The sequence below is a fragment of the Lithobates pipiens genome, unplaced genomic scaffold, assembly GCF_037356315.1.
Source record: "Lithobates pipiens isolate NorthernLeopardFrog02 unplaced genomic scaffold, aLitPip1_a1.2 Scaffold_8, whole genome shotgun sequence".
In the NCBI taxonomy this organism is placed as follows: domain Eukaryota; kingdom Metazoa; phylum Chordata; class Amphibia; order Anura; family Ranidae; genus Lithobates; species Lithobates pipiens.
The window spans coordinates 494,729,309-494,801,397 of NW_027507903.1; the positions used below are offsets into that span (position 1 = coordinate 494,729,309).

General features: G+C 44.2%; 1 protein-coding gene across 1 annotated transcript; it reads right to left on the bottom strand.

Moving 5' to 3' along the window:
- Positions 1-10,614: 10,614 nt before the first annotated feature.
- On the bottom strand, positions 10,615-57,541 carry LOC143962236 (E3 ubiquitin-protein ligase DCST1-like). The gene is made up of 16 exons (XM_077471565.1): positions 57,487-57,541; positions 52,931-53,083; positions 50,271-50,396; positions 48,819-48,893; positions 47,498-47,637; positions 43,560-43,740; positions 43,350-43,403; positions 42,134-42,255; positions 41,844-41,998; positions 39,885-39,984; positions 39,691-39,786; positions 39,408-39,534; positions 38,655-38,771; positions 36,404-36,546; positions 36,108-36,221; positions 10,615-10,743 (listed from the first exon to the last, which is right to left on the bottom strand). The coding sequence occupies exons 1-16, from the start codon at positions 57,539-57,541 to the stop codon at positions 10,615-10,617; spliced, it is 1,887 nt and encodes a 628-aa protein (XP_077327691.1).
- Positions 57,542-72,089: the final 14,548 nt, after the last annotated feature.

Consider the following 72,089-nt stretch of genomic DNA (forward strand, 5'->3'; position numbering starts at 1 on the left):
AGAGTAATTCCGGTAGCTAGGATTTTTTCTCGCCGTTTTGCTAGGGCTACAAAGGATTTAAAAAATCCTTTTTGTCATGTTACCATGTCAAAAGCCATTAAAGATGATTTAAAGGTATGGGATGAGTTCTTGTTAGGTTTTAATGGCTCAACGGTATGGCAGAAAGAATTTCTAGACGATTTTGAACTAGGCCTTTTTACCGACGCTTCAGGTTCTATAGGCTTTGGTGCCTTCCTGGCAGGTCATTGGTGTGCTTCAAAGTGGCACACATCTTGGAGGATTCCTGACATTGCGCGTAACCTAGTCTTGTTAGAATTATTCCCAGTAGTGGTGGCGGTAGTTATTTGGTGTGATTTGTTTAAAAATCGGAGAGTTTTAATTCACACGGATAATAAAGGTGTCCTATTCGCGATTAATTGTTTATCTTCTAAGTCTGATTTTGTAATCAAATTGCTTCGTTTCTTAGTTCTCCATTGTATGAAATATAATACTTGGCTTAAGGCTAAACATTTACCAGGTGTAAGCAATAGCATTGCAGACTCGTTATCTCGTCTTCAGTTTTCCAGGTTCCGCGAATTGGCTCCGGAGGCAGACCCAATTGGCTCCCAATGCCCGGAATTCCTCTGGGGCTTGATTTGGGATTAATCTCCGCCAATTTAAAGAACTCCGTTTCACTGAGAACATGGGAGGACTATCTGCGAGCATGGTCGAGATGCGATAATTTCTGCTCTACATACAATTTAAGTATTGCCAGTTGTAATGCTTACACAGCTCTGTCTTTTGTTACTTTTTTAATCCATTCTAACCTTAGTGCAGCTTCTATACATAAAATTTTGGCCGGTGTTTCCTTCTTTCAAAAATTTTTTGACCTTCCGGCTTTGTCTTCTTTCTATACAGTACGTCAGGTATTGAAAGGTTTTAGGCGTTCCCATTTGGTTAGAGATGGTAGGAGACCCATTTCTATTGATCTTTTGGTTAAATTAATTCAAACTTTGCCTTCAGTATGCTATTCCCCTTATGAAATTTTATTATTTAAAGCAGCTTTTTCTTTGGCATTTTTTGGCGCTTTATGGCTGGGTGAGTTTTCCGCCTCAAATAAGTCTTCATGCGCTATCCTGTTAGATAGTGATGTGTTTGTTTCTTCAGATTCTATCACTATATGCATCAGAAGATCAAAAACCGATCAGGTTGGGAAGGGACGCATGATTAAGTTGGGTCGGGCATGGTATATTCCTATCTGCCCGGTCCAAAATAATTTAAATTTTATCGCCTTTAGACCTTTCTTTCACGGGTCATTTTTTATTCACAATGACCTGTCTCCTCTTACTCGTTATCAATTTTCTTCTGTCCTTTCTTCTTGTCTAAAAACCCTTGGTTTGTCAGGCTTTTATTTCTCATCTCACTCCTTCAGAATAGGGGCTGCCACTGCTGCTAACTCTATGGGTTTTTCTTCTGAGGAGGTTCAGAGGTTGGGTCGTTGGGACAGTGTTAGATATAAGTCTTACATTCGACCTGAGTTAGTTACTAATTAATTTTCTTTTCAGATTTTCCTAGGTTCAAAGTCTGGATTATAGGCCATTCATTTATTCATTGGGCCTACAAAAGAGCCGAAGCAGAATTTCGAAAAGACTTTGGATTTTAAGGTTCATGCTTTGCAAATCTTTTGGCATGGTGTTAGGGGGTTACGTTGGAAAGATGTAAGAAATGAATTAATTTATTTAAATAATGTTTGGCCCAGCCCGGATCTATTAATAATACACGCTGGGGCAAATGATATTGGTAAAGTTAAAACTTGGAATCTTTTATGTGAGATGAAACAGGATCTCTTTTCGTTTAAGGTTCTTTTTCCATCCGCAATTATCGCTTTTTCTGATATGATTCCTAGGTTACTTTGGTCCCCCTCTAGCAATTTGTTTTATCTAGACAAGATTCGTAGACGCTTAAATAGGACCATTCATAATTTTTTGGTTTCTTCCAATGACTTATCCTATCGCCACGTTGAGATGGAAGGTTTTATTTCAGGTCTCTATAGGTCTGGACATTTTCAATGTAGGTTTGCAGAATATGATAAGGAAAGCCACGGTGTTGGGGGGGCCTCAGCGTTTTGTTTCACAATTGGCTTCGGCCGGTGGGGTTCATCTTCCAGTATAAGTCTGGAAGGACATGGTGATTGAGATCTGGTATTGGATCATTTTGTTAATTTTGAAATTTAATTCTATGCTGAAAGCTGATTTTTTTAGTTAATGTGAATGTAGCTAATTTGGGTTACCCCTTGAATAAACACCGTGGCCATTTATGACCAAATATACTGTGTGTCAGTTTCGTTTATTTATTATTAGCTACTCTGTACTGTCCCATGTTCGGTCCCCGGCATTAACCGGGGGCCTGCATGGGACAGGGCAGAGGGCTCTTTGCCTGTGCATTTTCTCTCCTTTCTCTCAGCAGGGCTATTGGTGCAATATCCCTTAGCAACAAGCCGTCATTGGAGGAATTTGGCGGGCTGTTTCTTCGCGCCTATAACTGCTTATATAAGCCGGACGCTACCTCAGCTTCACAGCCACCTGAAGAGGACCAGTGTGCGCTCCCACCCCCCCCCCCTCCCTATTTTCATGATTGTTTAGTCACGGTGCTATTCAGTGGGGGTTCGTCTTCCAGTATAAGTCTGGAAGGACATGGTGATTGAGATCTGGTATTGGATCATTTTGTTAATTTTGAAATTTAATTCTATGCTGAAAGCTGATTTTTTAGTTAATGTGAATGTAGCTAATTTGGGTTACCCCTTGAATAAACACCGTGGCCATTTATGACCAAATATACTGTGTGTCAGTTTAGTTTATTTATTATTAGCTACTCTGTACTGTCCCATGCTTGTGTATAATGCTTCGTCTTTTTAAAAATTCTCCACTTTTCCCATGTACTACGATATTTTGCCATTTTATTTTCCTCCATTTTTCTTAGATGTTCCATGTGGTTGATATATTCTATTCTTTGAATCCATTCTCTGATCGAGGGTTTTTTCACCTGTAGCCCGTTTTTTGGTATTGTGGCTTTTGCCGCATTAAGTAAGATGGGTACTAATGTATTTTTTATTCTTCTTTTAAAAAGCTTACTCGTTTTTACATCTACCCCTAAAAGTTGATCATTTGGGTCTCTTCGACTTTATAGCCCAAGTCTTTCTCCCATTTAACTATAAATGGGATAGTTCCTTGGCCTTCTATTTCCGACAAACAGTCATATAACTGTGAAACACAGTGTTTGACTGCTGTTTTCCTTATACATAGTTTTTCCATTGATGTTAGCCTACTTTCATTTCTTATTGGTTTAGGGATGGAATTAACAAAGTGTTGAATCTGTAGGTATTCCAAATTTTTCAACAATTGCCAATTGTGCTTCGTCATTAAATCTTGTTTTGACATTAACTTCCCCTCCCTTAAGATATCTTTTAATTGTAAATCCTTCATTTGTTTCCCTAGTGGTGTGTCGTGACCTGGTGAAAAAAAACTCGTGCCCTCTAGAGGGATTAGTGGAGAATTATATTGCCATTTATTTTTACGCTGTATTATATCCCATTTTTTCAGTGCCGTTAAAGTGATTTCATGTGTCCTACTACTAATACTTCTAAATTTTGGCGGAATCCAAATATTTTTTTGTAATTGTGACCCAATCAATGTCTCCTCCATTTTTATCCATTTCTTTGTAGTGTTTTGGTTTGTGCTTTCAATCAATCTCGTAAAAATAATTGCTAAATAATATCTGTGTATATCTGGTAATGCCGTGCCTTCCCCATTTTTTTTTCTAATTAATAAATTAAATTTTATCCTGGGTTTTTTGTTTTGCCATATACATTTTAAAAATAAAGTTCTTATGTTAAAAAAACCCCTTGGAATATTTATCGGAAGCATTTGGATTTTATAAAATTTTTGGTAATATAACCATCTTCAACATGTTAATTCTTCCCATCCAAGATGTCATTCCTTTATTCATCTTTGTAACATTTTTACTTCATTTATTAACGGGATATAGTTAGCCTGGTATAACCCCCGAATTGTCTTTGTTATTTTAATCCCTCGGTATGTTATTTTTTTTTTTTTCCCATGTAAAAGGGAATTTGTGCCGTATCTTTTCCTCTTCCTGCAAACTTAGTCCGATATTCAGAATAACTGTTTTAATTGGATTTATTTTAAAATTAGAAAGGGCCCCATATTCTCTGATCTCCCTTATCAGGCCTGGTAATGAAGTTTGGGGGTTGGTCATATATATAGGAGTATGTCATCCGCATATGCCGCCACTTTATGTTCTCCCCCCCCCATTTTTATTCCTTCTATAGCTGAATTATTTCAAATTTTTGCTAATAGGGGCTCCAGAGCTATCACATATAGCAAAGGCGAAAGGGGACACCCCTGTCTTGTACCGTTTCGCATATCAAAGGCGGACGACATACTCCCATTTACCCCCACTCTGGCTGTTGGATATGTGTATAAATTGTTTACCCATTTCAGCATTTTTGGGCCTAGGCCCAGTGTCTGTAAAGTTTCCATTATAAAATACCAATCCACTCGATCAAAAGCTTTTTCTGCGTCGATCGATACCAAAATCATTGGTGGATTGGTTTCCTTGTCCATACCCATTAACAACAGCGTTCGGAGACTATTGTCTTGGCACTCCCTTCCTGGTACAAAACCTACTTGATCTCCATTGATCAGTTCTGGAAGTAGGTTTTTTATCCTTGTTGCGAGTACTTTTGCATATAGTTTGATATCTGTATTCAGCAGTGCAATTGGTCGGTAGTTAGAACAAATCGAACCATCTTTACCAGGTTTTGGGATAAGTGTGATGTCTGCTAGGAGTGGTTCTTTCCTCAGGAGCTCATCCTCTGCCAGTTTGTTCCAAAGTTTACATAACTGTGGGATCAACTGCTGTTTTAATTTTTTATAGTACCTAATGGTGAAACCATCTGGTCCTGGGCTTTTCCCATTTGGCATATCCTTTATTGCGTTTTCAATTTCCTCGGGGGTAATCGGGTCCTCTAAACTTTTAGACATCTCGGGGGTTATCCTAGGTAGATCTGTCTCCCTCAGGTATTTTTGTATTTTAATTTTTCTAATCTCCTTCTGACTTTCAGACTCCGTGTTCCTGATTGAGTATAGGACGCTATAATATGTTTTAAACGCGTTTGCTATTTCAGATGTTCTATATTTTATTTCATCCTTCGCGTTTTTGATCTTTTCTATATAATTAATAGCTTTCTTATCCCTTACTAATCTAGCCAAATGTTTCCCCGTCTTATTTCCCCACATGTATCTTTCTTTAGCCACATTTTTATAAGTTTTTCTTACTTCTTGTTCCAGTCTATTATTTAGTTGCGTGCGTTTGTATATTATTTCTTTATATATATTTTTATCGAGTTGATGTTTGTGTTTTTGTTCTAGTAAGTATAGTTCTTTTTTTAAATCATTTTGCTTCTTTTCACTTTCTTTTTTTTTCCAGGCACCTATCGAGATTAATTTCCCCCTAATTAGGGCTTTATGGGCCTCCCAGAGTGTAGCCCTTGGGATCTCCTCTAAGTCGTTCGCTAAGAAATATTGTTCAATTTCATTTTTAATTATATCTTCTGTTTCCGCATTTTCCAGTAGGGACTCGTTTAGTCTCCATATCCCTTTTCTATATTCTCTTCCTAGATCTTTTAATTTTAATATTACGGGCGCGTGATCCGACAGGGTTATGGATCCTATTGTAACCTCTAGTATATTTTCTAACAACTCATGGTCCACTAGTATGTAATCCAGTCTAACGTACGTATCGTGTACTACGGAATAATATGTGTAATCTTTTTTTCCTAAATTAAATATTTGCCAGGTATCTATTAATTGTTGCTGCAGCATCGTCTTTTTCAAAATTCTATGTTGTTTATTTTCATGTACCAAACCCTGTGAAGTACTATCTATGGTCGGGTCAATAGCGAAATTTAAGTCCCCGGCCAAAATGATATGACCCTGTTTAAATATTTCTAATGTATTCAGGATTTTATTTAAATATTTCTTTGGACCTTTATTAGGGCAATAGACATTTACCAGTGTGTATCTTTTTCTTTCTATGTGTCCTTTTACAAATAAGAACCTCCCCTGCGGATCCACTTTTATTTCTTCCATTTTCCAATTGACTTTTTTAGAGATCCCAATTGCTACTCCCCTAGAGCCCTTACATGGGGTATCCGCGTAATACCATGTTGGGAACATCAGTGTATTCAACCTTATACTTAAGTCTAATGTTAAATGCGTTTCTTGTAAAAAAAAACCATATCAACAGAATTTCCCTCCATCTCTTTCAGTATGTTGTTTCTTTTTTTTTGGAGAATTCATTCCTCTCACATTATATGTTGCTATTATAATTTCTGACATTATACCGGCCTAGGCTTTTTTTTTTTTTTCAACTGAAGGTAGTGGTATCGTATCAACAGATTTAACCCTCCCACCCTTCCCCCTTCCTACCACCCTTCCCCCTTCCTACCACCCTTTTCCCCTTTGCCCGCCCATCCTTCCCCCCTCCCTGACCCCACTTCAGATCTAAAATTGACCTACTGGTCCGGGACCTATTATCTGGAACTCCCTTGTTCCAGTTGGCCCTTGGGTGGAATTCTGTTTTACGGTGCCGTCACCCATCTCGCCTTTCATTGGCAAGGTGACTAATTCCGCTTAACCGGGACACTCCTACCCCCACCGCACCCCCCCCAGCTAAGCCAAGGGGGGGAGGGGGAGGGGCAAGGCAAAGACAAGCAGGGAAAGGAAGATCTGTAAGACTGGAACTCCACCCTCTCGCTAATTGTCATCTCTATCTACCTCTCCCTCCTCCCCCCCATCTCCCGGCAGAGGGGGCCGTGGTTGTTTCCCATCTCTCCCCCACCTCCCCCACGCTACACCCCCCCCCCCCCCCCGGGCCGGGACACCCAATTTTCTGCAGAATTCTGCTGTTTCTTCAGTAAATCTCAATCTTGCTATGCTGCCATTTTTTTTCCTATTAAACTTGCAGGGAAACCCCAGTTATATTGCACATCATTCTCGACCAAAACTGTCATTAACGGTTTTAGGGCTCTTCTCCTCTTCAAGGTTTCCTGTGCAAGATCTTGGAATATCTGAATATCATTTCCTTCATATCTTAATGGTGCTTTTGATCTTGTATTCAGCCATATTTGATATTTTTCCTCTTCATTTTGAAATCGCACTATGATGTCCCGTGGCATTTCTTGTGGGAGACCTTTGGGTTTCCTTACTCTGTGCACTCTTTCTACATTTTATTACATTAGTTATCTCTTTGTTCATTAACGGGTTGCAGATCTTCTTGATTATATCATTCAGATCCTCTTGTTGTTGTACGTCTGGAACGCCGCGGATTCTTAGGTTTTTCCTTCTATCATTATTTTCTTGATTTTCGATCTTATATGCTTGTTCTTGTTGTACTTTTTTAAGTCCTTGTATTTCTGCTTCCAGATTCTTTATTATATTCGTGTCTTTTTCCACTTTTTTTTCTACTTCTGCTACCCTATCTAGTATATGTCCCAGATTCTTATGTAGTCTTTCCATCTCAGATTTCATTGAGTTTTCCAGAGCTGCAAACATGGAAACTATCTCATTTTTAGTGGGCAATTCTTGGCGGTTGTCTTGTTGTATCTGTTGCGTTATTAAGAGTTCAGCGTCTCGGGGTAGTTCTATTAATGGATCCATTTCTTCTTCTGGTGATACATCAGGTGGAGTTTCTAAGTCGTGTGCGGAGACGTTTTGCGTTTGATATTTCCTTTTCTCTTTTTTCTCTCTCCTTTTTATCAATGCTTTCCGCCTGTTGGATTTTTGTGTATTGAGATTTTTCCGCGTGCTGCTTCTCTGTAGCAACTGTCTGTGTAACATACTTGTTCATAGCTCCGGGGCTGGTGACCAGACTCCGGCGTGGTGATTTCAAACCAGCACCTGCTTTTGCTGTTTTTCCCTTCATCTGGCACCGCGCTATTTGAGCACCTTTCTGCTCTTGTTGTCTATGACCGTCCGCTGTTACTGAAATGTGATTTTAAGATTTCTTTCTGTCGCATTGTTTACGTATTCCCGTCCAATTGCCGCTAGTACTCACTTATTAGAGTCTCGATATACATGTTTTTTCACTAGTAATCTAGGGCAATCATGTAATATAATAATCTATCCCCTTTTATTTTCTTAAGGAAGATCACTATTGTGTTATATAATTAATTGTAATTGCTTATATACCCTCACGATTACTCAGCAAAACACAACAGTATAAATTAACTTTTTATCTTCACGAGATTTCTTATCAATCCTGATATTTTGACAGAAATTTAATTGCCGTGTATTTTATTGCTTTATCTGATAAAAGCGCTTACCCCGTGGTTGCTTACAGTCTGGTTTGTCAGCCTGGTTTAGCACTGCCCGACATTCAGCGTTCTCATACAGGTTCTAGGTTTTCATTTTTTTTTTTTTTTTTACTAACCTTCTCAGGATCCCCTTTTTTTTCACAATACCATTCAATGTCATCTGGAAGCAGTACCTTACTATGACCGCTAGATGGCGTCCGGAGCTCTTCGTAAGCTTTTCGTAAGCCTTCACAGAGGGTTTACTTTCTCTTCACAGACAGCACTGAAGCGCCGACATCCACAGCACCCGGCACCCGACGCACCAACACGGGAGTCTCCGCCCTCACGCCGGAGGTCCGAGCATCCACCAGCCTCGACGCTCAGCGCAGGGCGCCGTGTCCCGACCCGGAGGGGGAGGAGGAAGGAGCAGGGGGAAGGTGAAAGAAAGAGCCCACCTCACCAGCGGTGGGGCTCCGCCATGAGTTTGGGCTCCAGAGCGGGGATTAGCGGAGGACCGCGAACAGCGGCATTAATCGTGCGGTGGGGGACATGGAGTGCTCCAGCTCACTAGGAATAGACGCACACCATAGTCAGACTCCTCCCCCGGAAGCCACCTTCGCTGCCTTTGTTGATGATGGCGCCTGTCTGCAGTCTCTGACCATCTCTTGTACCGTGTCTGCAGTCTCTGACCATCCCATGTACCGTGTCTGCAGGCTCTGACCATCTCTTGTACCGTGTCTGCAGTCTCTGATCCTCTCTTGTACCGTGTCTGCAGTCTCTGATCCTCTCTTGTACCCTGTCTGCAGTCTCTGACCATCTCTTGTACCCTGTCTGCAGTCTCTGACCATCTCTTGTACCCTGTCTGCAGTCTCTGATCCTCTCTTGTACCCTGTCTGCAGTCTCTGATCCTCTCTTGTACCCTGTCTGCAGTCTCTGATCCTCTCTTGTACCCTGTCTGCAGTCTCTGATCCTCTCTTGTACCCTGTCTGCAGTCTCTGATCCTCTCTTGTACCCTGTCTGCAGTCTCTGATCCTCTCTTGTACCGTGTCTTACACATATACAACTCACATCACTCACACACACAGCCTACATAGGCTGTATGTGAGTGATATGAGGTGTATATGTGTGACATAGGCTGCATATGAGTGACATTATACACACGTACACAAAAAATGTTCACACATATATGTGGGGGGTCTTGTTGCGTCACCTCCCTGAAATTAGTTTTTGCAGGTTGGGATTAGGGATGAGCTCCGGCGTGTTCACACACACTATGTGCAGAGCCTGCCAGGAAGTCAGCGTAACACAGCGCACATCGGGGCAATGTCTCACTGCCTGTGATTCGCGCAGCGCTGCGCCGACTTCCTGGCGGGCTCTGCACGTGGAGTGTGCAAACACGCTGGAGCTCATGCCTAGTTGGGATGTCTGTGAGCCGAGCCAAGTATACTCGGCTACTCTCGGCTCCGCTTGGGACTGCGAGCAGACCCGAGAGCCGCAAAGATACACAGGACTCTGTATCTCTGCGGCGCCATTTTTAAACTTCAAGACTGCAAGGACGACAAGGCTGCAAATGACACTGACAAGGCTGCATTGTTGGGCATTTAAATGTAAGGTTTTTTTTTTCCTCAAACTTCCCTCCCAAACTTTGGGTGCGTGTTATACGCCAGCGCGTATTATACGGTAATGTATAGCAGGTAGGGCCCGAAAGTGGCTCAAGCCCAGGGGCCCCGACCACCCTAAGTCCTGCCCTGCTGGTGGTCAGTCATGTTGGAACAGGAAGGGCCAGCCCCAAACTGTTCCCACAAAGTTTGGAGCATGAAATTGTCTCTAGCACCCTCTACTTTCAGGTAGGTGTTAGATTAGTATTTTTCTAGTTACAGGGCTGAGATACAGGTAAATTTATCCAGGCCTGTGTTTTCATTCCATGCCTGATTGTTTTGATCTGGGAATGGGAGTGTCAGTAAAGTGGGGGGTGTGGCCTCCTACACCCTGGCTTCATAGATCCTCTCCTGCTTTCAGTGGAATTGTTCTGGAAAGGAGGCGGGACTTGAGATCTGAATGGCAGGCAGTTCATGTGGGGAGCTCTGACCAATCATTAATTTGCATTGGCAGGGGGCAGGCTTCCCATATAAGCTGGGGTTGCATGTTTACAGGGAGGAGTTCTGGACTACAGGAAAGACAGCATGGCGTGCTGTACCGGGCATCGCCATGCAGGGATGTGCTGTGCATCGAGGAGGGATGGAGGAGCCGCAGGGTAGGAGCTAAAGATAAGGATCTTCATCTCTGTGGAGCGCATCAAGTTTCTGTGACCGGGGAACACTGGGCTTGACTGTAAAGGAAGTAGAGGAAGTAGAAGTATAGTGGCGGAAGTAGATCAGCTTATCGGGTTTCTGTGACCAGGGAACACAGGACTTTGATACAAAAGGTGAAGGAGTAGAAGTGCTAGAGAGAGAGTAGCTTAGTATACTTTGTGGCCGGAGAGCAGAGTATGGACAGAAGTGGACGGGCTGGAGCAATAGTCTGTCGTCTATCATGTGCCAGGTTCACGTTTGCAGTAACTTTCAGAGACTGTGGGGCTGGTTAGTTCACTGAGCCATGGAAGATAGGCGGGACAGGCCTTTGGCTCTCAGATTTTTAGCACGAATACCACATCAGTCTAATACAGGGGAATTATTCAGAGTGATTCATATTCATATATATTTAACTGGAAGCCATGGGTAGTAAATCTTCAGTCGGATAGATAACAGAAGGAGCAATAGTCTGCAGTGAGGACTCTACAGGGCAAATCCTTTAACAAGGCCAAGGCCATGGATGATAGATAACCTATTCTTTTGAAATCTTCATGGGCATTTCATCCCTCATATCTCTCCAAGTTTATCCTATAAATAAAAGCAAGAAAACGGAACAACGGACTGTTTATTTATTGTCTTTTGGGTGATTGGTGGATTGCTATAACCACACTCGCAGCCCCTACGGGGGTACCGCTACATGTCCAAAATGTCTTATGCCTGTCGCCTTAAGAGTTCCCTTCACTGGAACTAAAGGGTCAAGCTCAACCCCTGAAAAACAACCCTGCACCATAATGCCCCCCTCCACCAAATGATTTGTGCACAAAGCAAGGTCCATAAAGACATGGATGAGCGAGTTTGGGGTGGAGAAACTTGACTGTCCTGCACAGAGTCCTGATCTCAACCCGATAGAAGACCTTTGGGAGGAATTTGAATGCAGACTGCCAGCCAGGCCTTCTCTCCAACATCAGTGCCTGATCTCACAAATGCGCTTCTGAAAGAATGGTCAAACATTCCTATAGGCACACTCCTAAACCTTGTGTTATAGCTACAAAGGGTGATCCAACTCAATATTGAACCCTACAGACTAAGACCGGGATGCCATTAAAGCAGGGCTCGACAAAACCCAGGCGCCAGGTCGCAATGGCGACTGAAAATTGCATCCTGGCGCCTGGGTTACACTGCAGCAGTGGTCGGCATTCCTCCCATGTGGCCCCCCTCGCTGCGGGTGACTACAGTCGAGCTGCCCGATAATTGAGGCTGCGGCTTTGTGGCCTGCTGGAGCAAATACACGCACCTCTTGTGCGAACCAGCGCCCTCTGGTGGGTGGTGCTGTTATGAGCACGTCTTGCACTTACTCCAGTGGAGGAAGTCAGCAGCGGCGGCCGCCGATTGGCTGTTACCGGCCGCGCTGCATTCTGGGGTTTGTAGTCCGGAGCACAGCACATCAGGGGACAGATGGAGCTGTCTTTGGCGAGGGGACGGAACGGAGACAGGAGCTCACCGCTGGTGGGCACTGATGAGGTGGCAGTGAATGTCATTATTAGGCTGTACTGATGGGCACTGATGAGGTGGCACTGATGTGGTGCACTGGTTAGTTCTTATGTGATGCACTGTTGGGTACTGATGAGGTGGCTCTGATGGACACTGATAGGCTGCACTGGTGGGCACTAGTTAGGTGGCACTGGTGGGCACTAATGAGGTGGTACTGATGGACACTGATAAGATGCCACTGATGGGTACTGATGAGGTTGCACTGACAGGCTACACTGGTGGGTACTAATGAGGTAACAATGATGGGCTCTGATGGGCTGCACTGATGGGCACTAATGGACATTGATAGGCTCCACTGGTGGGCACTGATGGGCTGCACTGGTGGGTACTGATGAGGTTGCACGGACAGGCTGCACTGGTGGGTACTGATGAGGTTGCACGGACAGGCTGCACTGGTGGGCACTAATGGATACTGATAGGCTGCACTGGTGGGCACTGATGGGCTGCACTGATGGACACTGACAGGCTGAACTGGTGGGCACTAATGAGGTGGCACTGATGGACATTGATATGCTGCACCCCACCTTTCCACCCTAAACAATAACCTTCTCCCCAGCTCTCCACCCTAGATTTGCTTAGATGAAGGAAAAATAAAAAATCGACCGCAAAAATCTGCAACATATATCGGCCTCCCCGATTTCGAAATATCGGCATCGGCCAGAGAAAAGCCTTTTTTTTTTTTTTTTTACTTGCCACTAAGCGTGAGCAATTCTTATTGCCCAACGCCCCAAACATGCAGCTCTGGACACTGGGTAGCTGATTTAAAATAACTGGCTCCTAATTTTTTTAGCTGGCTCCTAGATTCTAAGCAAATTTGTCAAGCCCTGCATTAAAGTTCATGCCCGTGTAAAGGCAGACGTTCCCAAAACCTTTTTTTAATATAGTGTATTTCGTACTTATTTCATTGCGTAAAATGTACCAAAATTCCAGGTTTGTGATTGAGGCAGACATCAGAGGCAGATCCTCAACCACCACTGTAAAACGAGAGTGCAGCAGCACACCAAAGGGGTTATCTCATGGTTCACTCCGCTCTTGTCTGGACTGCACATATGTGCTGCAACAAAGCTTGATTGGCTCAGAGCGTTGAGCCCCTTTTTTCCACTCTGAGCACACCTGCACAGCAGAATACTGAAGCTGACATGAATAGAACGTTCTGCATAATAGCTAGGAGTTAAATTGGTTGTAAAGGCTGAAGATTTTTTGTACCTTCACACATTCTATGCATAAATGTAAAAAGCCTTATGTGTGCTGCTGACCCCACAGCACCCTAATACTTAAGGAGGTTTCTTTCTCTTTATCGGCTGAGACACCACAGTGGGAGAAACTGGCTCCCACTGCTGTCAATCACAGCCAGTGAGGTGGGAGCAGAGGGTGGGGCTGAGCCATGCTGTGTGGTGTAGATTTACTAAAGGCATACAGAGTATGCACATTACAAGAGCAGCTGCTCCAGAGCTTAGTAAGTGAGAAGAAGCTCTGCTGACTTCATTCATCCAATCATATGCAAGAAATAGTGCTATTTTTTTTATTTTCCTTGCACATAATTGGGTATTCTTTGCAAAGTTCTTTATTTTACTTTCTCATGTTTGTATATTCTTTGAAAAGTGCACAGAGGGTTATTTACGAAAGGCAAATCCACTTTGCACTGAAAGTGCAGTCACTCTAAGGCCGCGTACACACGGGCGGACTGTTCGCCCAACCTTGTCCGCTGAACAGTGTTTGGGCGGACAGTCCGCCCGTGTGTGGGCTTTCAGCGGACAGTTTCAGCGGACAGTTGGACGGACAAAGTCTTTCGGAAATTCCGAAAAACTGTCCGCTGAAACTGTGTTTGAGCGAACAGTCCGCCCGTGTGTAGGCTACTTTCGAAATGAGCAAACTGTTCCCGCTCGGAAAGTCCGCCCATTTCGAGCGCGTGTACAGGTAGGCGGGGCCCGCGAAGGAGACGTCGCGGGCTCCGCCGCCTGGAATGAGCTTAAAGGGGAACCCCAACGCCGAAAAAAATCGGCGTGGGGGTTCCCCCAAAGTCCACACCAGACCCTTGTCCGAGCACGCTACCCGGCCGGCCAGGAAAGGGGGGCGAGCGAGCGCGCCCCCCCTCCTGAGCCGTACCAGGCCGCGTGCCCTCAACATGGGGGGTGCCTTGGGGAAGGGGGGGCCGCGCGGCCCCCCCACCCCAAAGCACCTTGTCCCCATGTTGATGAGGACAAGGGCCTCTTCCCGACAACCCTGGCCGTTGGTTATCGGGGTCTGCGGGCGGGGGACTTATCGGAATCCGGGAGCCCCCTTTAAGAAGGGGGCCCCCGGATACCGGCCCCCCACCCTATGTGAATGAGTATGGGGTACAATGTACCCCTACCCATTCACCTGTGAAATAAAGTACAAAAAAAAACACAACACAGGGAAAAAATATTTTATTGCACAGCTCCGGGGGTCTTCCGTCTTCGGGGGTCTTCTCGCCGGACTCCTCCGCTATCTGTGTGTAGCTCTTTTGCTAGCGGAGGAGTCCGGCTTTCTTCCTCCCCGCCGCCGGCCTCTTCTCCCGACTTCGGGGGTCTTGTCCCCCTCTTCGGTTCTTCTGCCGGGCCACCGCCTGCAAAAGAGCTACAAGAAGGCGCGGTGGCCCGGCAGAAGAACCGAAGAGGGGGACAAGACCCCCGAAGTCGGGAGAAGAGGCCGGTCTTCTGTCGCCGCTGCCTTCCGTTCTTCTGTCGCCGCCTTCGGTTCTTCTGCCGGGCCACCACGCCTTCTTGTAGCTCTTTTACAGGCGGTGGCCCGGTCTTCTGTCGCCGCTGTCGTCGCCGCCACCGCCGCCTTCCGTTCTTGTTCTTCTTCTTCTTCTCCTGGAGATGTTGACTCGACGAGCTCTCCGGCCGGAATGCCAGAGCCGCGCTGTGCGGTCACTTATATAGTGACAATGGGGCGGTGTCACATGGTATATGTCACATGGGTTGGTCACATGGGTTGATGTCACATGGGGACTATGATATCGTAAGGGGGCGGGGTCACCATGTGACCAACCCATGTGACATATACCATGTGACACCGCCCCATTGTCACTATATAAGTGACCGCACAGCGCGGCTCTGGCATTCCGGCCGGAGAGCTCGTCGAGTCAACATCTCCAGGAGAAGAAGAAGAACAAGAAGAAGAACAAGAACGGAAGGCGGCGGCGGCGGCGGCGGCGGCGGCGACGACAGAAGACCGGGCCACCGCCTGTAAAAGAGCTACAAGAAGGCGCGGTGGCCCGGCAGAAGAACCGAAGGCGGCGACAGAAGAACGGAAGGCAGCGGCGACGGAAGACCGGGCCACCACCTGCAAAAGAGCTACAAGAAGGCGCGGTGGCCCGGCAGAAGAACCGAAGAGGGGGACAAGACCCCCGAAGTCGGGAGAAGAGGCCGGCGGCGGGGAGGAAGAAAGCCGGACTCCTCCGCTAGCAAAAGAGCTACACACAGATAGCGGAGGAGTCCGGCGAGAAGACCCCCGAAGACGGAAGACCCCCGGAGCTGTGCAATAAAATATTTTTTCCCTGTGTTGTGTTTTTTTTGTACTTTATTTCACAGGTGAATGGGTAGGGGTACATTGTACCCCATACTCATTCACATAGGGTGGGGGGCCGGTATCCGGGGGCCCCCTTCTTAAAGGGGGCTCCCGGATTCCGATAAGCCCCCCGCCCGCAGACCCCGACAACCAACGGCCAGGGTTGTCGGGAAGAGGCCCTTGTCCTCATCAACATGGGGACAAGGTGCTTTGGGGTGGGGGGGCCGCGCGGCCCCCCCTTCCCCAAGGCACCCCCCATGTTGAGGGCACGCGGCCTGGTACGGCTCAGGAGGGGGGGCGCGCTCGCTCGCCCCCCTTTCCTGGCCGGCCGGGTAGCGTGCTCAGACAAGGGTCTGGTGTGGACTTTGGGGGAACCCCCACGCCGATTTTTTTCGGCGTTGGGGTTCCCCTTTAAGCCCATTCCAGGCGGCGGAGCCCGCAACGTCTCCTTCGCGGGCCCCGCCTACCTGTACACGCGCTCGAAATGGGCGGATTTGCCTCCTCCTTACGTGGGCGAGTCCGTTCATTTCAAAAGTTGAGCGAACTGTTTGGCAAACAGTTCGCTGAAACAGTCCGCTCGTGTGTGGGCAAGTCCGCTCATGCAAATTTTGAGCGGACTGTTTGCCGAAACTGTTTGACGAACAAGGTTGGGCAAACAGTCCGTGCGTGTGTACGCGGCCTTAGGCCCCTTTCACACATGCGGACAGTATGTCCGTATTTCATCCATCTGTTTGCGGATAAAATACGGACATACATGCATTCCTATGGGATGAACATCCGCAGACACCCGCTATTGTCCGCCTCTGCAACAGTCCGATTCTGCAGACGGAGGAGAATCCTATTTTTCTATCCGTCTGCAGAGCGGATCGGATGAACACGGACAGACGGGCCGTGCTCATCCGATCCCCATAGAGGAGAGCGGAGAGCTGACAGGGCGGTCTCTGCACACTGTGCCGGCTCAGCGGGGACAACGGAGCGATCCCCACTGAGCGAGCGGATCATCACGGGGCGGATCATTACTGATCCGCCCCGTGTGAAAGGGGCCTAAATCTAAGGAGTAGAGGTGAAATGAGGGGAAGCTCTGCTGATTTTATCATCCAATCATGTGCAAGCTAAAATACTGTTTTTTTTTATTTTCCTTGCATATCCCCCTCGGATCTACAACGACTGCATTTCCAAGTGCACTTTCAGTGCAAAGTGGATTTTCCTTTAGTAAATATCCCCCACAGTCTTTTTGCCTTCAGTAAATCAACCTGGGTGTCTTATAGACACACAGATTGGCACACACGAATGCCCCCATAGCAAGCGGTTTGCTATGGGGGCACTCAGCAGGGAGAGGGCCAGGAGTGCCGTCAGGGAACCCGAGAAATGGAGGATTGAGGCTGCTCTGTGCAAAGCCACTGCACAGAGAAAGTAAATATGACATGTAAATTAACCACTTAAGGACCGGAAGGATTTACCCACTTAATGACTGGGCCATTTTTTCCAATACGGCACTGTGTCGCTTTAACTGACAAGTGTACAGTCGTGCGACATTGTACCCAAACAAAATTGACGTCCTTTTTTTCCCACACATAGAGCTTTCTTTTTGTGGTATTTGATCACCTCTTCATTTTTTGTTTTTTGCACTATAAACAATTTTGAAAAAAAAGAACAATATTTTTTTACTTTTTGCTATAATAAATATGCCCAAAAATGTAAACAAATTTCTTCATCAGTTTAGGCCAATATGCATTCTTCTACATATTTTTTGGTAAAAAAAAAAAAAAAATTGCAATAAGCGTATATTGATTGGTTTGCGCAAAAGTTATAGCATCTACAAAACAGGGGATTGATTTATGGCATTTTTATTATTTTTTAAAAGTAATAGCGAGGCTCTGCGATTTTTTTTTTTGTGGGACTACGACATAGCGGGAGACAGATCGGACACTCTTGTTACGATTTTGGGACCATTGTAATTTATACAGTGATCAGTGCTATAAAATTGCACTGATTATTGTGTAAATGCCACTGGCAGGGAAGGGATTATCACTAGGGGGTGATTAAGGGGTTAAATGTGTGTTTCCTCATGTGTGTTTCTAACTGTAGAGGAGACATATCACTGTTCCTACAAATCCCCGTTCTGGCTCTCGTGTCTGCAATTGGTGGTGGCAGGGGGCCCCCCCGCCTTGCAGCGGGCACGCCATGGCTCTTAAATGAATCAACGTATGAGTATGGCGTTTCGCGGGAACAAACCACTTTGCCAACGTATATGTGCATGAGCTGGGTGGCAAGTAGTTAGAAAGAAAAACAAAATCTGGGCCTGTAGTATTACTTTCATATTTACTTCAAATACAGATGAACGTAAAGTGGTTGTATATTCATTCCGATGACTTTTATTTAAATTGACAATTGCAGGTTTCTAAACTAGTTGCGCTATGTGAATGTCCTCTTACCTGCTTGCCTAGCGTGTACTCTGTATACTTCGCTAATGACATTATGCCCACATGGGGGGCGGATCCAGGGGGGCAGCGGGACAATTGCCCCCCCCCCCAGAAATTAGTTGTGGACGGGCGGCTAGGCGGGTGAGAGAGCGGCAGCTTCGTGGGCGGGCTGGGCTGCCGGGTGGCTTGGTGTGTGAACGGGCGGGCGGCGGCTGAGAGAGCGGGCAGTCAACTGAGCACCCCAGTGTGTGAGTAGGCGGCTGGCAAATCAGTGAGTGGCGGGCGGGGAAGCAGAGAGATGACACCATCTCTCACCACCCCACGCCCGCCCTGCAGTAACTTCCGCCCTCATTGTGCAGGCAGCGTGGGCAACAGAGAGATTACATTATCTCTCTGCTGCCTGACTCTGGGTGGGACAAAGCAAAACGCCACCTTGGCAGGCAAGAGACAATCCGCAAGGTGTGGCAGGTGATGTGGAAAGTGACAATCTGCATCTGGTGACGTGGCAAGTGACAATCCGCAATGTGTGGCAGGTGATGTGACAATCCACATCTGGTGGCAGGCAACGGTGGCAAGTGACACACTCAGGGCTCCCACTTTTTCTGCATTATGGTGAGTTGAACCATTTCATTTTATATTACAATGTAATAATATAAATAATGCGCTTCAATCATCCTGACACCATAACAACCATGGTGCCAGCATGACTGAAGCGCCAACACCAGCCATTTCCCCGAAAAATTGCCCGCAGAAATACTTATTTTCTGGCAATGACCTTCCAGAGACTAGACTCTGGATCCGCCCCTGGTGCACATGTGCCGTATGTCCTATTTTTCTGCCAAGCAGAGACCCTGCCGGAAAAATGCAGGGTCTATGCCGGGGCTGCGTCATTTTCTAGTGTTGACATCAGGCCCGACATCCCATGATACTTGCTTATAGTCTTTCCGTTTTCTAAAGAGGCTTGGACACAGCTATTACTGCGCATGCTCAGGATCATGGAGAGGGAAGGCTACTGTGGGCGGAAGACCAGTTACTATGGCGCTGGCTAAGATCGAGGATGAGCGTTTCTAATATAAATGAAAAATGACAGTAGTTTACTGGTGATATACTATGTGTATATACATATATGTATATTTAAATATATATATATATATATATGGATATAAGGAGATGTAAACAAAAACGGGACTACTGCACATTTGCGTTTGTTCCCATTTTAATTCTTCTAGTTTTTGTAAATTGCTCCAATGATGATATGATATAGCTATGTTCATTTTTGTTTAGTATTTCCTTGCAGCATCTTGGAAATGCCCTTTTAAGAGGACATAGTTGTAGTTCAAAAACATGCTTTGATAACAGGATACGATTGTAGTCCATTTTTTTCCATCTTTACAAATGAATACTCCAGTCTCTGAAGTTCTCCATATTTTGCTGGTGGCTAATCAAATCCTGGAAAGTGGCTATTGCGAAACCCAAACAGGTCAGAACCTGTTATATGTATAATTTGTGTCCTACCCTAAAACATGCGATAATTGAAAGGGAATCGAATTCGATGGCTCTGACTTTTGCTGAATAACGGCCATGTTGCTCACTAAATCCAATTTACATTTTCGTTGTCTCTCCTCCTGAGATTACACATCATTTCCAGATAATTCTATTACACTGCAGGTTCAATGAATCCCCATTACTTTATCAAATCTTATTTACAGTATCTGGAGGAGAATAAAATAATAGGACGAGCAGTTTCATGAGGACAATTCATCATTTGGAAGCCCTCTGTGGAAAAGCGGAGCACGGAAATGTGCGCCCATCGTCCATGGCTCAATATATCACAAACAGCACAATGCAGCCGTGACTCGCCACCAAGATAATGGCTTCGGTGCTGATTGTCATAATAACAATGCGAGAATGTTGAGTGTAGGAAATAATTATTCAGCCCATCCCATGTGCCCAGGTGCTCATTGGTAGCTGCAGTAGAATTATATAGAAGACGGTAAAGTGAAAGCTTTATTTGTATGATTTATATGTAGGAAATGGAACAAATATAAGCAAATTAAAGTATGAGCTGCAAAATATGTCCCAGTCATATGATCCGGGTTTAATCGTGATTTAGTAACTCATCTCTATCCATTATAAGGAATGTTACACCCAGTCAAAAATGTACGCTGGGTTCACACATATGTAATGCAGGGACCGGCGTGATTCTAGTGCGGGTTCCCACATCACGTCACTCACAGGCAATTCACACTGCCCTCTGCGAACCGCTACGGGTGTCAATAGAAAGTTAATGACACCCCTCAGATCGGTTCACAGATGGCAGTGCGAACTGTCAAATGGTGCAGGAATCGTATTGCATGGGTGTTCGCACCCAGGTCATGCTTCCAGTGCGGACCAAGAAAAGGGCCCTGCACCATTTAGGTGCGAATGGGATGTGATTCCAGACATCCAGTTTGTATGGTTGAATTTGTATCTCACAGTCACCGCATGTGATCTACCCAGCAATTTTTGTGCGAATCGCCTGCACTGACTGTGTTCGCACCAGTCCCAGCCTTATGCGTAACTCCAGGAATGATCTTTTTTGCATCTTTACATTGATCTAGCAAGGCTCGACGTAAGTCTCCATATTGGTTATCTGGAGGGCCAATGGGGATGCTGAAAATCACTGTAGTAGTCGATGCTACATACAGCGATAGCTGTGATCTTCTGGGTGCTGCTCCAGCGGCTTCCCCTCTGCACACTAAGCGCAAGGAGTCACTTGCTGGTACTGTGGCCATTCTTAGAATGTTTTGTATTTTTTTCCATTTCTTCTTTCTTTAACTGTGCAAAGTGGAGACCATGAGGTCGTCCACCGTTCTTCTCCACCTTATCCAATCAGAGAACACATTGTATTCTTGAAAAAAAAATAAAAAATACAGGGCATGCTCTGAATGATAGCATTGTTGAGTGACTTCCTGTTGTCGGTGTGCAGAGGGGAGACCACTGGTGAACCCAGAAAATCATGGCTATCACTGTAGCATGGGCTGCATCAGTGATTTTCAGCAGCCCCAATGGCCCCCTGGATATCAAATATGGATACATATATCCACCCAAGCTGGACCAATGTAAGTTTGCAAAAAAAACTAATTGCTGGAGTTCTGTTTTAAAACACAAAAAACTGCTAGCAGGCATAAGGTGCAGACACTTAGAGGTGCCTGTACATATCTCCAGTGGCTTTATTGTTTCAAGCACCCTCAAATGTCTTGGGAGTAATGTGGAAGCTTGCCTGCTCCCTCCACCCTTACCTATTGACCCATCATTAGAGATGGGCCCGATGTTCGTAGAACAAACTAACATATGGGGCGCTCGCGGGACGTTCGCCCACCGCGGAGTGCCCCATAATGCACTGCTCCTTACCATGAATCAGACTGAGACAGAAGTACAGTTAAATCTCATTTGTTTAATAATAACAAAAAAAGGAAAACAGGGTAAACGTAGTCAAAATATAGCCAGAGTTACATAGTAAGTCAGGTTGAAAAAAGACACGAGTCCATCCAGTTCAACCACAAAAAAAATATATATATATATATATATATATATATATATATATATATATATATATATATGTATGTATATATATATATATATATATATATATATATACACACATATACATATACACATACATATATATACACATACATATATATATTATATATATATATATATATATATATATTTATGGTCAAAGCCCTATGGCCGATACGGATATGAACAAGTAGCCTCTTACCATAAGATTAACCACATGAAATGGACCTGAAGTGTGCCCTGGTCTGATGGTCGGTATACCAAAATAAGGGGGCATACCCTAGATTAGAAATTAATATATGTGAAGAGAAATGAATTTGAGAAATGCCCTGAAAAGGGGAAGGGAGGGTGGGTGCCGCGCACCGGAAACCGACAAAGACCACAGGCGAGCGGGCTGGTTAAATACCCTCCGGGCTCCTCCCATAAATTCAGGCCACCACACTGGCCTTCTTACTTATGGTCAAAGCCCTATGGCCGATACGGATATGAACAAGTAGCCTCTTACCATAAGATTAACCACATGAAATGGACCTGAAGTGTGCCCTGGTCTGATGGTCGGTATACCAAAATAAGGGGGCAAAACATTCAGGTAGGGGTGCAGTTTTATTAGTTTCAGCTTAATTAGTTGAGCAAGTTTGGTGAACGCTTGTGCCATTTCCACCCGAGGATTGGGAATGTACCGGGCGAGGTAGGCAGGGTCCCAACTGCTTAGCCTTTCAATGACGTGACTTGGGACCCACGCCAACATGCTGCCAAGGGTGCTCAAATACTAAGAGTGTCCACGGTATGGACCGGGGTCGAGGTGTAGGCTGTGTAGAAGAACCCCATGTGTTTGGGAAACTGGCAGGTACACAACTGTTGGCACGACAGCAATAGGGAACAAGAGTCTACGCGTTCCGGTAGGAGTGACAGTAGGTAGTCGAGTACGGTTACTTGATACCAAGCCCTGCTTCTCTATAGAAATGGACGTCCATTCTGGAGTCAGATTGCTGGGTTTTAGACACTGCAAGGAGGAGGATGAAATGAAGTTGGTAGCGAGCCAAGTAACGACTATGCAGAACATGGCCTGCGGGATTGCTGAAGGCCTGGAATGAACATACAATGGACATTAAACTGGTGCCACCGGGCTAACTGCAGCAGTCTGCGCAGGAAGGACACAACCGAGAGCGGTCCAGACCTGGCTTCAATGACAAGATGAGCCTCGGCCCAGTTGTCGGTGGTGAAAGCCACAGCCTGTCCTGTCCTGACATGACCCCAGATACGAGAGGCTGTCATGACCGGGTATAGCCTGAAGAGGGAGGAAGTCCAGGTAAACCGGGGTTTAGGAGTCTCCCTGATGCCATGGTCCTGTAAACCAGTGGTGGCCAAAAATTTCCGCGAAGCCTGTGTAGGCTGTGGCATCTGTCACTACCAGGGGCGACGGGGGCATCGTAGACGGTTTAAACACCGATACATCAATCCATGCAGTAAGGAACCTTCCGACATTGACAGGTCTGCTATTGCCACGGCATCTAAATTAAGGATCTAAGAAGGGTCCTGTGTCCGTGAGAGGAGGACTAGGAGGCGTGACATCAAGAACGATCCTGGGGAATGGCCCGTATTGCAGATTTGAACATTCGTCAGGTAGTGTCTGTGTAGAACCTGGCTGCCAGTGCTACCAACAATAAATTGGCTAGGCCATGGAAAACCACAAAGGGCCAGGTAGATGGCCGCTTGGATGACTAGACTGGGGAATATGCGAGGATTTCATGTCCCTAAAGATGGCAGTTGTGATGGGCGAGCGTTTTCCGTTGGCTAGGGGTGATGCCTCTGGATGCCTTGAAGTGGGGATCTTGCTGTATAAGCCATAAAGACAGGTGGCTCTCCGGGCCCTGTAAGGATGAGAAATGCTGAGCGCTGGCTAGGTATAGCCTGAGCGTGTTACAGGAAGAAGCCAGTTGCGTGTGTCAACACGATCCAGGTGCTGGATGGAAGTTGAACTCAACTATCCTAAGGGAGAGACCGACAGACAGGAAACGGTGAGTGGCTTGTAAGAAAAGCCACAGGAGACAAGTGGCCAGCTAAGTGCTGCTGAAAACGACGTGTAGCCAGTTTGTGTGCCACTGAGAATGTGTGCTTGCAAAAGAATGATTGCAAGACGTTATGCTAAGTCGCGAGCCTTGGCACGATTGCAAAAGTAGTGTTTAAACGTGTGCTTGCGACAATTGCGTGGGAGTTTGTCACTGGAAATGTGTTCATAGTGACTGTGAGAAATTCGTGTTATCGCATGTGCTTTGCGAAGACTGCAGGAGTTGTGCTTGAACATGTGTTTGGGTGCGTGCTTGCAACGATTGCAAGATGTTATGCCAAGATGCGTGCTTGCAACGATTGCAAGATGTTATGCTAGGATGCGTGCCTGCAACGATTGCAAGGAGTTACACCAGGATGCGTGCTTGCCATGATTGCAAGATGTTATGCCAGGATGCGTGTGTGCAATGATTGCAAGAAGTTATGCCAGGATGCGTGCCTGCAATGATTTCAAGGAGTTATGCCAGGATGCGTGCCTGCAACGATTGCAAGAAGTTATGGTAAGATACATGGGTAGCCAGGTCGGAAAAGACAGAAGTCCATCCAGTCCTAACCACAAATCAAACAATTAAATATCGCACAACCCGACACACCCAATTCTACACCCACAGCTGATCCAGAGGAAGGCAAAAAACCCCAGCAGAGCATGGCCCAATTTGCTACAGCAGGGAAAAAATTCCTTCCTGATCCCCCGAGAGGCAATCGGATTTTCCCTGGATCAACTTTACCTATAAAATAAGTACCCCGTTACAATGTACATTTAGGAAGGTATCCAGGTTTTTCCCAAAGCAATCCATTGAGCCAGCCGGAACTGCCTGCTAGCAATGATTGCAACAAGTTTGTGCCTGGACATCTGCTCGCAATGATTGCAAGAGGTCTTATGCTCGAATGCGTGCTAGCAATGATTTGCCAGAGGTCTATGCCTGAATGTGTGCTTGCAATGATTGCAAGAAGTCTATGTTTGGATGCGTGCCTGCAACGATTGCAAGAAGTCTACGCTTGGATGCATGCTTGCAATGACTGCAAGAAGTCTACGCATGGATGCGTGTTTGCAATGATTGCAAGAAGTCTATTCTTGTATGCGTGCTTGCAACGACTGCCAGACTTCCATGCTTGAATGCGTGCTCGCAACGATTGCACGAAGATTATGCTTGATGCGTGCTTGCAATGATTTGCAAGAAGTCTATGCTTGGATTCGTGCTTGCAACGATTGCAAAAGTCTACGCTTGTATGCGAACTTGCAACGACTGTACGACGTCCATGCCTGAATGCGTGCTCGCAACGGTTGCAAGAAGTCTACACTTGAATGCGAGCTTGCAACGCTTGCGAGAAGTCCAGGCCTGTATGCGTACCCGCACCAACTGCAAGACGTCCATGCTTGACTGCGTACTAGCAACGATTGCAAGAGGTCTATGCTAGGATGCGTGCTTGCAACGATTGCTAGAAGTCTATGCCTGGATGCGTGTTTTGCAACGATCGCAAGAAGTCTACGGTTGTGTGCGTCCATGCTTGGATGCGTGTATGCAAAGATTGCAAGAAGTCTATGCTTGAATGCGTGCTTGCAACGATTGCCAGAAGTCTGTGCCTGGGGATGTGTTTGCATGTCAGATGCGACCGACTCGAAACGGGGCACTGTATACTACGGTCCATTTAATGAAAAGCTGTTATGACAGAGGCATAAGCCGGTCATGCCGTGACTGTGACTGATGATGAACCGGACTCTGGAGCATGCACTGAAATGAGGCTAAAGCACTGGGGCACACCGTAACGAATCGGTGCATGTATGCAACTGGATTCGAAACGGAGCGCGGTACGTGGCGGTGAAATTTATTTGATTGCCATGACAGAGGCATGAGTCGGTCGTGCCGCTGTTGCGACTATCCGTTAATCATGCATGCTGTAAAGCAAGTACTGGAATGTGGCTGAAATACCTGGGGCGCCGGGACGAATCGGTGCGTCGTAGATGCGACTGGACTCGTATCGGACGTCCTACGTGACAGTGAAATTGATTTCCCATGACAGAGTCATGAATCAGAGAACCGAAACCTGCAACCAACAATGAATCCTGACTCTGGAGCATGTACTGAAATGAGGCCGTAACCAACTGGGGCACACCGAAACGAATCGGTGCATCACAGATGCGACTAGATTCGAATCGGAGCGCGGTAAGTGACAGTGAAATGAGTGACAAAAGTATGCCATGACAGAGGCCCGAATCGGTCGTGCCACGATTGCGACTGACAACGAACGGGACTCCGGAGCATGTACAGAAATGAGGCCGAAAATACCTGGGGCACGCCGGGACGAATTGGCGCATCGTAGACGCGACTGGATTCGTATCGGAACGTGATATGTGACAGTGAAATGATCCCATGACAGAGACCCGATTGTTTAGCAACGAGCGGGCTCTGGAGCATGTACCGAAATGAGGCCAACACAACTGGGACACGTCGATCGAACCTGTGCGTTTTCCTGAGAAATGCGACTGGTTTCGACTCGAACGTACTAGGTGACAGTGAAATGATTCCCATGCCAGAGACCCGATCGATTAGCCACGAGCGAGCTCTGGAGCATGTACCGAAATGAGGCCAACGTAACTGGGACACGTCGATCGAACCTGTGCGTTTTCTTGAGAAATGTGACTGGTTTCGACTCGAACGTACTAGGTGACAGTGAAATGATTCCCATGACAGAGACCCGATCGATTAGCCACGAACGAGCTCTGGAGCATGTACCGAAATGAGGCCAACGTAACTGGGACACGTCGATCGAACCTGTGCGTTCGAGAACTGCGACTGGTTTCGATTCGAACGTACTAGGTGACAGTGAAATGAATTCCCATGACAGAGACCCGATCGATTAGCCACGAAACGAGCTCTGGAGCATGTACTGAAATGTGGCCAAGCAGTTAGGGGCATACCGGAATGAATCTGCGCATTTAGCGGATGCGACTGGATTCGAATCGGAGCGCCGTGCGTAACAAAAATGAGTGAAATGATGAAATGACCTACGTGAGCCAGCCATGGCAGAGGTAGGAGTCGTTGTGCCGTGAGACGCGACTGGCAACGATTTTGACTGTGGAACACGGTAACGAGACTATAACAAGTACTAAAACAGTGCAATTTTTCCTACCAGCAATATCTACCGAAATGACGCCCGTGAAATGAAGGGCGTTGCGAAATTGGAGCGTATTGAGTGATAACAACCGGTATCATAACGAACGATTCGATATTTCAGGTTCTAACGACACTAAAAATAGTACAGGAAGGTCAATCGAGACCCTTACCTGCGGCAGTCGAGCTGGCGACATTGTACAGAGCCGGCGACGTTGTACAAACGAACGGGAAAGAAAACCACGAGAGAGACGTTTTGTCCGAATGGAAACGAAACACGAGCCGTCGGCCTAGTGACGTAGTGCCGCGCACCGGAAACCGACAAAGACCACAGGCGAGCGGGCTGGTTAAATACCCTCCGGGCTCCTCCCATAAATTCAGGCCACCACACTGGCCTTCTTACATATATACACATACACATGTATACACACACACACATACATACATATACACATATATATATATATATATATATACACATATATATATTTTTTATTATTATTAATAATAATAATAATAATATCATACCAGCTCATATACCCAATTCTATACCCAAAGTTGATCCAGAGGAAGGCAAAAAACCCCAGCAGAGCATGATCCAATTTGCTAAAGCAGGGGAAAAAATTCCTTCCTGATCCCCCGAGAGGCAATCGGATTTTCCCCGGATCAACTTTACCTATAAATGTTAGTACCAAGTTATATTATGTACACTTAGGAAATAATCCAGGCCTTTCTTAAAGCAATCCACTGAGCTGGCCAGAACCACCTCTGCAGGGAGTTTATTCAACATTTTCACAGCTCTTACTGTGAAAAAACCTTTCCGTATTTGGAGATGAAATATCTTTTCCTCTAGACGTAAAGGGTGCCCCCTTGTCCTCTTTGTTCACTGTAAAGTGAATAACTCGACACCAAGTTCACTATATGGACCCCTTATATATTTGTACATGTTGATCATATCCCCCCTTAATCTCCTCTTATCAAGAGTGAATAAATTCTCTACCTCTAAACTTTCCTCATAGCCGAGTTCCTCCATGCCTCTTATCAGTTTGGTTGCCCTTGTCTGCACTTTCTCCAGTTCCCTGATATCCTTTTTGAGAACTGGTGCCCAAAACTGAACTGCATATTCCAGATGAGGTCTTACTAATGATTTGAACAGGGGCAAAATTATATCTCTCTCTCTCTGGAGTACATACCTCTCTTAATACAGGAAAGGACTTTGCTCGCTTTGGAAACTGCAGCTTGGCATTGCATGCTATTATTGAGCTTCCCCCAGTTGTACTCCCCCTAGCATCTATGATGCATGCATATTCTTAGCCCCCAAGTGCATTACTTTACATTTCTCAACATTAAACCTCATCTGCCACAGTCGCCCAATTAGACAGAGCATTGAGGTCGGCTTGTAAATTGGAGACATCCTGTAAGGATGTTATTCCACTGCATAGCTTGGTGTCATCTGCAAAGACGGAAATGTTACTTTTGATCCCAGACCCAATATCATTTATAAAGATATTAAAAAGTAAGGGTCCCAACACTGAACCTTGGGGTACACCACTGATAACCTTACACCATTCAGAGTAAGAATCATTAATCACTACTCTCTGAATTCTGTCTTTTAGCCAGTTTTCTATCCATTTAGAAACTGATATTTCCAAGTCTGTAGACTTTACCTTACACATTAGCCGTGTGTGGGGAACTGTGTCAAACGCTTTTGCAAAATCCAAGCATATCACGTCCACCGCCACCCCTCTGTCCAAGGTTTTACTTACCTCCTCATAAAAAGAAATCAGGTTTGTATGACAACTCCTGTCTTTCATGAATCCATGCTGTCTGTTGCTTAAAATATTTTTTTCCTGTAAGAACTCGTCTATGTGGTCTTTTATTAATCCCTCCAGTATCTTCCCAACTATAGAAGTTAAACTAACGGGTCTATAATTACTTGGTAAAGACTTTGTTCCCTTTTTAAATATAGGCACCACATTGGTGTACCCAGGAGAAGCAGCAGAATGCATTTTGGGGTGTAATTCCACATATAACCATGCCATGTTTGAACAATATATCCTTTAGTTACAACTTTGCGCAAAAAAAGTGTAATTTTCCAAACCTTGTGACAAAATATAAAATATTCCATGGACTCAACATGCCTATCAGCAAATAGCTTGGGGTGTCTACTTTCCAAAAAGGGGTAATTTGGGGGGGTTTTGAACTGTCCTGGCATTTTCTGCACAACATTTAGAAGCTTATGTCACACATCACCCACTCTTCTAACCACTTGAAGACAAAGCCGTTTCTGACACTTTGTTTACCTACGTTAGTGATGCCAATGTCATGGGGTTAAACCCTTTATTGGGTAAAATATGGCAGGTGTCCTGACGCTCTAAAAAAATATATAGCTAAACTGCGTCACCTGTGACACTTATACTGTGATCACAGGTGAAAGGGAATAATAAAGGGGTTAAACCTTTATGGGGGGTTAGGGGGGTCCCTAGACCCATCTGTGTCTAAGACTAATTACCCTAACACTGACACCAGTACAACGATCCAAAAAAAATCTGATTGCTGTACTGGGTGACGCAGTGACAGGTGGTGAAGGGGTGAACTAGGAGGGTGAATTGTGTGCCTGAGTTACCTGGTGTCAGTGTATTGTTGTGCAATTCACTTTTAGATGTGATCTCTCCTCGGTCTGGAACGGAAAAGACCGACGCGAGGAGAGATGACATCACTTCCCCTGTCAGTGTTTATAGTTACATGACGGGGAAAGGATCTCATTCTTCAGGACCCTTCACCAAGTCCAGGCCAGATATCATTGGCCTGGGCCTGGGGATCGATCGGTTCCTGATCAAATCCGATGGCTGCGACTGGCCGGGGGGGGTGAGCCCCCCCCCGCTGGCCGCATACCCGATGTAACATGACGGAGATTTATTCCATCCATTACATCTCAATAATTTCAGCTACATTCACAGAATGGAAGGAGCACTGCCACTTTCTCTCTGTGCTAAAAGCTGTTAAATTTCACACCATCCATAGTTTGTGAAATTATGTGAACGAGTGGATGTGCATTCCACATTAATTTATTAATAACATTACTGGAAGAGATTGGCAAGCAAACATAGCCCTCTGTTTCTGCCACTCTTAGTCTTGACTACAGTGAGCTAACATGGCTCATAGGAAACAGAATAAGGAAACTTTCACTGATAGAAAGAGAATGACCTTGGAAAATCTGGAAACATTATATTGTGCCTAGCATATCCACATTACAATTAGGGATGAGCTTGAGTTTGGTTTGAACCCAAGTTCAGTTGACCCAGGACGTTAGCTGTCATTGCACTCAGTGGGCTGTGAGCAGAAGATTTCCTGCCTAGCAGCTGATGTACACAAAAGGTGTGGGGATTCTCATGACATCATTGGCCTAATATGTGCACATGACCATAGTAAGTCAATCTCACTGACCTTGTTGGAATACATTGTTTATGAATGTTGTGCAACAACTACATCAGCCAGTAGATGGCAGTATTTATTAGTAGCTGCATCTATGGTTAAACGTTATGTCTTTTCTCTGCATTATAAAGTTACCTGTCTGCAGTTAAAGCAAAAAGGGAAGCTCTGCTTGTCTGCCCACTTTGTTTTGGGGGTGGGGGTGAAATCACCTCTTACAACTGTGGCGGTGAAATCACCTCCTACAGTGCTGGAGTCGCTGATTTACGTATCATGGGAGCAAATGCTGTTGCTGTCAAGATAAATAAATCAGTGCTGCAGCTGAATGGCGTACCTGCTAAGCAAATGATCGTTAACTATAAAACAAAGTAACATTACAGCATAACAGTAAGACATACCATACCTGCAAAGCAAATACAATAAAACATAGTAAAAATTAAACATTTTTTAACGCAATCTGTGCCTAAAATATATATATGCCGAAGCATGGGGGCATCCTCCCCAAAAGGTAGGAGCACATCGCTCCTCCACCCCTGCCCCCATGCTTTGGCATATATGTTCTTTTTTTTAACTGTGGTGGTGAAATCACCTCCTACAGCGCTGGAGTCGCTGATTTACATATCATGAGAGCAAACGCTGTTGCTGTCAAGATAAATAAATCAGTACGGCAGCTGAATGGCATACCTGCTCAGCAAATGATGGCTAACAATAAAACAAGGTAACATTACAGTATAACAGTAAGCCCTTGTACACACGGTCGGAGATTCCGACAACCAAATCCATCGCATTTTGTCCGACGGATTTTGTCCGAAACTGTTGCATACACACGGTCGGACAAAGTTGGCGGAAAATCCGACGTGATTACGTTATTTCGTTACGATGGGACTACGTTCACGCTAGTAGCCAATAGCTTTGGTGTAGGAATTTGATCTAAGCATGCGTGGCACATTGTCCGATCGGAATTCTCTACACATGATCGGAGTATGTCCGATCGGAGCATTTTGTCCGAAAATTTTACCAACAAGTTGGAAAACTTGGTCCGTCGGATATTCCGACGGAAACAGTCCGATGTAGACCACACACAGATGGAATATCCGACAAAACGGTCCGATCGGACACATTCCGTCGGACTCCCGACCGTGTGTACAAGGGCTAAGACATACCATACCTGCAAAGCAAATACAATAAAACATAGTAAAAATGAAAAACATTTTTCAATGCAATCTGTGCCTAAAAAATATATGCCGAAGCACGGGGGCATCCTCCCGCAAAAGAAGCAAATCGCTCCTCCACCCCTGCTGCCCCCATGCTTCAGCATATATGCTCTTTTTTTAACTGTGGTGGTGAAATCACCTCCCACAGCGCTGGAGTTGCTGATTTATGTAACATGGAATAAACGTTGTTGCTGTGAGATAAATAAATCAGTGCTGCAGCTGAATGGTGTACCTTCTAAGCAAATGATGGCTAACAATAAAACAAAGTAACATTACAGTATACTCTATGTCTTTTCTCTGCATTATAAAGCTTCCTGTTTCCTGTCTGCAGTTAAAGCAGAGCTCCACCCAAAAAGGGAAGCTCTGCTTGTCTGCCCCCCCCCCCCCTTCTGCCACATTTGACAACTCAATCTGTGCCTAAAGAATATACTGTATGTCGAAGCATGGGGGCAAACCTCCCCTAATGTTAGGAGCAAATCTCTCCTCCGCCCCTGTCCCCATGCTTTGGCATATATTCTATTTTCTGTTTCCTGTCTGCAGTTAAAGCAGAGCTCCACCCAAAAAGGGAAGCTCTGCTTGTCTGCCCCCTCCCCCACCTGCTGCCATATTTTCAAACTCAATCTGTGCCTAAAGAATATGTCTAAGCATGGGGGCAATCCTCCCCTAATGTTAGGAGCAAATCGCTCCTCCGCCCCTGTCCCCATGCTTTGGCATATATGCTATTATATGCTAACAATAAAACAAGGTAACATTACAGTATAACAGTAAGCCCTTGTACACACGGTCAGAGATTCTGACAACCAAATCCATCGGATTTTGTCCGAAACTGTTGCATACACACGGTCGGACAAAGTTGGCGGAAAATCCGACGTGATTACGTTATTTCGTTACGATGGGACTACGTTCACGCTAGTAGCCAATAGCTTTGGTGTAGGAATTTGATCTGAGCATGCGTGGCACATTGTCCGATCGGAATTCTCTACACATGATCGGAGTATGTCCGATCGGAGCATTTTGTCCGAAAATGTTACCAACAAGTTGGAAAACTTGGTCCGTCGGATATTCCGACGGAAACAGTCCGATGTAGACCACACACAGATGGAATATCCGACAAAACGGTCCGATCGGACACATTCCGTCGGACTCCCCGACCGTGTGTACAAGGGCTAAGACATACCATACCTGCAAAGCAAATACAATAAAACATAGTAAAAATAAAAAACATTTTTCAATGCAATCTGTGCCTAAAAAATATATGCCGAAGCATGGGGGCATCCTCCCGCAAAAGAAGCAAATCGCTCCTCCACCCCTGCTGCCCCCATGCTTCAGCATATATGCTCTTTTTTTAACTGTGGTGGTGAAATCACCTCCCACAGCGCTGGAGTTGCTGATTTATGTAACATGGAATAAACGTTGTTGCTGTGAGATAAATAAATCAGTGCTGCAGCTGAATGGTGTACCTTCTAAGCAAATGATGGCTAACAATAAAACAAAGTAACAGGATAACAGTAAGACATACCATACCTGCAAAGCAAATACAATAAAACATAGTAAAAATAAAACATTTTTAACGCAATCTGTGCCTAAAAAAATATATGCTGAAGCATGGGGGCAATCGTCCCCTAATGTTAGGAGCAAATCGCTCCTCCACCCCTGCCCCCATGCTTTGGCATATATTTGCTCTTTTTTTTAACTATGGTGGTGAAATCACCTCCTACAGCGATGGAGTCGCTGATTTACGTATCATGGGAGCAAACGCTGTTGCTATCAAGATAAATTGATCAGTGCTGCAGCTGAATGGCGTACCTGCTAAGCAAATGATGGTTAACAATAAAACAAAGTAACATTACAGTATACTCTGTCTTTTCTCTGCATTATAAAGCTTCCTGTTTCCTGTCTGCAGTTAAAGCAGAGCTCCACCCAAAAAGGGAAGCTCTGCTTGTCTGTCCCCCCCCCCCCCTTCTGCCACATTTGACAACTCAATCTGTGCCTAAAGAATATACTGTATGTCAAAGCATGGGGCAATCCTCCCCTAATGTTAGGAGCAAATCTCTCCTCCGCCCCTGTCCCCATGCTTTGGCATATATTCTATTTTCTGTTTCCTGTCTGCAGTTAAAGCAGAGCTCCACCCAAAAAGGGAAGCTCTGCTTGTCTGCCCCCTCCCCCACCTGCTGCCATATTTTCAAACTCAATCTGTGCCTAAAGAATATGTCTAAGCATGGGGGCAATCCTCCCCTAATGTTAGGAGCAAATTGCTCCTCCGCCCCTGTCCCCATGCTTTGGCATATATGCTATTTTCTGTTTCCTGTCTGCAGTTAAAGCAGAACTCCACACAAAAAGGGAAGCTCTGCTTGTCTGCCCCCCCTCCCCCCACCTGCTGCCATATTTGACAACTCAATCTGTGCCTAAAGAATATACTGTATGTCGAAGCATGGGGGCAATCCTCCCCTAATGTTAGGAGCAAATTGCTCCTCCGCCCCTGTCCCCATGCTTTGGCATATATGCTATTTTCTGTTTCCTCTCTGCAGTTAAAGCAGAGCTCCAACCAAAAAGGGAAGCTCTGCTTGTCTGCCCCACCCCCCCACCTGCTGCCATATTTTAAAACTCAATCTGTGCCTAAAGAATATGTCTAAGCATGGGGGCAATCCTCCCCTAATGTTAGGAGCAAATCGCTCCTCCGCCCCTGTCCCCATGCTTTGGCATATATGCTATTTTCTGTTTCCTCTCTGCAGTTAAAGCAGAGCTCCAACCAAAAAGGGAAGCTCTGCTTGTCTGCCCCACCCCCCCCCCCCACCTGCTGCCATATTTTAAAACTCAATCTGTGCCTAAAGAATATGTCTAAGCATGGGGGCAATCCTCCCCTAATGTTAGGAGCAAATCGCTCCTCCGCCCCTGTCCCCATGCTTTGGCATATATGCTATTTTCTGTTTCCTCTCTGCAGTTAAAGCAGAGCTCCACCCAAAAAGGGAAGCTCTGCTTGTCTGCCCCACCCCCCTCCCCCCACCTGCTGCCATATTTGACAACTCAATCTGTGCCTAAAGAATATGTCTAAGCATGGGGGCAATCCTCCCCTAATGTTAGGAGCAAATCGCTCCTCCGCCCCTGCCCCCATGCATATATGCTCTTTTTTTAACTGTGGTGGTGAAATCACCTCCTACAGCGCTGGAGTCGCAAATCACTCCTCCACCCCTACCCTCAAGTGTCCCTCTGTCCTCTTCCCATGGCATGCTTTTGTCCTCTTCCCACAGTGTCCCTCTGTCTTCTTCCCACGGCATCCCTCTCTGTCCCCCTCCCACGGCATCCCTCTGTATTTATCCCATGGCAGCCTTTTTTCCCCTTCCCATGGTATCCCTCTTCCCCTTTAAACGGGGTCCCTCCGTCCTCATCCCATGTGTTCCTCTGTCCTCACCCCACGGCGTCCCTCCGTCCTCATCCCATGTGTTCCTCTGTCTTCACCCCACGGCGACCATTAGTCCTCATCCCACGGTGTTCCTATATGTTCCCCCTGATGGCACACAGGGTCTTAAAATCCCATGTAGGTTTTTTCCTTTTTTGGAGTTTGAGATAATCCCAGGAAGTGTCAAAAGACATTCCACTCTAGTCACTGCCCTACTCGCTGTCACTGTAGTCAGGACCTAGAATGAAATCATCATGTGGTTTGCATGCAAAGCATATTTTTCTCATGTCCCTCCAGCACATACGGCAGTAGACGGTTTCACAATCCGGTGTTGGACACACAACTGATTTCTTCGTCTCACTTCGATCACACACTATGCAGCGTCTTCTGATGAACCTTGCCATCCACTTACTCAAAGAATAGGTGAAAGCGCCCATTATGGTCTTCCGCTAAAAGAAAGGAAACAAAATCACAATCAAACAATCGGTTCTTTCTTTCATTTTCAAGAAAATAGGTATAACTAGGTGAATAGGTGACTACTAAATAGGTGACAACTAAAGTGATTCTCTGCTTCCCCAGGAATCGGGCAGGTATGGAACAAGCATACTTCCATTGGTTCATGCTGAACCATTGTAAGTATGCAAAAATATCTATACATGAAATTCAGCTTTAAGAATAGGTTTAAAAAGGAGGAAGAAGTTACAAGAGAGCAAAGGCAAGTTAGCTATAAGGGGTCCTGGATGCCCTGTTGTTTTGCCATGGAAGGGCAAATTGAAATCTTTTTACCTATAACCATGTATTGCTAAAACTTAGCAATGCATAACCTAGGTGCACCATGAAATTAAGTCAATCGCTACATCTGTCTGAAATTCCTGCTGACATATGATCTTAGTGCCCCGAAGATCTTAGAAAACAAGTTGCCCCATTAAACCAGTTCTGAAAAAGTTATGCAGGCTGCAATTGCTGACCTCCTTTTGAAAAGGTTGATGTTCAGACTGTTGCTGATCTGTTTTAAGTATGCAGATCATGATTACAATATACATGGCCAGAGACACTGAAATGGCCGATAGTAGTAAGCTAAGAGCAATCTATTTCCTGGCCAGTCAGTAAATAGCTGAAGGAGAAATGGGGGACTCAGTGCTAATGTCAATGTAGTAGTTTTACTTACATTAATTTGCTTCATACGGACTTTATTCAGTATTTGCTTCCTTTTGACTTCAGCATAGATGGCCCGCTTCAGAAGTTGTTCATTATAAAGGCAGACGATCCTCTCTTTCTCTCTCTGTTGGGGGGAAAAAAAAGGAAACGATCAGAAAAGACGTTCAAACACATTTAAAGATCTAATGGCACTAAGTGATTACATACATAATGATTGTTGGGTACGTTAAAATGGGTTTTACACACATTACCCCAACTCACCAGAGAGGTGTAAATGGGCCCTTAAAGTTTTTATATGAGACTTACCTCTGGATAGTAGTAGGATGCTATGACCCGGCGCAGGCGATTTAAGTAAACTTGAAGGAACGCAAACAGAATTCGTCCAACTATGGGTAGACAGGTTATGGCGTAATCCCAGAATGTCAGCTTAGTTGGTCTCAGAAGGCACACTATGGGAAAGAGATTACAACAAATTAGAACAATCAAGAATTATAAAATATATACAGATATAATAAATGTCCACTAAGTTTGTATTTGCTAAATCTAAAATGAGCTGTAGCAGCAGATTTGCAGATTCTAGCCACTCTCTTTTCTACATAAATTTGTAGAGTAACTCACAAAGGGTTTGTTAGACCTCTGCAAGGAGACCACTGCTTCCACATAAAGAGCAAGGCTCCTTCTTTGTAGCATGCTGGCAAGGGGAGGCTTTTCTACTAAAGCTGATTTCTATTAACCTCCCTGGCGGTATGATTCAGTCTGGAATAAGGTGCTGAAAGCGGTACAATTATTTTGCATGGAAATCTGGCTTTTATTTTGTAGTCCTGTAATTCTTAGGAATAACGCTCTGAAATCTCTTCAAACCAGAGTCTAGCGGACATCCCGGGTATGATAAAGTTTATAATATAATAAAGAATAATAAAAATTATTCAATAATGTAATCAAATCCAAAAAAAAATGAAAAAGGGACATGTTTTGGTTGCTATGGACAATCTCCAAATTCCAAGCAGTAAAAAACAGTATTTATAATATAAAAGTGCATGCAGGGCATTGCACAAACCACTAGGGACAAAGGGGTGTGTATTTTTTACTACAGCACTGTAATCTGTAAGATTACAGTGCTGTGTGTGTTTTGTGTCTTTTTACATTTTTGAATTTGCCGCCGTTCTCCGCTCCCGTGCGTCGTAACGTCGCAGGGAACGGAGATCGGCGGCATTCGGCACTGTGAATCGAGCGCAGGACGGCTCGATCACACAGCGCGGAGGACATCGCTGGATCCAGGGGACAAGGTAAGTAACGTTACCTGTGTCCTCCCCTGCATCGAGCGGTGCAAGCCCGAGTCTGGCTCGGGGTTACCGCTATTGTAATTAAAATTCCAACCCGAGCCAGACTCGGGATTACCGCTAAGGAGGTTAAAGTGTTTGGTAACCTAAAAAAAAAAAAAAATACAAAAAAAAATATCCTGTCCCTTTATGCTCCATGCACACTGAAGCTCGAAAAAGCTTTTTTCTGGACGCCAGATTGCTGGCAGAAAACGCTGGTTGAAAAAGGTGCTTTTAACAGCATTTTGTACTCGCGTTTATGGGCATTTTTAATAATAAATAAAATTCCAAACTCCCACAATGCATCGAAAAAATAGAACGCCGAACACTAATTAACGCGTGTTTATGAGCATTTATCGGAGGTTGACGTTTTTTGGCGGTGAAAAACAGCACTTTGAACGCAAATTTCTGGAGTTCAGACAAAAGCCCATAAATTGCACTGCTCATTAAATCTAAAAAATATCCATGTGTGCATGGACACATAAGCTAACATAGAGTGGAGTTTATCGGCTTTAAAAAAAACACCCAAACTCCAATAAACTGCAGTTTATGAGCTCCAGTGTGCATGGAGCCTTAAAGCATGTTAAACAGCACAGTGCTTATGCTGTGTCATTTGTCCCCCTGTATCACCTGAAAAATACTTGTCTGATCCTGCCAGTTACTACCCTCCCCTCTGTACGCTGACCATGGTATATAAAGGCAGCTGAGCCCTGACACTGTGGTCAGCATACATGCCTTCATCATCCGCAGCTCTCCTGTCTCTCCTCTGTCCTCTCACCCCCCTCCCTGCCTGTTGGCTCCTGTGACAGTGCCCAACCCCGCAACTCAGGAGCTCCTGTCTGTGTGTTTTATGAAAAAAAGTGCCTCCTGTCCGGTATATTCAGAGCAACTCCCTGCGATCATGTGACCGGCTGGCTCTCTTCTCCTCTTAGCAATCTGGCTGTAATCAGTGGGAGAATCTTAGCATTGCCCACTGCATCTGCAGCCGGGCAGAGGCGAGAGCCATGATCATGGAGAGCTGCGTTGAAGTACGGTAAAGGAGGCATTTGTTTTTTATAAAACACAAAGACAGGAGCTCCTGTCATTAGGGAACAAGGAGGATTATGTAAAGTTGGCAAAGTGGGTTAACACCCACTTTAAATACTCTGCCCTCAAATGGAGTCGTTGGCGTGCAACAGCCTTTCTTCCTCTAGTGTCTGCAAAATTCTAACAGGGCAAGTCAATATTTGCATACTTACTTTCATTGCTGCTGGTCTCAAATGTATTTGATGTGGAATTTAGAATGCCAACTGTTCTTCTTAATAAATTCGCCATCAAGGTGTCTCCTCCCACCTCGACCTCCAGTTTGTGATTGCCTGTTGAGAGAATATGCAAGATTAGAACAAGGTGACAAGTTTTGAGTAAAAGATATGACCTTTATCTGTAATATATTTAGTCTCTCTGGCCCTGCAATTAGGAATATCATTCTGTATGCTTCATAATAATGCCAGCCCCCCCCCCCCCCCAGGCTCTGCCACAGTTGGGACTCTAATGAGCATCAATATAAATCAGCAGCCAAACCTTAAGAGCTGTCAGCTTCCCCAGCTGGTGAATCTCCGAGGCCAAGTGTGTAGGGTAGTTCACCCAGCGCATGCTAGGCCCCAATCAGGCTTCTGGGCCCAGCAGCATAAACAGTCCACAAGCAACTTGTAGGATTTAGCCTGAGGCAAGTGAGCAAGTACATGGCCTCCCAAAATATTTATACCCTCCCCCATCATGCCCCAGCAGCCTGGCCCTCCTAATAGGATACCTGGGGGTAATATTAATATTTAAACTGCAACCTCACTGAGCTTAGAGAGAAACCAAATGCACAACTATACAAATCAAAAATTAGGCTGACTACCACCCAGCCAAAAACTAAACTTACATACGGTATGTATGCAATTTGTGCTACCCATGGATAAAGTGACCTGTGATATTGCCATCCCCTTATGAGGAAAGGAGATACTTACTTGCAAAGACGTAGGAAATATATGAATGCTTCCTTATTATATCTAGTATGTGGAAGAGGATCCCGTCGAACATTAATAGGAGAATAAGAACTCCTACGAGTATGACACATATGCATATGTCCGATCTCTGTAGAAAAGAGAAGAAGACAACAGTCAGATTTAAAATTTCAGTACAATACCCAAAATAGAAAGAATAATATATATATATATATATATATATATATATATATATATATATATATATATATATATTTTTTTTTTAATAACTGTACAGTGTACTCACTATTAATGCCATCTCTGATGCTTGGATTTTGAGATTAAAAGGCACAATTAATTTTGAAATCTCTTCTTTCCTCATTGGCAGTAAATATCTTTTCTTCTGCAAAGACAAAATAGGAAAATCAGTTAATCTCTTGATTCAAGTTTAAATTCAAACTGAATGATCAGAGCCATAGATATAGATGTAGAATTACTTACTTGTTTCCTACGTCTTGTATCAATCTGTCTAAAGTGAGTGGTCAAGTACAAGTTGTCGTGTCGGATGTCCGTATTGTACAGCTTGATGTAGTTGAAGGCCCTGTAAAGGTAAAAGATATTTGTAAGATGAACTGACATGTACAAATTATCTGATAAAAATGGATGTATGTATACTCCTTCCAATCCTAAAAAAAGTGTCTTCTGTTTATTAACTAGGAGCCATTAATGTTTACGTTGTCATGATCTCCACCTCGCCCCAATCAAAGAGCCCTCAAGTGTTTTCCTAATAGCAGCCATGCCCAGTGAGAGACCTCCAATGTTCACTAAGCAGCAAAGCAGCTGCTTGGCAAGGGAACTGGAAGCTAGCGACAATCGCTGTAGTAGCAGTTACTTCTGCCGTGATTTCCAGCTTCTATGGGTATCAGCCAGGTATGAAATATGCATACTTATATTGTTCCAAGCTATGTCAATGTGACCTGGTAAAAATATGCATATCTAAACTTCAAGCTCCACGGCGGAGTATATTGATTTTTTTTATGTCCCCTAGACCAGTGGTTCTCAATCCTGTCCTCAAGTACCCCCAACAGGCCATGTTTGCAGGTTTTCCTTTATCTTGCACAGGTGCTTTAAATCAGAGTCAATGGCCTGAGAACCACTGCCCTAGACCTACCTAAATGAGTAACCAGCTCTTGCTGTGTAGGTGCAGCCTCACCGCAAGAGATCATGTTTATATTTTGTAGAGTTAATGAAGAGTGTGGAGGGTGGGGCCGAGCTGCACTCTGTGTGTGAATGGACAATGTTCATTCACAGGAGGGTGGCTCGGGAATAAGCCTGCTCCAGTGCCCCCCATAGCACGAAGCTTGTTATTGGGGGGGCAGGAGGGAGGAGCCAGGGCCACCAACGGGAGACCCAAAAAAAAAAGAGGATCAGGGTTGCTCTGTGCAAAACCATTGCCTAAAGCAGGTGGGTATAAAAAATATTTTTTTTAAATTACAAATTTTAGAGTCACTTTAAGCCAGCCATAGATGGTTTGAATCTCAACCAATTCACCAGGGACCAGGCAAAATTGAATCCGTGTATGAGCATACAGATTGTACCCATCAATCCATTGATAGATTTGGGTACAACCAGCATGTCAGATGTCTATCATGCAAATATAGCCACTAGCAACGATCATTGTGTTCTGTCAGTAGGAATGACTCTCCATGGCCCCCCCCTCCCCCGTTGGGACAACACAATAGCACTGCAGATGGGATTCCTTTCCCTCAACACTGATTGTGGGGGAGTTAAGCAATTCTCTTTCCTGCAATCCGTGGTTGCAGACAAGAAAATCACATTATCTATGGGCTGCCTTAGACTTTAAAATATATCTAAACCCAAGAACAAAAGTGTAATATATCACAGCTTATCAATCTGTAGATGTGATGGCTGCATTTGTGTTTTTTAGCTTTATTTTCAATAGCCAATCCTGCCTGTAACCATTTTTCTCTCCTGGGCTGACAATGCTCACTTGCTATAATTTAAATATAATGGAGCAGCATTGTCACCCTAAGCTGCTTTTCTAATTTTCTAAGTACACATACCTTGCCTCACCTAATCTCCATTACTTGGGGGAGAGAGCTGTTCAATAGTTAACAGCAAAGAAAGCTGATAATATTTTTGAGATTTTAGGTCAGTGTGTAGCAAGTGACAAAGAACCCATAAATCTCATAATTAAAAGGTACTCAGCTGTACTTACAAATAATGTTCTAAGTGTGAAAAATGAAAACAAATGCAGCCACCAAGCCTAAGAACCGATATGTTGCTGTATATCAGATATTTGTTCTTCTTGTTTACTTCTTATATCTCGCCAAAGTCAGTTTGAAATGTTTAACTGAAGACTCCCTGCCAATTATCATGTGTGGTAATCCCTAGTTATTGTGTACAGAGACACTTTTAGAAAGTTTATGGCTTACTTACGTGTAGAAGATGAAGATGAAGGTGAGCACAAGGATGCCCTTCAGGAAAGCTGTAAATTCTTGCAATATGGCACCTCTCCTTTCAACGGCTGCTAAGATCTTGTCCTTCATACTTATCTTGCCTAGATTTTCTCCTGCACCAACATCGTCTTCCTTCTGTTTAGATAAAAGGGAGTTAAGTAAAACATATGATAGAAACACTTGGTCCTACTGTTAAAAAAAAAAAAAAAAACTCCAGAAGAAGGGTTAATGAGCATTACCCATGCAAAGAGCTTTAGCTAACACACTTACTTCTGTGATCAGTTTGCTGGAAATTCCACTGCCCACATTGGTTACGGCCGAGTTGGCTTGATCGTATACCTCTCCAAAGTGATCTTCAATAGGAATACGTTTCTTGCACCACGATTCTCCGACTAAAAAAAGAAAGAAATGATCCATCGTGAAATACAAATTATAGAAGACACTGTCAACAGACGTATGTTATTTCTTTTACAGATCAATATGTTGTACTGGAAGCTGATAACTATGTCTAGTTTAGTAAAACCTAAGGGCCCTTTCACATTGGAGGAGCTATCAGGTTCATTTTTTCAGGCAGACCACATCGGACCCTCCAGTCTCCTCTATGGAGCAGTGGGTGTCAATGGACATCCAATCCGATTCTATTGCAGCAAAATCGCACCGCCATTTAGGTGCCATTAAAAATAGACGGCACACAAACCCGCGTGTGCAGTACAATTTGCGATTCCAAATTGCTGGATGTAGCAATGTTATCTTTGCTTCATTGTAACTTCACTTGTTTATCTACAGATGATAAAAGGGCGACCTTTCATTTACATATAATGTCAGTTACAGCAGCCTTGCAAGTATGGATCCGTTCACACAGGTGTTCTGATCAGTTTTTCAAGTGGGCCTGATCGGAAATTCCATGCAGCCCTATGGACAGGCAGATGTCTGTTTACACCCACCTACCTCCAAGTTTGTACAGGTCTGGACAAAAAAAAAAGGAAAAGGCTGTCTCCTTTTTCCATTTTTCTGGACCTAAGATCAGAGGTAGCCTGATCTAAACTGACATCAGAGTTGGTTTATACCCAGACACCCAAATAGCTGTCACAGGTCCGCTGGGCACAAACTGAATGGGTACAAATGTAAAAAAACTGACATCCATTCGGCTCCAATTCAGGAGGGGATCTACTCTACTCCTACTCCCATAACAAACATTGCACACACAAAAAAAAAAATCTTATACTAATTTGCTATTGTAAGTAATGGCAAAGATATCTTGGAATCAATAGGCCAATAGCTAAAATGTAAACATTGCTGTGGTCCACAAGGGGTATACAGGTGTAAATGTTGCTCTGGTTAATGTCTAAATTACATTTTTAAAGATAAATATTATGTCACTGGAAAAAGTACTTACTGTTTAAAATGGAACAGAGAATGGAAAGTTTCATGGGTAAGCACAGGAGGTCGTTTAGGAGGGGCAATGCAATTGCCCTCATGCACTCACCATGCTTAATTTCAAACCATTCTTCACATTTGCTGACACCAAGGGAGATGATATCTGTAAAGAAAGAGAAAGACAAAGTTTTTTGAGAAATTAATACATTTTTTTGAAATGTTATTTCAATATTTTTAATTCTTAAGATGACTTGGTATCTCCACAGTATGGTGTCGAGATAAAAATTTTACCAATTTCAAGAGATCTCCTCATACTTACATTCACAGCGCAACATAGTTTTTATATCAAATTTTTTCTGCGTTGTTGTTGTCCTTTTCGTATTTAGCAGCTGTTCCTCTTTCTTAATATCATACCCCTTTTTACCCTCCACTTCTTCTTTGGTGTCTGCAAATGAAGACTTCACTTCTGTTCCAATGTTGTTAAATTTTCTAGTTTCTTTCTAGAAAACATAATAGAGAACATGTTTAGATTCCAGTCTTTAGTTATTTTGTACCCCCCAAATGAAAGACACCCTAAATTAAAGTCTGTGGAATGAATATACTAGGACCGTGTTAAGAAAATGACTTTACTGGCCAGACATGGGAAGATCTGCTCTGGGTTTGGCAATAATATGCCATGGTGTGAATGAACCCTAAATGCGCTTGACAACAACACATGGTTTAGGCACTATAGGGTCAGGGTACACACCCATTTTTCACCCGATGCACTTGACCCTCAACACACTGGAAAGCACATGTGTTGCACCGCAATGTGTTGGAACAAAATAGGTGGCAGCTTCCCAACACTAGGGTTGGTAGAGACCACACACCTGCTCCAATAGCATCATTCCCCCACTGGCTTGGCCAGCTCCCTTACTGCTCCCTCATTGGCAAGCAGAATTGTGCAGTGTTTTGTCCTGCAAGTGACTTTCCTAACTGTGACAGTATGATATTGATTGTGTTACTATGGCATGGCCCTGATGGTGTGTGTATGATATGGGTTGTGTTTCTATGGAGTGGTCATGATTGTGTCCATATGATATCCGTTGTGTTTCCATGGCATGTTCCTGATTGTGTCAGTATGGTGCTGATTGTTAGACATGTGCATTTGTTTTCGTCCGAATGCATTTTCGTCCGAATTTCAGCTATTTTCGTTTTCGTTTTGACAAACGATAACGAAAGCACAAAATCCGAAAAACGAAAGATCCGACATAAATAAATGCTTTATTTTCGTTTTCATTGTTACAACAGTTCGATATAGAATAGGAGATTCGACATGACTCTGACAACATCTGTGTCTATAGAACCTGTGGTTGAATGTGCCTAACCTTACCTCTATTAGTCCAAGATTATATAGAGAAAATATTCGACAGAGAAAAAAGATTCTGCAAGTTACTGTCCTAAAAAGTGTTTGGGGACCCGGGTCCTGCCCCAGGGGACATGTATCAATGCAAAAAAAAGTTTTAAAAACGGCCGTTTTTTCGGGAGCAGTTATTTTAATAATGATTAAAGTGAAACAATAAAAGTGTAATATTCCTTTAAATTTCATAGGGGGGGGGGGTTGTCTATAGTATGCCTGTGAAGGGGCGCATGTTTCCCGTGCTTAGAACTGTCCCTACACAAAGTGTCATTTATGCAGGAAAAAAAGTCCTTTAAAATCACTCGCAGCTATTATGAATTGTCGGCTCCCGTAATACAGAGAACACTCATTGAAAGTCATTGATAAAAAAAAAAAAAAAAATAAATAAAAAAGCGTGGGGGTCCCCCAAATTCAATTACCAGGCCCTTCAGGTCTGGTATGGATAGTAAGGGGAACCCTGCCTCAAATTTAAGAAAAAATTTGACGTGGGGTTCCCCCTAAGTATCCATAACCAGACCCTTCAGGTCTGGTATGGATATTAAGGGGAACCCCGCGTCAAATTTAAAAAAAAATTGACGTGGGGTCCCCCCTAAAAATCCATACCAGACCCTTTATCCGAGCACGCAACCTGGCAGGCCGCAGGAAAAGAGGGGGGGGACGAGAGAGCGGCCCCCCTCCCTCCTGAACTGTACCAGGCCACATGCGCTCAACATTGGGAGGATGCTTTGGGGGTCTGTGACCCCTCAAAGCACCTTGTCCCCATGTTGATGAGGACAAGGGCCTCATCCCCACAACCCTGGCTGGTGGTTGTGGAGGTCTGCGGGCGGGGGGCTTATCAGAATCTGGAAGCCCCCTTTAACAAGGGGACCCCCAGATCCCGGCCCCCCCCGTTTGAAATGGTAAGGGGGTACAAAAGTACCCCTACCATTTCACAAAGAAAGTGTAAAAAATGGTTAAATAAAACAAACACACTTTTGAAAAATTCCTTTATTAAAAATAAAAAAATAAAAAAAAGATTCCAGCGGCGGTAATCCACTCTTGCTATCCAGCGACGGACGATCATCTCTCCAGCGCAGCGAATCCTCCATCCTTCTTCTGTCTCCTGAAGGAGACACTACAGGCTTTCCTGGCGGGTTGACGTTTCTTATATACGGTGGGCGGGGCCACCCGTCACCTGACCCCGCCCCCCTCTGACGCAAGGGGAAACCCGGGGTTCCCCGTGACGTATGGGTGACCCCGCACCCCTCTGATGTAACACAGGCTTCCGTTACATCAGAGGGGGGCGGGGTCACCCATACGTCACGGGGAACCCCGGGTTTCCCCTTGCGTCAGAGGGGCGGGGTCAGGTGACGGGTGGCCCCGCCCACCGTATATAAGAAACGTCAACCCGCCGGAATGCCTGTAGTGTCTCCTTCAGGAGACAGAAGAAGGATGGATCGCTGCGCTGGAGAGATGAGCCATCGCTGGAGAGATGATCGTCCGTCGCTGGATAGCAAGAGTGGATTACCGCCGCTGGAATCTTTTTTTTATTTTTTTATTTTTAATAAAGGAATTTTTCAAAAGTGTGTTTGTTTTATTTAACCATTTTTTACACTTTCTTTGTGAAATGGTAGGGGTACTTTTGTACCCCCTTACCATTTCAAACAGGGGGGGGCCGGGATCTGGGGGTCCCTTTGTTAAAGGGGGCTTCCAGATTCTGATAAGCCCCCTGCCCGCAGACCTCCACAACCACTGGCCAGGGTTGTGGAGATGAGGCCCTTGTCCTCATCAACATGGGGACAAGGTGCTTTGAGGGGTCACAGACCCCCAAAGCATCCTCCCAATGTTGAGGGCATGTGGCCTGGTACGGTTTAGGAGGGAGGGGGGGCCGCTCTCTCGTCCCCCCCTCTTTTCCTGCGGCCTGCCAGGTTGCGTGCTCGGATAAAGGGTCTGGTATGGATTTTTAGGGGGAACCCCACGTCAAATTTTTTTAAATTTGACGTGGGGTTCCCCTTAATATCCATACCAGACCTGAAGGGTCTGGTTATGGATATTTAGGGGGAACCCCACGTCAAGTTTTTTCTTAAATTTGAGGCAGGGTTCCCCTTAATATCCATACCAGACCTGAAGGGCCTGGTAATTGAATTTGGGGGACCCCCACGCTTTTTTTTAAATTTATTTATTTATTTATTTTTTTATCAATGACTTTCAATGAGTGTTCTCTGTATTATGGAGCCGACAATTCATAATAGCTGCGAGTGATTTTAAAGGACTTTTTTTCCTGCATAAATGACACTTTGTGCAGCGACAGTTCTAAGCACCAGAAACATGCGCCCCTTCACAGGCATACTATAGACACCTCCCCCCCTACGAAATTTAAAGGAATATTACACTTTTATTGTTTCACTTTAATCATTATTAAAATAACTGCTCCCGAAAAAACGGCCGTTTTTAAAACTTTTTTTGCATTGATACATGTCCCCTGGGGCAGGACCCCGGTCCCCAAACACTTTTTAGGACAGTAACTTGCATATTAGCCTTTAAAATTAGCACTTTAGATTTTGAACGTTGGAGTCCCATAGACTTTAATAGGGTTCTAAAGTATGCTATATACTAGCTCCGTCGATCTTCTTTATACATTGGACAGACACCATAAGCCTTCAAAGACAGATTCGACCGTAATTCATGTGGATTTTCGGACGAATGCAATTTTTGAACGAAAAACGAAATAAATAAAAACGAATTTCGGGAGTAACTAAATAAATTAAGTTTTCGGACGAAAACAAAATTCCGAAACAAAATATTTTACTCTGCACATGTCTACTGATTGTGTGTCTACGGCATGTTTACCCATGTTAGTATGAGATATGTGTACTTACTACAATATTTTTTAGGATACTTTTCACTGGTGTTGACATCATCTTCCACAGCAGCTTAGTGTTGTTAATCTGAAGTTCTGCTGTACAGCCAATCGAACGTACCGTCTCCCAACCGTTGTTCTGGATATTGGCTAATGGACCTGTAGGAATCATAAAAAATGAAGAGAATGAGATATTTTATTATAACACATTAGGGCATATTTAGAAAGAGGTGAAGTCACTTTCAGTAAACATTCAGTAGTGGTGAATCAATCACTTGCATTTAAAACAAAGTACCAGAAAGATTCACCTGTAGTGAACAGTTGGTGAAAGTGAGATCCATTGTCCCTCTATGTAAGAACACACAGTAATCAGTCTAATACTTACCTGCATATATACCGGCGATAACTAAGACGAGTATTAATGCACGTCCTTCCTGTCCCACGACGCCGGGCAGCATGAGCAGGGTGGAGCACTTGAAAAAAATGGATAAGCCCCACCCACAAGCACAAGTAACTAAAGAGGCAAACAAAAGAAAAACAGGTTATAGGTATAATTACATTGTCATGGGGGGTACAAAAAATGATAATTAAAATAGAACTTCAGCCAAAACATTTTTTTAAATTTGGGATAAGGTAAGAAAAGGAGGATTCTTCTTCTGGGTTTTTTATTGCTGGAAGTTTCTTTGTTGGGGAGATTTCCCCTGAAATCTCCCCAACAAGGCTGAGTCTTTGCCAGGCTGCTACTGCTATCTTAGAGATTTTCCCTCATTCGGCCCCTTTCTTAGCGTTCCGATTGGGCCTGTCAGTCCATTTTTCAGGCACCCTCCAATCTGCTCTCTGGAGCAGCGGGTGTAAATGGCCTTTACTGTCCGTTTACACCGGCCTACCTCCCCTCCGATCCACCAAAAACAAAAGGAAGAGGATCCATTCCCTACCTGGGGCGTATTGGATTGGAGGGCAGTCGGGGGTAAACGGACAGCCGGGCCATTTACATCCAACTTCTCATAGAGCAGAGCGGGCCGTAGAGCAGGCTGTAGATCGGACATGGACATGTCATCCTCCTACTTTGCGGGGGATCAGCGGACAGATCCCCTGCTGAGCAAGCGGATCACAACCGGAGTCCACACCGTGTGAAAGGGGCCATTTTAGTTCTTGGGACAGTGGTGACCCGGACAGGAAATAAGGGGAATTATATATGGGAGTACTAATAGTAGGGAGACACATAGATAGAAGAACCTGTCATTGATTCTAACCCTTTCCAAAACCAAAAATATTTTAACTGTCATTTTATTTTGCGTATCAGACATGAATGAGGATAAATGTATAATGTAGATACATACCTGCTAGAAAGAATAAAATTGGCAATTTTATTCCATATGGCAGTTTTAGTCCGTCAATCAGCGAGAGGTAGATGGCTGTTGAAGAGAACAAAGGAGAACATGGTCAATTATCAAAATGAATACAGAACAGACACTCATTGGGGTTGATTTACCAAAACTGGAGAGTGCAATATCTGGTACAGATCTGCACAGAAACCAATCAGCTTCCAGGTTTTATCATCAAAGCTTAACTGAACAAGCTGAAGTTAGAAGCTGATTGGTTACTATGCAGAGCTGTGCCAGATTCCGAGTGATTCAGTTTTAGTAAATCAACCCCATTATATGCATAATGGTCAAAATTTTAAAGTGACCCTGTCACTACGGGGTTAATACTACAGTATGGCCAGCCTGTCCCATGTCTTCATACTCCTCTGGTTTGCTGGCCACTGCAGGTATTCCAAACCTCAGGTGTCTGAATGCCGGCTCCCCATCTCCACGATGTGGTCTCTTCTAAACGGGATTTATGCCCTATAGCAGGGATCTTCAAATGACGGCCCTCCAGCTGTTGCGGAACTACACATCCCATGAGCTATTGTAAAACTCTGACATTCACAGACATGATGGAAATTGTGGTTCCTGAACAACTGGAGGGCCACAGTTTGAAGAGCCCTGCCCTATAGTGGGGTGCAAGCTGGCAGAAGACACAACAGCATGTGGAGGGGGCAGCAGATATTCACACACCTTATGCCTTGTACACACGACCGGTTTTCCCATCGGAATAAACTCTGAAGGTTTTTCCAATGGAGTTCCGATGGAATTTCATTGATACTGTCTTGCGTACACACAATCACACCAAAGTCCGACCGTCAAGAACGCGGTGATGTACAGCATGTACGACAGGACTAGAAAAAGGAAGTTCAATAGCCAGTAGCCAATGGCTTCCATCTCGTACTTGCTTCAGAGCATGCGTTGTTTTTGGTCCGTCGGAACAGCATACAGAAGAGTGGTTTTCCCAATAGGAATTGGTTCCGTCGGAAATATTTAGAACATGTTCTATTTCTAGGTCCATCAGAATTTGACGTAAAAAGTCCAATGGAGCGTACACACAATTGGAATATACGATGAAAAGCTCAATCTGACTTTTTCTGCCGGATGTTCAAAACCTGCAGTGGCCAGAATCAGCAAAGCAGAGGAGTTTGAATACACAGGCCACCATAAAGGTGCATCTTTTTTTAATCAGCTAGCCTTAATTTAGTATTGACCTTGTAGTGACTGGTCCATGTAGGATCATTTTCAGGGACACTGCTGCCCAACTATTATATCTGAACATGCCATACATATCATCGCAGGTCCAAAAATCAGCAGCAAGAACAAATACAAAAAACCTGGGGCAGTCCCTGAAAATCTAAGAGATATGAAAACTATGCATATGTTCCACTATAAATAAGTTTAAGAAATGAATTATATTCTTACCCACTCCCATCAAGCTTCCGATGCCAAATCCAAGGAAGAACTTTGCTAATTTAAAATCATTTATTTCCCCAAATAGGAATTTGGTGAGAAATGAGGGAAAAGCAAAGTCTGCAAATCGTTTCAAACCTAAAAAAAAAAAAAAAAGAGAGATAATTGTTAGAACATTTCATTGATTCTTCTATTCTATTTAAGAATTTTCTATCAAAGGTGTTTAGTTTTGTATCAGGTTCCCTTTAGGGGTCCAGTATAAGCAGGTGTGGGCAACTGTGGCCCTCCAGCTGCTGTGGATCTACATGTCCCATTATGCCTCTTGCGTGTCATGCTTGTAACTGTCTGTCTTGTAATGCTTTGGAGACTTGCAACCACACATCCCAGAGACATTGCAAGACTGACAGTTAAAAGCATGACAGGCGGAGGCATGATGGGACTTGTAGTTCCACAACAGCTGGAGGGCTGCAGTTGCCTGTGTTACAATCAGAAGATTCCTAGCAGGTACAGTATGGCTTCCAATCTTCTATTGCAGAAGAGACATCCCGAGTCTGTCCTGCAATACCAGCCTGCCTTCTAGCAATTTTCTTTATAAGGCTTACATTCACATGCAAATAAACAAGTTCCTGCACAATGATCAGTAAATAGTTGCATAAAATTGTCCTGGTTCTTTTTTTTCCCAATACTTCTGGCATAGGTGTGTATATATAGTGAGGGGGGGGGGGGAGATTTACTAAAACCGGTGAATCTGGTGTAGCTGTGTATGGTAGCCAATCGCCTTCCAACTTTAGCTTGTTCAATGAAGCTTTGATAATAAGCCCCTGTTCACACCAGATGCGACTACTTCAGAGCGATTTGAAAGCCAACGGTCAGGGCGGCTTGCCGACATCTGTGTGATTTCATGCCTGATGTCAATGCACACCGCACCAAAAATGATGCAAGAACTTTTTTTCAAATCGGTGCAAGTCGGGGTTGTGACGTTTTGAACGGTTCCATAGGCACATATAGGGTGCGAAGTGCCTTGCAATTTTGAACTGTAAAATCACACGATGAATTACACTGGTGTGCTCTAGTTTTAGTAAATCCCTCCCAGGATGTCCAGATTTTTTGGATTCCATGTTAGAGATCTGAACGCAGGGCATGTTCACACACCCCTGTGAATGTCTACATTGAAGACAATGCAGCTGCGTTCAGATCCGGAAATAAAATACAAAATGTATTTTTATTTATTTATTTATTTATTTTTTTTACAGCCGGGTGAATGAAGTCTAAGCACTTGTATCTATTTTAAGCCATGCTTAGCACATTATTCTTAAAAAAAAAAATGTGTGAGCTGTAATTTGTAGAAATAACAACCTGCACAGCCGTTGTCCTGTATATGGGGTGTACAGTGCAGGCAATGTCAGTGTGTTGTACAACACCCAGCTCTGGGGTTACGGGAGAAGCAAAAAAAAACGAGAAAATTTAAAAATAAACTGTCAGCTGGAAGTAATCATGTAATGTATCACTAAATTACCAGGAAAATATTTCTAAATACCCCCCTATATTACACTCAATGGGAATATATATATATTCATCATAGAAAGGGAATTAACATTTATATACATATATAACATTCCCATATTCATATTTTACATATAATATATATATATATATATATATATATATATATATATAATATGAATATGGGAATGTTATATATGTATATAAATGTATAAATGTTAATTCCCTTGCTATGGTGAATATATATATATATATATTTTATAAATATTTATATATATATATATATATATATATATATATATATATATATATATATATACATATATATATATATATATATATATATATATATATAGTAAAATATGAATATGGGAATTTTCTATATATATATATAAATGTTAATTCCCTTTCTATGGTGAAAAAAAAAATATATATATATATATATATATATATATATATATATATATATATATATATATATATATATTCCCCATAGAGGGGGAATTAACATTTTTTATATAGGGACATACAGGAACTAAGCCGTAAGCGGCTTCATTCTGGTGTCCTGATCATAAACACAGAAGCGAAGTCTGACGTCACTTCCCGTTTACTTGGCTGCCAATGGCGCCAGTTTTAAAAAAAGCTATAGTATTCAGAATCACCGAAAACGGCGATCTGAATACTTTGATGTGTAGAGGGGGGGTGGGAGGTCTGTTAGACCCCCAGATCCCTCCATACAGAGCACCTGTCACCACCTATTACTGTCACAGGGGATGTTTACATTCCTTGTCACAGCAATAAAAGCGATCATTTTTTTTATTTTTATTTTTTAAAACAATTTATTCATTTTAAAATAAATAAGAAAAAAAAAAACATTTTTAAAGTGCTGCACAAATACTGTGTGACATAAAATATTGCAGCAATCGCCATTTGATTCTCTGCTAAAAAATAAATAAATATATATATAATGTTCGGGGGTTCAAAGTCATTTTCTAGCAATAAATACAGATTTTCACTTGTAAACAGAAAATGTCAGGAATAGGCTCAGTCATGAAAGGGTTAAAGTGTCATTTCAGTTGGAAGTGATGATGTCATCTGTCATAATATCTGTCACATATGCAGGAAAATATTCTCAATGTGAATCTGAATATTTAGGGTTGAACTCTTACTTGTACTGGCGGGTTTTTCTGCCTTCTGCGCCTTCTTTTTGTGTCCTGACTTCTTCCTCTTCCTTTTGCCGCCGGGTTTGGTGGAGTCTGCGTCACAATGGCGCTTTGTCTCAGGTTGGATCCTTGTGGTGGGCTGCACCACATCCTCCTTTTCTATATTAATGACAGCGTCTGGTCTATTTTCCTGTGTCATTTTTTTTCCCTCTCCTACTAGTAATCTATCAAAATACTAATATATCTGGTAGATCTGATGATAATATTAATGTAACTTTATAATAATAATCAGTCCTAGCACTGATTTCTGCTATCAGCAATTAATTATTGCAGAGCTCTTTATTAGCACTCCTTTCTCTCCCTCTCCACTGCAACAAATGGCACAGCTCAGCTGGGAGAGCCGTTTATATATGCCGTTCCCAACTGCCGTTTGTAACTGCCGTTTGTAACTGCCGTTTAGAAGACATCAACGGCTGGGCTTTTTTTTTTTTTTCAAATAACTTTATTGAGATGATTTCAAACGAACAAAACCAGTTAGCTTGCATGTTGACAGTTGATCACCATGGCAACTACAAATCAAATAACAGCTGTGATGGCAGTTATTTTTCAGGGGAGGGGGAGGGTTTGATTTTATGATTTCAAAATGCAGTTAAAATTGTGCTTATTGGTTTAGCTGCTTGAAACAGGAAAAAAAAACACATTTTAGCTTTTTTTTTTTTTTTTCCTGATGGAGTTGTATACCTGTAAAGAGCACCGGTCATGTACAGAATTGAGGCAGTTTGACTATCGCTTTGACATTTCCCCCCCATAATGTAATTTCATTCCGCATTCACATTTAGTATTTTGTAAATGCGTGCAAAATTGCGAGTTTATGTGTGTTTTTTCACCAAACATATAGGGCAGACCATTGATTTCAAGTGAACAATTTACCGCATTTGGGGACATTAACAACAAATGACAACACACGCGCGGCACACGTTTTTGTAAACGCATGTGTGATATTGCGCAGTTTTGTAAACATTTACAAAATGCCAAGGCTGTATTCACATTTTGCAATGTGGAAAATGCGTGCAAAATTGTGATGCATTTTTGCACATTTTTTGAAAATGTTTGCATCAAACGCATAGGGCAGCCTATTTGAACATCAAACTTCACATGTTTTGACATTTTGGTGCCATTAACAATGCAATGTGCGTTTTTGTGCGTTTTCATTCACACATATTAAATCGTGCGATTTTGCATTGCTAAGCTTCATGAAATGCTAAAACGTCATTCACATTTTGCATTTTGTGAACGTGCACAAAATCGTTCTGTGTTTTTGTACATTTGTGTGCGTGTTTTTTTTTTTTTTTGCATCAAATGCATAGGGGAGCACATTGATTTCAAAGGTCTGTCCTAAAAGCGGTAAAAATGCACCAAAGTAGCTTATGTAGCTTCTTGAGCATCAAACTTTGGGCATTTTGCAGCATTTGGATTGCCATTAATGAATGGCAAGCGCGACCCGCTTTTTTCATGCGCTTCTGTAAACACACACAAAATCTCTCAATTTTGCATGCGTCTTTACAAATTTGCACTTTGTGTGCATTTTTGTTTCAAGGGCATAGGGCAAAATTGTGCCACATCTTTGCAAGTTTGTGCACATTTTTGCATCCAATGCATAGGGCATTGATTTCAGTGGGCTGCCCTATGTGAGACAAACGCAGCAAACTAGCTCATGCGTCTTTTTGAGCATCGAGCATTGAGCATTTTGCAGCATTTGGGGCGCCACTAACAATTAATGGCGAGGCAAGTGTAATGCACTTTTTGTGTGCTTTCGTAAACACGCACAAAATTGCGCAAAATTGTGTGCGTTTTACAAAATGCTAAGGATGCGTAAACATTTTGCGCTTTGTGAACGAAAACAAAATTGTGCCGCGTTTTTGCACATTTTGTTTGCATTTTTTGCATCACACAACTAGGCCATTGATTTTCGGTGAGCTGCCCTAAGCAAGACAAATGCAGCAAATCAGCTCATCCACCTTATTGAGCATTGTGCATTTTGACCCCTTTTGAGGGGCCTTTAACAATGATTGGCAATGCACAATGCACGTTTTTTGTGTGTTTTTGTGAAATTGCAAGATTTCGAACATTAAAATTTTACATTTTGTGATTGTGCACAAAATCTTGCCGCACTTTTGCGCGTGTTTTTGCTCTAAGCATGACAAATGCGGAAAGGTACATATACCTATTTGAGTGTCGATTTTTGTGCGTTTTTTTAAATGCGCATTTTACCTCACTTGACGCACATGTTGTTATGCAACAAACATCTTTTTGGCTGCGTTTGGGGTAACATTTACAATAGGAACCATCATTGCCATTGGCGTAACACTCTTCCTTGTGTGCTTCACAAACACAGGTGAAGTTGTGAGATTGTGCATGTGTTTATGAAATGCTAAGTCAGAATGCAGGCTTAAAACCAACAGTTGATGCTGCCAGCAGATCTGTTATTTTTTTATTTTTCTCCTCCGGTACCAGGCCAAGCTGGCCAGGAAAGTGTCAATTATAGTTATGCCCCATGAAACAAACGAGAAAAAGAGGCACCTCTGGGTGCAGACTGTATAACAGTTTTATTAATTAACAAGTAGTTGTAGCAACATTCACATTCTTGTAGTGAACAGCAGGCAAAATAAGGTCCCATACAACAGGGAACATCAGTGCAGTGAGTCCCTGGGATGGATGGGTCGTTCCTGTGCTCGTCTCCAGCACCGTTTGATGTTTTTCTGGCCGGCAGCGGTGGATGGGCATCAAAGCGAGGCTTGGAACGCAGACTAGAATCCAGGCAAAGGGTGATGACGTCACTGTACATGCAACGCGTTTCTCTAGCTGGCTGGCCGTGAATAACGTGACGGCCGCACTCCTTTCTCAAGCCTGATTTAGCCTGATTAAAGTGGTGCAGAGCATTCAACAAGAACAGATACTGAGAATTACATCCAGAATACAAGGGATCTATAAGCGGTGCCATAAAGTGTCCATGTAGACATTACAGACACTGATCATACAGAACACACATACAGAGGAATAGTGGGGATCTGAGAATTTCATCCAATACACAGAATAGGAGAAATTATACTGGGTAGCCACCATACATACAGAATAAAAAAAGATACTGAGAATAATATTCACATAGTTGCCAATGGTCCTGAATTTCCCGGGACATTCCCGGGATTAGGACATTTGTCCCGAATTAATTTTGTCCCGGGAAATGTCCCGGGAAATTCGGTTTGTCCCAGGTAATTCAAATTTCCCATTTTTCACCGCCAGCCACCATTTTTAAGAAGACCAGATGGTCTTCAATAGAGAACCTGTGGCACCACCCACCCCCGCTGCCAGTGTGTGTGTGTGTGTGTGTGTGTGTGTGTGTGTGTGTGTGAAGAGCAGTGGGCGGCGCCACAGTTCAAATTCTCCGTGCGGCAACGACGGGATGTCGGGGGCCAGTGGTATGTCAGGGGCCAGTGTCTGTGGATGTCAGAGGGGGCCAGTGTCTGTGCATGTCAGAGGGGGCCAGTCTGGATGTCAGAGGGGGCCAGTGTCTGTGCATGTCAGAGGGGGCCAGTCTGGATGTCAGAGGGGGCCAGTCTGGATGTCAGAGGGGGTCAGTCTGTCTGGATGTCAGAGAGGGCCAGTCTGTCTTGATGTCAGTGGCGCCAGTGAGTCTGGATGTCAGGGGGGCGCAGTCAGAGTCTAGATGTCAGAGGGGCACCAGATGTTAGGAGGACTGATGGGGACACTAGATGTAAGGAGGGGCTCCGCTGATGGACACCAGATGTGAGGAAGGCTGCTCTGATGGACACCAGATGTGAGGAAGGCTGCTCTGATGGACACCAGATGTGAGGAAGGCTGCTCTGATGGACACCAGATGTGAGGAGGGACTCTGCTGGGGGCATCTGATGGCAGGCAACATGGCTAGTGACGCGCTCAGGGCTCCCACTGATTCTGCATTATGGTGAGTTGAATGATTTAATTTCATATTACAATGTAATAATAGAAATAATGCGCTTCAATCATCCTGACACCATAACAATCATGGCGCCGGGATGATTGAAGCGCTAACACCAGGTATTTGGAGTATCTTTATCTGCTGATTGTCAAATTGTGGAAAACACATTGCTATTGTGGTGTAGGATCTGGGGGCTGCTGTCCCTTAGTAAATAACTCTCTATGAGTGGTTAAGGGCCGAGCCTCTTTTTTGGAAAAAGTACACTTTTTTGAATTAAAAAATAAGACAACAGTAAAGTTAGCTCTTTTTTTTTATATTGTGAATGATAATGTTACACCAAGTAAATTGATACCCAACATGTCACGCTTCAAAATTGCACTTGCTCGTGGAATGGCGACAAACTTTTACCCTTTTGTTAGAGTACAGCGTTGCACGACCGCACAATTGTCAGTTAAAGCGACGCAGTGCCATACCACAAAAAATTGCCTGGTCATTAAGGGGGCAAATCCTTCCGATCCTTAAGTGGTTAAAGCGATTGTAAAGTCTTGTTTTAAAAAAAATAAAATAACAAACGTGTTATACTTACCTGCTGTGTGCAGCTGGTTTTGCTCAGAGTGGCCCCCATCCTCCTCGGGTGCCATGCCTGCGCTACTGGCTTCTCCAATGGTATCAGCTGCTGCCAAAAGCCAATCAGGAGTGCGAGTCCTCAGACTCTCGTGGACATTGCTGGATCGAGATGGGGCTCAGCTAAGCATTAGACCCCTTTCACACCAGGGCATTTTGCAGGCGCTATAGCGTTAGAAATAGCGCCTGCAATCCGCCCTAAAGAAGCTGCACCCGAGGGCTTTCACACTACAGCGGTGCGCTGGCAGGATGTCAGAAAAAAGTCCTGCCAGCAGCTTCTTTGGAGCGGTGAAGGAGCGGTGTGTTTACCGCTCCTCCACCGCTGCTCCCCATTGAAATCAATGGGGCAGCGCTGTAATACCGCCGGCAAAACGTCGCTATTGCGGCGTATTGCCGGCGGTTTAACCCTTTCGCGGCCGCTAGCGGGGGGGTAAAAGCGCCCGCTAGCAGCTGAAATGCGCCACAAATCCGGCAGTAAAACGCCGCCAAAAATAGCGCCATTTTACCACCAACGCAATGGGCGGTGTGGTGTTTAAGGGGTCTTAGGGAGGCTGGGGGGGGGGGCTACTGCACACAGAAGGTTTTTTACCTTCGTGCATAGAAGCTAAAAATCCTTTATAACCATTTTAAGCGTTGACAAAAAAATCTGGAAGCTGATTTCTATGCACAAGATGTTGCACTCCAGGTTTAGTAAATCAACCCTTTTATGTACCGTATTTATCAGTGTATAACACGCACCTCAAGTTTAGGAAGGAAGTTTAAGGGAAAAAAAACTTTTAGGAGGGAAGTTTAAGGAAAAAAAACTTACCGTATATACTCGAGTATAAGCCAAGATTTTCAGCCCCTTTTTTAGGGCTGAAAGTGCCCCCCTCGGCTTATACTCGAGTCACCGCCGTCTGTCTACACGATCAGTGTGTCGTGCAGACAGACGGCGGCCATTCCACTATTCAAAAGCCGCGCCTCCCTGTCTGTGATAGGCGGAACACTCAATTTCCCAGCAGTCAGTGGTCCGCCTATCACGGACATCCGCTCATCCTCATACTACGGTGGAATGGCCGCCGTCTGTCACAGACGAGAAGAGGTGCGGCGATCCTGGCATGTTTTTACATGCAGATCGCTGCAGAAGGACAAGGGCACGGGACACAGGTAGGACGGACACACAGGGATGGACGGACACAGGGATGGACGGACACAGGGATGGACACACAGGGATGGACGGACACACAGGGATGGACGGACACACAGGGATGGACGGACACACAGGGATGGACGGACACACAGGGATGGACGGACACACAGGGATGGATGGACACACAGGGATGGACAGGCATGTCTCACCCTCGGCTTATACACGAGTCAATAAGTTTTCCCATTTTTTTTAGGGGCCTCGGCTTATATTCGGATCGACCTATACTAGTGTATATACGGTACATTTTAAATGCCCATAAATGCAGCCTTGCACACTGTCCATCTGCAGCCTTCCCCAAAATTGCAGCATGTATTTCAGCTGTATAAACTGACATTACTGTTACGTGTAAAATGCAAAACTCCAGTGGGTGTAACAACATGTCCACTTTCCCCATTCTTAGTGTATCCTTATTGTGGACAAGTGTGGGGTGTAGCAAGATGGCGGCAGCGGAATCTCACTTGCATAGCAAACTGTGATGGGTTGCTGAATATGTTGTTACACCGCCGCCGCCACAGACATAGGCCGAGCCGAGCTGAGCTCAGTGTACTGTGTACTCGGCTCCGCTCACAGTCACGCAGTCATGTCCTCATCCCGCCCCTTGGCCCGGCTTCTATGATGGACACAACACCGGTCCAATGGTGGGACGTAAAGGCTAGGGGCAGGGCCTGGGCGTACGCTCGGCTTGGCTCGGCTCGGTCAATGTCAGCGGCCCTCACAGACGGTGGAGATTGACGGGGATCGGCGTATAACACGCACACACGATTTTCAGTGCATGTTATATGCTGATAAATACGATATATATGGTGCATAATATGTATATCTTTGGGGACATAGTGTCACTTATTTTCTATATGCTGATATAATTCTCAGTATCTGTTCTTATTCTGTATGTATACATGATGCATAGTTTTACTTCTCTTCTATATGTTGAATGTATGTTGTTGTGTATGTATGTATGGTGTATAGTATGGTGTAGAAAAAGAAGAGATACTGAGAATTACATTCAGTAAAAAAGAAGAGTAGTGATACTATGTGCCATATATACACACAGAAAAAGAACAGATACCGTATATACTCGAGTATAAGCCGAGATTTTCAGCCTCTTTTTTGAGGCTGAAAGTGCCCCCCTCGGCTTATACTCGAGTCATCGCTGTCTGCCCGCTCGATCAGCGTGTCGAGCAGACAGACAGCGGCCATTCTACTATTCAAAAGCCGCGCCTCCGGCTCCGCCTTCGCCTGTGATAGGCGGAACACTGAATTTCCCAGCAGCCTGTGTTCCGCCTATCACGGACATCGTATCATCCTCGTACTACGGACGAGGATGATACGACGTCAGTGATAGGCGGAACACAGGCTGCTGGGAAATTCAGTGTTCCGCCTATCACAGGCGAAGGAGGAGGCGCGGCTTTTGAATTTTACAATGGCCGCCGAAGAGGGCACGGGACGGAGGCAAGGCAAGGCAAGGCAAGGCACGGCACGGGACGGGACGGAGGCAAGGCAAGGCACGACACGACGGCAAGGCACGGCACGGCACGGGACGGCACGGGACGGAACGGAGGCAAGGAGGCAAGGCACGGGACGGAGGCTCGGGACAAAGGTAGGCTGGACACACACACACACACACACACACACACACACACACACACACACACACGGATGGATACACACACACACAGGGATGGGTGGATGGATGGAGACACACACAGGGATGGGTGGATGGATGGAGACACACACAGGGATGGATGGATGGATGGAGACACACACACACACACAGGGATGGATGGATGGATGGATGGAGACACACACACACAGGGATGGATGGATGGATGGACACACACACACACAGGGATGGATGGACGGACACACAGGGATGGACGGACACACAGGGATGGACGGACACACAGGGATGGACGGACACACACACAGGGATGGACAGGCATGTCTCACCCTCGGCTTATACACGAGTCAATAAGTTTGCCAGTTTTTTTGGGGGTAAATTGGGGGCCTCGGCTTATATTCGGGTCGGCCTATACTCGAGTATATACGGTACCGAGAATTACATTTGGTATATAGAGGAAGAAAAGCACTACTATGCACCCAAGCATATACATACAGAATAAGAACAGATACCAAATATTTATGCAGCATAGTGTCGCTTCTCTTTTTCTTATATGCTGAATGTAATTCTTGGTATCTGTTCTAATTCTGTATATGAATGTGGTGCATAGTATCACTTCTCTCCTTCTATATGCTGAGTGTATGTTGTTGTGTATGTATAGTATGCTATAGAACAGGGGTGCCCAACCTTTTGAAGAGCAAGGGCCACTTAAGCGACTCGGCAACCCGGTCGCGGGCCACAATAAACGGAGCGGGTGGATGGCAGATTGGATTGGCGTTTGTAAACAGACACATATTCCACTCCTTAGCCCCTGTACACACGGTCGGACATTCTGCCAACCAAATCCATCGGATTTTGTCCGTCGTATTTTGCCCGTCGGATCTTGGCCGAAACTTTTGCATACACACAGTTGGACTAAGTTGTCGAAAAATCCGAACATTCAGAACGTGATGATGTAATTTCGTTACGATGGGACTACGTTCAGGCTAGTAGCCAACAGCTTTGATGTAGGAATTTGATCTGAGCATGCGTGGCACTTGGTCCGATCAAAATTCTCTACACATGATCGGAGTATGTCCGATCGCACCAGTTGGTCGGAAAATATTTCCAACAAGTTGGAAAATTGGATCCGACGGATATTTCGACGGAATCAGTCCGATACATACCACACACAGTCGGATTATCCGACAACACGGTCCGATAGGACACATTCCAACGGTGTGTATAAGGGCTTAGAGGTGAATGGAAGGTTTGATTGGGTTGGACTGACCATGTGAAAGGGGCCTAAGGTTGCATTCACACCGATGCACTGTTGTTTACCCGTATCACGGGTGCAGCATAGTTTACCTATGGCTTTCCTGCAGGTTATCTTCACTTTGCCATAGACTTCTATTATATCCTGTAGGTGTGGTGCACTTTCAGAAAGCTCACCAAACTTGCAGGTAATAGAAGTCTATGGCTTAGTGCAGGTAACCCACAGGTGCGCTTCTCTGCACCTATGGATCAGTTTGAAAGCAGCTCAGTAACTACTGCAGAACAGAAATGCCCAAATATACACTGTGATTTTAGTAATAAATCTACCTTTAATAACATTATTCTATTTTATTCCATCCCAGAGCAGGGAGTCGTGGGCCACATCAGAGGGCTTCGCGGGCCACACGTGGCCCCCGGGCCACTGGTTGGGCACCCCTGGTGTATAGTGTCACTGCTCTTCTATATGCTCATATAGGTTTGATGTATAGTATCTCTTCTCTTCTCCTATATGCTGAATGCATGTTGTGTAAGCGAAACTATACACCACATCTACATACAGAATAGGAACAGATACAAAGAATTATATTCAGCAAATAGCAGAAGAAAAGCAATACTATGCACCATATATACATACAGAATACAAGGGAACCATAAGCAAACAGATTTGTGGTTGACTATCTTGGTTACTTGGGGGGCCACGGCCCAGTCTTAATAATGTGTCCGGGTTTTATTCCATCCAAAAACCCGGACAAATGATTCAAAACCCGCACTGTCCAGGTGAATCCTGGACAGGTGGCAACCCTAACGAGGGCTCTTCAAAAAAAATCTCTGCAATTTTTTTATATAAAGTGTCCATGAAGACATTACAGATACTAACCATAACACTGCATACAGGACACACATCCAGAAGAATAATACACCCATTATACAAAACAGGAGAAATTATATTGTGCAGACGCCATAAATACAGAATAGAAACAGATACTGAGAATCACATTCAGTATATGGAAGGAGAGAAATGATACTATGCACCACATATACATACAGAAATAGAACAGATACCGAGAATTACATTCATCATATAGAACAGTGGTCCCCAACCTTTTTGGCACCGGTTACCGGTTGTGTGGAAGAAAATTGTGGCAAGGCCCGGGGTGGCGGAGGTTAGGGATGGCACGCGAGGGGTAAGCGTTTTTTCGCAGGCAATTTGTCAGTGCATTATTTCTTTATTACTGTTATTACATTGTAGTATTAAATGAAATTGTTCAACTCACCATAATGCAGAATCAGTGGGAGCCCTGAGCGTGTCACTTGCCATGTCGCCTGCCACCATAGTTACATAGTAATGTTGAATAAAGACACCAGTCCATTCAGATGTAGTAAAGCCGCCACAGATGAAGGCAGGGCCCCCACAGAAGAAGGTAGCCCCCCAATAGATGAAGGTAGCCCCCTCACAGATGAAGGTAGCCCCCCAATAATGAAGGTAGCCCCCCACAAATGAAGGTTGCCCCCCCACAGATGAAGGTAGCCCCCAATAGATGAAGGTAGCCCCCCACAGATGAAGGTAGCCCCCCACAGATGAAGGTAGCCCCCCACAGATGAAGGTAGCCCCCCCCACAGATGAAGGTAGCCTCCCCCACAGATGAAGGTAGCCCCCCCACAGATGAAGGTAGCCCCCTCATATATGAAATTAGTGCCCCCCCTAGGCCCTGCACACTCCATGCACACAGGTGACCCACTCCCAGTCAGTCCCCACTCACACTGACCCTGTCACTGGTGTTGTCATACTCGCCCCCCACACCTCTCCTCCAGAGCTCAGTCATTTTGGTGAGTGTTCAGTGATGAGGGCTGAGGATTAGCAGGAGGTAAGTATATGGAGGGATCAGAGGGGAGGGGGCGGCTCCCTGCTCTCCCGGAAGAAGTGTGCATGCGTCTCCTCTCAGCTCTATCCACCCTCAGCCCCATTACCAAGGGACACCAGTGGCTTCCCTGCTACTGTGGGCTGTCCTGGAGGTGATAGTGTGCTGCACCTTCCCCTATGACAGAATGGAGGAGTGAGGCCAGTGAGGAGGGGGCACGTTCATTCACATCGTACGGGGAGTGTCCATGTGAGAGACAAAGGGAGGGTCCACTGTGCATAACAAACAACACAGCGCTCAGCAATAGACAACACTAACTGCTGTGTACAGGAGGTGAGGGAGAGCACGTGACCACACTGAGCAATGGAATGCGCGCTTCACTCTCACCATCCCCGACATTGTTCATCCACTCCGAGGAACTTCACATTCTACAGCTGGCCGTCGGGCTCTCTCATGCCACCCGTCCGCACCTGCAGAAGAGCCACGGCCCGGTAGTGGGCCGCGGCCCGGGGGTTGATGACCCCTGATATAGAAGAATAAAATCAATACTATGCACCATATATACTGAGAATAGCATTCAGAATACAAGAGAAGCAAGTATTCTGAACAGATACAGAACATTGCACTGTATTCCGGAAACACATACAGAAGAATAATGAGAATTACACCCAGTATACAGAACACGAGAGACTATACCATACATACAGAATATGAACAGAATTACATTCACTATATAGAAGAGAAGCAATACTATGCACCATATATGCATACAGAAAAAGAACAGATACTGAGAATTACATTCAGTATGCAGAACATGAGAAGTGGTACTATGCAGTGTCCATACATACAGAATAGGAACAGATACTGAGAGTTACCTCCAACATACAGTATAAGAATAGTGGGACTAGGCCTGGTCCATACATGCAGAATAAGTAAAAATCCATAAAATGACACTGATCATATAGAATAAGAGAAGTAGTGCTGTGCACCATTCATACAACATCTCATTGTCCTATTCTCCCCATCAGACAATTATTTTTTTTTCTACAGTAATATAAAACATATTTCTTCTGAGGGATCTGATTCCTGGCCTCATTCTCTGACAATATTAAAGAGGTCACCTCTGGTTCATGCGCTCTCCGACTAAGTGGGACGTGAATTCAGTAATTACCACCTCCGAGTCATAAGGATCCCTCGAAATCTTTCCATACGTCATATCTGTGCTTCTTAAGTATAAAATCTTGACTTGTTTGCATTCCCTGGAAGGGATGAGATAAATGATATTGCTGGAAACCTATGAATAATTCCAGATCACATAAAACGATGTGCCGGGTCATGATATAGGTAATAGAAAGTACAGAGAAGTATAAGAGACATCACTTTCTATTACGTTTGCTATAAAAATGAATGTTTTATAATGTTGTGGAAGACATTTGGTTAGTGGATCTTCTAGCCTAAAGAATAAATGGCTCAATAAAACTCCAAACAATGCGGTATATTTTCAGATTGGTTCATAATATATGCTATCGTAATTATTTGCGGGAGGGAGGGATGGAGGCAGTGTGACTTTATCACTAGATAAAGGGTGCGTTCTGCTCTGTTTAATCCGTCCTTTTATAGATCTCTTCTGTTTATCAGGACTGTCAATTTATTTTATTTTTTTTTGTTTTGCTTTACGTCTGTCAAAGAATTATGTGCACTCAGTGATAATTGAGGAATTCATATAGTGCATAGCTAATACTCTACACTGCCTTTGTTTCTACCAATCCTATGCATTTCAGGTTTCCAGGTATATTATTGGGTATAATATGTTCTCTTTGTTTTCAAGATCTGTTGAAGTCCACCCATCAGTAAATGAATATAGTGGAGTTGATTTACTAAAAGCAAAAACACTTTGCAGTTTGCAAAGTGCAGTTGCTCCATATCTTAGTAAAGGATGTAAAGCTTCACTTCGCGAAGAATAGCCAATCACATGCAAGGAAAATATAAAAACTGCATTTTAGCTTGCACATGATTGGTTGATGGAAGTCAGCAGAGCTCTCCCTCGTTTGCTTATCTCTGGAGGAGTTCAATTATATCATAAATGACATATCACCATAGTAAATAAACAAATAAACCCAAACCCGCGCAAATCAATGACCAAAAAAACAAATAAACTACAATAAAGTGTTCTTCGTAAAATCAGGGGGAAATCGTGGGTGTGTGTTATACTCCGATCCCCTGCCGATTGTGAGCCTCTCGACGGCTATCAGCCATTCTCGGTGGCTCTTGGCCGCTCTCGCAGTCCCGCGTGAGCCGCCGAAAGCCGCCAAGAGTGGCCCAGTGTGGACAAAAGCCTCTGACAGAGCGGTCAAGAGCCCCTGAGAATGGCTGAAAGCATCCGAGTGGCGCTGAGAATGGCCGAGAGCTACTGAGCGCCACCGAGATACACAGGACATTCGACTCTGTATCTCGGCGGCCCCATTTTTAAACAGAAAGGCTGCCCCATTTTTAAACAGAAAGGCTGCAAATGACACTGACAAGGCTGAAAATGACACTGACAATGCTGCATGACAAGGCTGCAAATGACACTGACAAGGCTAATGACACTGACAAAGGCTGCATGACAAGGCTACAAATGACACTGACAAGGCTGAAAATGACACTAAAAAGGCTGCATGACAAGGCTGCAAATGACATTGATAAGGCTGCAAATGACACTGACAAAGGCTGCATGACAAGGCTGCAAATGACACTGACAAGGCTAATGACACTGACAAAGGCTGCATGACAAGGCTACAAATGACACTGACAAGGCTGAAAATGACACTAAAAAGGCTGCATGACAAGGCTGCAAATGACATTGATAAGGCTGCAAATGACACTGACAAAGGCTGCATGACAAGGCTGCAAATGACACTGACAAGGCTGTATGACAAGACTGCAAATTACGATGACAAGGCTGCAAATGACACTGACAAGTCTGCATGACAAGACTGCAAATGACACTGACAAGGCTGCAGATGAACACTGATAAGGCTGCATTGATGGGCATTTAAATGTAAGTTTTTTCCTTAAAAGTCCCTCCTAAACTTGGGGTGCGTGTGAAATACGCCGGCGTGTGTTATACGCCGGTGTGTGTTATATGCCGTTTAATACAGTATATTGTGAAAAGAAACGAAGAAACCGCGCTCTTATATCATTAATTGTGTTTCACCATAGTGAAAAAAAAATCATAAAAGAATACATATTCATTTGAATTATAAAAAATACATAAAAATTGTGTTGTCCATGTGAAGATCCCACCCATGAATAACATCCTTAGTGTGTATAGCAAAGATTCCTCTCCACCCGCATGCAGACACACAATGCACTCACCAGACTTAATTGACCCCTATTACAGGGAGTCAAATTAAGCAGATGGGAAAATCCAAGATGTCATACATGAGGTCACAGGAATGAATCCAAACCACTGCTGTCATTCATTCAATATATATATGTACATTGGTAGTGTATTCAAAGCTCCAGTTTAGCCATATAGAGAGGGAGAGGAAATAATGCTCTCATGGTGCAGTATTTCAAATCATTTATTTAAGAAAGAAGGTTGTATTGCACTTACATTGCCGTTTTGTCAGGCTATGTCTGACATCTTCAGGGGTAGCCCTGACATCAGACGCAGGCTGACGAAACGGCGTTGGATGGTGTTTGAGATACGTAATTTCCGGTCAGCTGAAACGCAGGTGGAGCGCTAACCGGCGATTCCTATACAATACATGCTGATCCTTGTCTTCTTTGATATAAATGGAATACAACCTTCTTTTTTAAATAAATGATTTGAATTACTGCCCCATGAGAGTGTTTTAAAGCCTCAGGGTTTATTTACCTTAATCCATTCTGTGCATTAATGTAAAAAAAACTTCTCTGCTACAGGATCCCCCCAGCTGTCCCCTTATTCTTACCTGATCCCGATCTGATGCAACGATGTGCACAAAGGTAAAAAAAAACTTGCACTACCTGTTCTACCCAATCCTACTCCTAAACATTTGTCTCTTGTCACCACTCCAGTGCTATCTTGGCTGCAGTACCACTCAGTGGGGGCATTAGCTCCTGTTGCTGTCAGTTTAAGGCCCCATGTACACGGGACACTGTTAAACATGAGTTCAGAGGCAGTTGGACACTTTTTTCAACTGCCCCTGAACTCATTCAATGTTATCCTATGTGACCATGTACACAGTCTCCTTTATTGATGTTTCTTTGCAGTTGCATTTAACAGCGTTTCTTTGGAAGCAAAAAAATGGGTTCAGATGCAGAAGATTTCCACGTTTCAGACGTCAAACGTGGCTAAACACGGGTACCTGCGCTTAGAAGCGTTTTCATGTATAAGCGTTTTTAAAGGTGCCCTATATTTTAGACCTGAAAAGACAAAAATATGATGGAAAACAATGAAAAAACTGAAAAAAAAATATAGTTAAAAATGTTTTAATTACTTGCAATGATTCATAAACCATATATAGACCATATATAGACCATATATAGTCGTACTTTTTCAAGTAGAAGGTCAAATGTGCAAATGGACATGCGTGTGAAATTAAATAATTTGCCGGGGGAGGTACGCAGCTGTACGTACATGTTTACATTTACAAAATATCCTGCCGACATTCGCTGCGCAATTAAAGGATGGGTCCAATAGCAACAAACTCTGACTGTGGACCTCTTACGCAATTTTCTACATCGTTCCAGCCTCATCAAGAGCAATGTCAGGAGCATTTCCTCACATATGCTCGTTATGGGATCCATTGCAAAAAAAAAGCACAGAAATAGAGGCAAACACACATAGACAACTGTTCTCTCTGCTGCTGCTGCTCACTCTGGTCAAAATGACTGAAATAGTTAACTACAATGTTTTTTGAGCTTGGGGAGGGTCTTAAATGAGGTAATCTTAATAAACGCTTCTAGACGCAAACACGTTTAAACGCAGCTAAACGCAGAATGCAAACGCTGCTAAATGGGCGTTTTAAATGCAAGCTACAAGGTGTCAAAAAAATTAGTTCAGAGGACTTTGCGTCAGCGTCCCGTGTACATGGGGCCTTAGAGGCACCAGGGGACAGATGCAGCATTGGACTGATGCTACATCCACCTAGGTAAGTATGATTCTTAAAAAAAATAAAATACTTCTCTTTTAACAGTGTTCACATTTTCTGGTAACAACCTAATTTGGAGAAATTTCCTTTTACATACCGTTGTGTCTATGGGACAGGAAGAGAAGAGAAATCTCCTTGTGGGACACAGCCAGCAAAAAAAGGGTGTTTTTACTCTTCCGTACTGTATACTCAAAACTATTCAAGTTTTGATTTTAGATAGACTTGCTGATCTATTTTCAAGGAATCCTGTACTTTGTTCTTTTCTATATTAATTCAAGGACACCGTGTTAATTGTTAAAGATGTGTGTCTTGCAGTATCTGTTGGTTTTATCTTTTATATTTTCTTGCCTTTATAGACATTTCCTTGCTTCTGTTCACTTGCCACGCTCATATTAATCAAAGCAATTTTTCCCACATATCCTTGAATTTAATTAGTCAAATATTAAAGATGATCTCCAAGTTTTAATGAAATTGAAATAGTTTGTTTGGACCAAGTTGGTCCAAACAAACTATTACCTTCACTACTAGATGAGCCTGCTGTGTGGGCAACAGTGCTGTGTCTCGTCAGTGTGATTGGAACTTCCTGTCCTGCTCCTGGAAAAAAATTGAATCACGCTGAATTAGCACTATTAATGGAACGTTGTACTTACCTGTCCCAAATCTTCTCTTTTAGGAGTGCTCCTGGTTGCCCCTTTGTGCTTAGTGGCCCCATTGGAAGTCACTTGTCTAGTGACACAGACAGTGGGACTCGGCCCTGCCCCCCCCCCCTCGCACCATCATCACTAGCTTTGATTGACAGCACTGGGAGCCAATGGCTCCCGGTGCCCCAGCAAAGCCAGTGAGACACAGAAGTGAGGGTAGAGAGGAGCTGCAGGTGTACACAGCACTAAGTGAGGGATCAAGTAATTAAAAGGGGGGGTAAGGGGCCAAACCGATGCCCAAACATTTTTTACCTGAAAGCTGAACTCCATCAACACTTGTGCGCCCGACCTCCCAAGGAGGTCTGGCATGCATTGATTTATATAGTATTTATTGGCCACGCAACTAGTTACTGCTGCTTGGTGACTTGCTCCTGACACAACCAGCCCCGCTACCTTGGTTGAGGCAGCGGTGGTGAGCTCGCTAGAAGCGTTAAAATTCCTGCTTTTCCAAGGCACGGGGCCCCTATCCATTAAAACCCTCCATGCGCACCACACTGCGTGCATGGAGGGCTGGTTTCAAAATTGAACGATACCCTAAAATTGCATTCTATCCCACTGCCCCCCTATGGCTGAACCCCACCCTGGAACATATCTACAAATGGCCCGAACCTCATGCCTGGACCAAATCTAACATCAAAACAGTGGTTCAAGTAATTTCCAACCAATCCCTGGCCCCACTCTCCAAATTGAATTGGAAACAGATATTGAATATTATCACCTAGGTAACTACCATACCACCCAACCCTCAATGGCAATCTGCATGCTGGGCCTGATAGAGCAACTAATTCCCACAGTGGCAGGACGTACTCTGGTTGGGTTACTTCTCTTCTATGCCCACAAAGCCATAGCCATTAGTTGGCGCAAATTCACTCCCCCCCCCTTTCCTTGTGGAAACAATTGGTTAACGACAGCTTACAAGGACTGTTAGTCCAACAGAGGATGCCCTCAAAAATACAAGATTTGGTCCAAATGGCTGGCGGACTCCTCCACAGCATCAGAAACGCACTAGACTTAACCCAACACCCAAGGTGCTCCTTGTCAACTGATAGCCATCCACAACTGTAAGTGTAATGTTAATCCCAATGTGTACATTCTAGTCCCATGCTGTCCTACTACCTCAGGAGCCGACCTGATATGATTATCATAGTGACTCATGATTCCTGCTATGTTCCATGTAACTGATTACTGAACTCCAGCTTTTGTTATATTTTAATAGTTGGCTCAAACAACTATACTAAAGGCAAATGGGCTGTGCAAGAGCAGTTGCACCAGATTTTGCTCTTCTGACTTCTAGCATCCAATAATGTGCAAGCAAAAATGCTGTTTATTTTTATTTTTTCCTTGCATATGATTGGGTATTCGTTTCAAAGGAGAGCTTTACCTCATTTACTAAGCTTTGAAGCAACTGCACTTGCAGAGGGCAACTGCACTTTGAAAAGGGCACAGTATATTTGCCTTAAGTAAATCAGCCCCTTTGTATTCATTGCTATAATACATCGCTTTCTCTGAATGGCTGAGCGCCAATCAGATAGACTCTATTGCGTTCCCAGTATGAGACAGGAAGTCTCAGCTTAAACCCAGAACAGAAGTGCGGTATGCTGTATGTAGCCTCAGCTTTGCCCAAACTATGTAAAGTGTAACAAAAGCTGGAGTTCAGCTTTAAAGTGATTGTAAAGTCTTGTTTTTTTTTGTTTTGTTTTTTAAAATAACAAGCATGTTATACTTACCACCTCTCACCTCTGTGCAGTTGGTTTTGCACAGAGCAACCTGAATCCTCCTCTTCTTGGGTCCCTCTTTGCTGCTCCTTGCCCCTCCCTCCTATTGAGTGCCCCCGCAGTCAGCAGCTTCCTTTGGGGGACACTGGAGCCGAGTCACAGCTCTGTGTGTCCATTCACACAAGGCGCCCCGACTCAGCCCCACTCCCTCTCTCCCTTGATTGGCTGACTGACTTTGAGAGCCGCGGGAGCCAGTGGCGCTGCTGATTTGTCTCAGCCAATAAGGAGGAGTGTCTCGGATGGCTTAGACATTCGTGGACATCACTGGACACAGATGGGCCTCAGGTAAATAATTAGGGGGGTACTGAAGTGGCTGCTACACACAATTTTTTTTTATCATAGAATGCATTAAGATAAAAAACCTTCTGCCTTTACAACTCCTTTAATGCAAGGAATGCATTAAGGTAAAATGTTTAGGTTTTGTTAGGTTTAGAACCACTTTAAATATTACATGTGAACATTTACCTTGAGGAGTGTGGAGAATAGGGAGCTCTGCATAACAAGAAGACATTGACAAACAGTACATGACTGGCTCTTGAAATGTGATGAATGCACCACAGCAGCACTTCAGAATTGGTTTGAGGAAGGAGCAACTGGGCATGCTCCGAAACATGTCTCGCCCGCTCTGACGTCACTTCCGGTTGCCTGGATTCCATGCTGGTCCTGATAACATGGCTCTCCATCTTGGTTCAAAGACACAGGGGGTTATTTACAAAAGGCAAATCCACTTTGCACTGCAAGTGCACTTGCAAATAAAGTCACTGTAGATCCGAGGGGGACATGCAAGGAAAATAAAAAACAGCATTTTAGCTTGCACATGATTGGATGATAAAATCAGCAGAGCTTCGCCTCATTTCAGATCTACCCCTTAGATTTACAGAGACTGCACTTCCAAGTGCATTTGTAGTGCAAAGTGGATTTACCTTTCATAAAAGGATTTGCCTTTCGTAAATAACCCCCCCAGTGTTTCCCACCACTGGTTAGCTGGAACTTCTACCTGCAGCTGTCTTTACACCCAGGAGGCATCCCGCTGGACATTATGGATTCAT

Excerpts from the sequence above, each read along its gene's own strand:
- LOC143962236 (XM_077471565.1), bottom strand. The coding sequence starts at position 57,541 with ATGGCACCCGAGGAGGATGGGGGCCACTCTGAGCAAAACCAGCTGCAC. Across the intron at positions 50,397-52,930 it reads AGAAAAACCCGCCAGTACAA|GTTTGAAACGATTTGCAGAC; the intron begins GTAAGAGTTCAA and ends TTTTTTTTTTAG. Across the intron at positions 42,256-43,349 it reads ATGGTTTGAAATTAAGCATG|TCGGAGAATCGTGGTGCAAG; the intron begins GTGAGTGCATGA and ends TTCTTTTTTTAG.